Genomic DNA, 72089 nt, shown 5'->3' on the forward strand with positions numbered 1-72089 from the left:
TGTATCGTATCAAATTAGATGGTGTCATAAACTATAAATGACTTTACAAATGTTAATTAAACTAATAGAGAGGAACCTCTCCTTCTTCTAGGCTGAAGATTTTCTTCTGTCCCCTTTTCTTTCTGGTGCCAGCCAATTCAGGATAATTCCTGACTTTCTAACCTACACATCATCTGGGTATAAAAATTGGATTAGGATTAAGATGTGTGCTAATTTAAAATTAATTCAGTGGAAAGAAAACAGCTTTTAGAGTCAAAAGTGCATCTAAAACTTGTCTGTACCACTTAGCCATACTGGGCAGTTTACTTTGCTCTTTGATTAAATATGAGTTTATGTGATGTATCTGGCACACAGTAGGTACTCAGTAATAGTGGTTTCTTTTCCTGTAACTATTGCCACAATTGGTTTTGAGATTTACTTTGCGGAACTGAATCTCATTTATCCTTTGTTTTTCTTTGTTTTGCCTTGAGATTGGGTTATTATAATTAACATCATGTTTATGATAATTTAAAAGGGGCTTTTTTCAAGTTGTTGCTGGAGTATGTTTATTCTTTTTCTCAAGCCTTTGAAATTTTACCTAGAAACTGGAAGTCTGGGTTGCTGTACTTTGCCTAACACTCTTCTTGATGCTACCTGTCTTTTAGGGTAACTACCTTTTCTGCATTCCAAGTGGGAATAATATTTAAAATTAGGACTGTCCTCTCAAAAACCTGGGAAGTGTAAAGATTGGAATCCATTTTATCTTTGTCTTTTTTATCATACTAATCCCAGTTCATAATGTTCTCTCTGTACAAATTTGCTGAGTGAATGAAAGAAAGAAGAAATGACTCCCAGAACTAGAGATGATGGCTTCCAGTTTTCTCCTGTATAACCCAAATGATTATGTCATTGTAAAGAGGGTTGGAAACTGGGTAATAGAAGATGAGAGAGTATAAATTTGAGGGAGACATCACAGGTAAAATAGCTGGGAGTCAGAAGAACATAGGTTCAAATCTTGACCCTGTTTACTTAACCACTGTATCAACTTGGGCAACTTACTTATGTGAGTCATGGCCTCTTTATTTATAAGATAACCATAGTCATAATTCCTCCCTATAGACCTCTTGTATCTCATGGATTTTGGGATGTCTTAATGAGATAATGTCTGTAAAGCATTCAGCACAGTGCCTTGCACAGAGAAGCAGGCAGCAAATAACAACAGAAACAACAATAACAGTACTATTGGAGTTAAGAAAATCTGCCTTCATGTGAGCTATTTTTGGGTAGGGCTCTACTTTAGATTCTCTGTTTCTCATGGAAGTCACCAATGTGAATTTCCTTTGAGGGTTCTGGGTAGGCATGCATGAATAACTCCTGGGAGCTGATCTGAAAAGTGTCCAGGAGATGTGTCACTTTGGTCTTTAAAAGCTGTGAGATCATGCCATGCCAACCAAATTCCTTGGCTTTTGAACCAAGCAGCAATTGTAGGATGCTTTCCTGTGTCCATGACTGTTAAGCTCCACTGGTATACTAATTTTACATTTTTTATTAGCTAGAGTTTGTGAACATACTGCTGAAATCTGATATTTATCTGAAACCATTTCATTCAAATAGCATGGTACTGAGAAATGATCTAATACAGTGAGAAAATGTTTTAAGACCAGTGGGGTAACTCCATCTGACGGCATTCAATCACAGAATAAATTACATTTGTGCCTTCATGAAGCACCGTAACCACGTCGTTAGCCTGATCATGGTTAATAGTTAATCTTCTGAGGCGGGGCAAGATGGCAGACTGGTGAGCTGTAAGTTTTAGTTACTCCTCCAGGAAAGTAGGTAAAAAGCCAGGAACTGCGTGGACTGAACACCACAGAGCAATCTGTCTTTGGGCATACTTCATACAACACTCATGAAAATGTCGAACTGCTGAGATCAGCGAAATCTGTAAGTTTTTGCGGCCAGGGGACCCGCGCCCCTCCCTGCCAGGCTCAGTCCCGTGGGAGGAGGGGCTGCCAGCTCCGGGAAGGAGAAGGGAGAACTGCAGTGGTAGCCCTTCTCGGAAACTCATTCTATTGATCCATACTCCAACCATAGATAGACTGAGACCAGACACCAGAGAATCTGAGAGCTGCCAGCCCAGCAGAGAGGAGACAGGCATAGAAAAAAAAAATAACACGAAAAACTCCAAAATAAAAGCAGAGGATTTTTGGAGTTCTGGTGAACACAGAAAGGGGAAGGGCGGAGCTCAGGCCTTGAGGCGCATATGCAAATCCCGAAGAAAAGCTGATCTCTCTGCCCTGTGGACCTTTCCTTAATGGCCCTGGTTGCTTTGTCTATTAGCATTTCAATAACCCATTAGATCTCTGAGGAGGGACCTTTTTTTTTTTTTTTTAAAATCCTTTTTTCTTTTTCTAAAACAATTACTCTAAGAAGCCCAAAACAGAAAGCTTCAAAGAATTGCAATTTGGACACGTCAAGTCAAGAGCAGAACTAAGAGAGCTCTGAGACAAAAGGCAATAATCCAGTGGCTGAGAAAATTCACTAAACACCACAACTTCCCAAGAAAAGGGGGGTGTCCGCTCACAGCCACCATCCTGGTGGACAGGAAACACTCCTGCCCATCGCCAGCCCCATAGCCCAGAGCTGCCCCAGACAACCCAGTGTGACGGAAGTGCTTCAAATAACAGGCACACACCACAAAACTGGGTGTGGACATTAGCCTTCCCTGCAACCTCAGCTGATTGTCCCAGAGCTGGGAAGGTGGAGCAGTGTGAATTAACAAAGCCCCATTCAGCCATCATTTGAGCAGACTGGGAGCCTCCCTACACAGCCCAGCAGCCCAGAACAGCCCTGGGGGGACGGCACTCACCTGTGACATAGCACAGTCATCCCTCAACAGAGGACCCGGGGTGCACAGCCTGGAAGAGGGGCCCACTTGCAAGTCTCAGGAGCCATACGCCAATACCAAAGACTTGTGGGTCAGTGGCAGAGACAAACTGTGGCAGGACTGAACTGAAGGATTAGACTATTGCAGCAGCTTTAAAACTCTAGGATCATCAGGGAGATTTGATTGTTAGGGCCACCCCCCCTCCCCGACTGCCCAGAAACACGCCCCACATACAGGGCAGGCAACACCAACTACACATGCAAGCTTGGTACACCAATTGGGCCCCACAAGACTCACTCCCCCACTCACCAAAAAGGCTAAGCAGGGGAGAACTGGCTTGTGGAGAACAGGTGGCTCGTGGACGCCACCTGCTGGTTAGTTAGAGAAAGTGTACTCCACGAAGCTGTAGATCTGATAAATTAGAGATAAGAACTTCAATAGGTCTACAAACCCTAAAAGAACCCTATCAAGTTCAGCAAATGCCACGAGGCCAAAAACAACAGAAAATTATAAAGCATATGAAAAAACCAGACGATATGGATAACCCAAGCACAAGCACCCAAATCAAAAGACCAGAAGAGACACAGCACCTAGAGCAGCTACTCAAAGAACTAAAGATGAACAATGAGACCATAGTACGGGATATGAAGGAAATCAAGAAGACTCTAGAAGAGCATAAAGAAGACATTGCAAGACTAAATAAAAAAATGGATGATCTTATGGAAATTAAAGAAACTGTTGACCAAATTAAAAAGATTCTGGACACTCATAGTACAAGACTAGAGGAAGTTGAACAACGAATCAGTGATCTGGAAGATGACAGAATGGAAAATGAAAGCATAAAAGAAAGAATGGGAAAAAAAATTGAAAAAATCGAAATGGACCTCAGGGATATGATAAATAATATGAAACGTCCAAATATAAGACTCATTGGTGTCCCAGAAGGGGAAGAAAAGGGTAAAGGTCTAGGAAGAGTATTCAAAGAAATTGTTGGGGAAAACTTCCCAAATCTTCAAAACAACATAAATACACAAATCATAAATGCTCAGCGAACTCTGAATAGAATAAATCCAAATAAACCCACTCCGAGACATATACTGATCACACTGTCAAACACAGAAGAGAAGGAGCAAGTTCTGAAAGCAGCAAGAGAAAAGCAATTCACCACATACAAAGGAAACAGCATAAGACTAAGTAGTGACTACTCAGCAGCCACCATGGAGGAAAGAAGGCAGTGGCACGATATATTTAAAATTCTGAGTGAGAAAAATTTCCAGCCAAGAATACTTTATCCAGCAAAGCTCTCCTTCAAATTTGAGGGAGACCTTAAATTTTTCACAGACAAACAAATGCTGAGAGAATTTGCTAACAAGAGACCTGCCCTACTGGAGATACTAAAGGGAGCCCTACAGACAGAGAAACAAAGACAGGACAGAGAGACTTGGAGAAAGGTTCAGTACTAAAGAGATTCGGTATGGGTACAATAAAGGATATTAATAGAGAGAGGGAAAAATATGGCAAACATAAACCAAAGGATAAGATGGCCGATTCAAGAAATGCCTTCACGGTTTTAACGTTGAATGTAAATGGACTAAACTCCCCAATTAAAAGATATAGATTCGCAGAATGGATCAGAAAAAATGAACCATCAATATGTTGCATACAAGAGTCTCATCTTAGACACAGGGACACAAAGAAACTGAAAGTGAAAGGATGGAAAAAAATATTTCATGCAAGCTACAGCCAAAAGAAAGCAGGTGTAGCAATATTAATCTCAGATAAAATAGACTTCAAATGCAGGGATGTTTTGAGATACAAAGAAGGCCACTACATACTAATAAAAGGGGCAATTCAGCAAGAAGAAATAACAATCGTAAATGTCTATGCACCCAATCAAGGTGCCACAAAATACATGAGAGAAACACTGGCAAAACTAAAGGAAGCAATTGATGTTTCCACAATGATTGTGGGAGACTTCAACACATCACTCTCTCCTATAGATAGATCAACCAGACAGAAGACCAATAAGGAAGTTGAAAACCTAAACAATCTGATAAATGAATTAGATTTAACAGACATATACAGGACATTACATCCCAAATCACCAGGATACACATACTTTTCTAGTGCTCATGGAACTTTCTCCAGAATAGATCATATGCTGGGACATAAAACAAGCCTCAATAAATTTAAAAAGATTGAAATTATTCAAAGCACATTCTCTGACCACAATGGAATACAATTAGAAGTCAATAACCATCAGAGACTTAGAAAATTCACAAATACCTGGAGGTTAAACAACACACTCCTAAACAATCAGTGGGTTAAAGAAGAAATAGCAAGAGAAATTGCTAAATATATAGAGACGAATGAAAATGAGAACACAACATACCAAAACCTATGGGATGCAGCAAAAGCAGTGCTAAGGGGGAAATTTATAGCACTAAACGCATATATTAAAAAGGAAGAAAGAGCCAAAATCAAAGAACTAATGGATCAACTGAAGAAGCTAGAAAATGAACAGCAAACCAATCCTAAACCAAGTAGAAGAAAAGAAATAACAAGGATTAAAGCAGAAATAAATGACATAGAGAACAAAAAAACAATAGAGAGGATAAATATCACCAAAAGTTGGTTCTTTGAGAAGATCAACAAGATTGACAAGCCCCTAGCTAGACTGACAAAATCAAAAGGAGAGAAGACCCATATAAACAAAATAATGAATGAAAAAGGTGACATAACTGCAGATCCTGAAGCAATTAAAAAAATTATAAGAGGATATTATGAACAACTGTATGGCAACAAACTGGATAATGTAGAAGAAATGGACAATTTCCTGGAAACATATGAACAAACTAGACTGACCAGAGAAGAAATAGAAGACCTCAACCAACCCATCACAAGCAAAGAGATCCAATCAGTCATCAAAAATCTTCCCACAAATAAATGCCCAGGGCCAGATGGCTTCACAGGGGAATTCTACCAAACTTTCCAGAAAGAACTGACACCAATCTTACTCAAACTCTTTCAAAACATTGAAAAAAATGGAACACTACCTAACTCATTTTATGAAGCTAACATCAATCTAATACCAAAAGCAGGCAAAGATGCTACAAAAAAGGAAAACTACCGGCCAATCTCCCTAATGAATATAGATGCAAAAATCCTCAACAAAATACTTGCAAATCGAATCCAAAGACACATTAAAAAAATCATACACCATGACCAAGTGGGGTTCATTCCAGGCATGCAAGGATGGTTCAACATAAGAAAAACAATCAATGTATTACAACACATTAACAAGTCAAAAGGGAAAAATCAATTGATCATCTCAATAGATGCTGAAAAAGCATTTGACAAAATCCAACATCCCTTTTTGATAAAAACACTTCAAAAGGTAGGAATTGAAGGAAACTTCCTCAACATGATAAAGAGCATATATGAAAAACCCACAGCCAGCATAGTACTCAATGGTGAGAGACTGAAAGCCTTCCCTCTAAGATCAGGAACAAGACAAGGATGCCCGCTGTCACCACTGTTATTCAACATTGTGCTGGAAGTGCTAGCCAGGGCAATCCGGCAAGACAAAGAAATAAAAGGCATCCAAATTGGAAAAGAAGAAGTAAAACTGTCATTGTTTGCAGATGATATGATCTTATATCTAGAAAACCCTGAGAAATCAACGATACACCTACTAGAGCTAATAAACAAATTTAGCAAAGTAGCGGGATACAAGGTTAATGCACATAAGTCAGTAATGTTTCTATATGCTAGAAATGAACAAACTGAAGAGACACTCAAGAAAAAGATACCATTTTCAATAGCAACTAAAAAATCAAGTACCTAGGAATCAACTTAACCAAAGATGTAAAAGACCTATACAAAGAAAACTGCATAACTCTACTAAAAGAAATAGAAGGGGACCTTAAAAGATGGAAAAATATTCCATGTTCATGGATAGGAAGGCTAAATGTCATTAAGATGTCAATTCTACCCAAACTCATCTACAGATTCAATGCAATCCCAATCAAAATTCCAACAACCTACTTTGCAGACTTGGAAAAGCTAGTTATCAAATTTATTTGGAAAGGGAAGATGCCTCGAATTGCCAAAGACACTCTAAAAAAGAAAAACGAAGTGGGAGGACTTACACTCCCTGACTTTGAAGCTTATTATAAAGCCACAGTTGCCAAAACAGCATGGTACTGGCACAAAGATAGACATATAGATCAATGGAATCGAATTGAGAATTCAGAGATAGACCCTCAGATCTATGGCCGACTGATCTTTGATAAGGCCCCCAAAGTCACTGAACTGAGCCATAATGGTCTTTTCAACAAATGGGGCTGGGAGAGTTGGATATCCATATCCAAAAGAATGAAAGAGGACCCCTACCTCACCCCCTACACAAAAATTAACTCAAAATGGACCAAAGATCTCAGTATAAAAGAAAGTACCATAAAACTCCTAGAAGATAATGTAGGAAAACATCTTCAAGACCTTGTATTAGGCGGCCACTTCCTAGACTTTACACCCAAAGCACAAGCAACAAAAGAGAAAATAGATAAATGGGAACTCCTCAAGCTTAGAAGTTTCTGCACCTCAAAGGAATTTTTCAAAAAGGTAAAGAGGCAGCCAAGTCAATGGGAAAAAATTTTTGGAAACCATGTATCTGACAAAAGACTGATATCTTGCATATACAAAGAAATCCTACAACTCAATGACAATAGTACAGACAGCCCAATTATAAAATGGGCAAAAGATATGAAAAGACAGTTCTCTGAAGAGGAAATACAAATGGCCAAGAAACACATGAAAAAATGTTCAGCTTCACTACCTATTAGAGAGATGCAAATTAAGACCACAATGAGATACCATCTAACACCGATTAGAGTGGCTGCCATTAAACAAACAGGAAACTACAAATGCTGGAGGGGATGTGGAGAAATTGGAACTCTTATTCATTGTTGGTGGGACTGTATAATGGTTCAGCCACTCTGGAAGTCAGTCTGGCAGTTCCTTAGAAAACTAGATATAGAGCTACCATTCGATCCAGCGATTGCACTTCTCGGTATATACCCGGAAGATCGGAAAGCAGTGACACGAACAGATATCTGCACGCCAATGTTCATAGCAGCATTATTCACAATTGCCAAGAGATGGAAACAACCCAAATGTCCTTCAACAGATGAGTGGACAGATAAAATGTGGTATATACACACCATGGAATACTACGTGGCAGTAAGAAGGAACGATCTGGTGAAACATATGACAACATGGATGAACCTTGAAGACATAATGCTGAGCGAAATAAGCCAGGCACAAAAAGAGAAATATTATATGCTACCACTAATGTGAACTTTGAAAAATGTAAAACAAATGGTTTATAATGTAGAATGTAGGGGAACTAGCAGTAGAGAGCAATTAAGGAAGGGGAAACAATAATCCAAGAAGGACAGATAAGCTATTTAACGTTCTGGGGATGCCCAGAAATGACTATGGTCTGTTAATTTCTGATGGATATAGTAGGAACAAGTTCACAGAAATGTTGCTATATTATGTAACTTTCTTGGGGTAAAGTAGGAACATGTTGGAAGTTAAGCAGTTATCTTAGGTTAGTTGTCTTTTCCTTACTCCCTTGTTATGGTCTCTTTGAAATGTTCTTTTATTGTATGTTTGTTTTCTTTTTAACTTTTTTTTTCATACAGTTGATTTAAAAAAGAAGGGAAAGTTAAAAAAAAAAAAAAAAAAAAAAGAAAAACAAGGAAAAAAAAAAAAGATGTAGTGCCCCCTTGAGGAGCCTGTGGAGAATGCAGGGGTATTCGCCTATCCCACCTCCATGGTTGCTAACATGACCACAGACATAGGGGACTGGTGGTTTGATGGGTTGAGCCCTCTACCATAAGTTTTACCCTTGGGAAGACGGTTGCTGCAAAGGAGAGGCTAGGCCTCCCTATATTTGTGCCTAAGAGCCTCCTCCTGAATGCCTCTTTGTTGCTCAGATGTGGCCCTCTCTCTCTGGCTAAGCCAACTTGAAAGGTGAAATCACTGCCCTCCCCCTTACGTGGGATCAGACACCCAGGGGAGTGAGTCTCCCTGGCAACGTGGAATATGACTCCCAGGGAGGAATGTAGACCCGACATCGTGGGACGGAGAACATCTTCTTGACCAAAAGGGGGATGTAAAAGGAAATGAAATAAGCTTCAGTGGCAGAGAGATTCCAAAAGGAGCCGAGAGATCACTCTGGTGGGCACTCTTACGCACACTTTAGACAACCCTTTTTAGGTTCTAAAGAATTGGGGTAGCTGGTGGTGGATACCTGAAACTATCAAACTACAACCCAGAACCCATGAATCTCGAAGACAGTTGTATAAAAATGTAGCTTATGAGGGGTGACAATGGGATTGGGAAAGCCATAAGGACCAAACTCCACTTTGTCTAGTTTATGGATGGATGTGTAGAAAAGTAGGGGAAGGAAACAAACAGACAAAGGTACCCAGTGTTCTTTATTACTTCAATTGCTCTTTTTCACTCTAATTATTATTCTTGTTATTTTTGTGTGTGTGCTAATGAAGGTGTCAGGGATTGATTTAGGTGATGAATGTACAACTATGTAATGGTACTGGAAACAATCGAAAGTACAATTTGTTTTGTATGACTGCGTGGTATGTGAATATATCTCAATAAAATGATGATTAAAAAAAACAAAAAAAAAACAAATGGAAAAACAAAGATGAACCAAACAGACAAATAATGGGAAGACAGAAACTCCGTTTCCTCAGTATATCCCAGCGAAAACTGCTATTAACACATTGGTGTATTTTCTTTTCATCTCTGTGTGTATGTGACACATACGTACTTTTTTTCAAAATAAAAGTAAGAACATGCAAAAAAAAAAAAATAGTTAATCTTCTTCTTCCCTTTAATTTTTTCTGGACTCCCTAGAGATATGACATGCAACCCAGATACCATAAAAGAGAGTTTCCTCATTCAGTTTGTCTCTGCATTTGCCAGTTTTTTGGGACCTTCCATTCAGACATCTCTCCCCCATTGTGTGTTCATTGATGCTCCTCTTTTCTTCGAAAGAATGCCTATGTGAGCAATGTGTGACCTGATTTTTTTTTTTTTTATTCTCAATACATTTACTATTCATTCAATTTAAATGTCATTCATTCTTTCATTCACTCAGTTAATGTATGAACACTGTTCTAGGCATAGGAGGTTCACAGATAATTAAGCTAATGTCCTTGTCCATATAATGTGAAGGCAATAACAGAAATATGTGCATGATATAGTGACTGAAGAAAGGACAATGTGATTAAACAGAAAGGACAGCATTCAGGACCCAGAGTATTCTGGTAAATAGTGACCTAGAAAAAGGAACAGGAAGGGTCTAAGGCCTTTCCCTGGTTAACAAAAGGGTTTTAAGACTTTGTGCATCTCTGTCTGAGCCTTCATTCTGCTGTCTACATGGGTTTTTTTTTTTTTTAATGCATTTTTATTGAGATCTATTCGCATAACTAACTCAATTTTATTTTATTTTATTATATTATTTTTTTTTTTGTGATGGTTCCCAATCATTCATATGTTTGGGCAAGTAACTTCTGTTTTATTTTTTATTTATTTACTTATTTTTTTAATCTTCATTTTATTGAGATATATTCACATACTATGCAGTCATACAAAACAAATCGTACATTCGATTGTTCACAGTACCATTACATAGTTGTACATTCATCACCTAAATCAATCCCTGACACCTTCATTAGCATACACACAAAAATAACAAGAATACTAATTAAAGTAAAAAAGAGCAATTGAAGTAAAAAAGAATACTGGGTACCTTTGTCTGTTTGTTTGTTTGTTTCTTTCCCCCACCTTTCCACTCATCCATCCACACACTAGACAAACGGGAGTGTGATCCCTATGGCCCCCCCAATCCCACTGTCCCCCCTCATAAGCCACATTTTTATACAATTGTCTTCAAGATTCATGGATTCTGGGTTGTAGTTTGATTGTTTCAGGTATACACCACCAGCTACCCCAATTCATTAGAACCTAAAAAGGGTTGTCTATATTGTGCGTAAGAGTGCCCACCAGAGTGACCTCTCGGCTTCTTTTGGAATCTCTCTGCCACTGAAGCTTATTTCATTTCCTTTCACATCCCCCTTTTGGTCAAGAAGATGTTCTCCATCCCACGATGCCAGGTCTACATTCCTCCCCGGGAGTCATATTCCACGTTGCCAGGGAGATTCACTCCCCTGGGTGTCTGATCCCACATAGTGGGGAGGGCAGTGATTTCACCTTTCAAGTTGGCTTAGCTAGAGAGAGAGGGCCACATCTGAGCAACAAAGAGTGACCTGATTTTGAAACATAACATTGACAAGGGAAAAATGTTCTGTTACACTATCCCCAGATTATTCAATTGAACATATTTTTAAATTGAGCACCTTCTATGACAGGCATAATCTTAAGGATTCAGAGGTGAATACGGTTAATTCACATCCTAACATAGGATTGTAAGTAGGTGGCTCTCCTGCCACCATGTTCCATCCCCTCGTGCCTTCCAGGTATCGCTAGTCTGTTCAGAACTCTTGTCTTCTTACCAAAGTAGGTTCTCAAAGCAGCTGCTGGCAAATTGTTATACATGCCACTTCCAGTTAAACAGAAGGATTCCTTTACTTGGAAATGCATCTACCTTATGTTGAACAGAGTGAAGCTAAGTCACATCTTAAATCCTGTTCTGTTTCCTTCTATGCAGGGGAAGGGACAGTAAACTTCCAATTAGAAGACCTGGATTCAGTTCTCTTCTCTGAATAAACAGAGGCTTTAACTTCTCCAAGCCTCTGTTTTCAGTTGGGAAAGTGGACATTAAACCCATCCAAGAGAACTGGGGTACAGAAAATTGAAATACTCCACTTGATTAATTGAAAGTGTTTTTGATACTTGGCAGGTATCAAATAGTAACCCCCCCCCTCCCAACCTTCTGTACTCAGTAGTTACTTTTTTTACTGGCTTACATGGAGATGAAGGATCTCTCATCCCTCTGTTACAGGTAGGGAAATCAAGAAACAGAAATTAATAAATGACTTGCCTAGAAGAAAAATCCAAACTCCTCTTCTGCTGTAGTTTTTTGATTGAAGATCTTATGAGAAATAATTTTTTTCTTTTTCCAGTTAATAGAGAAAAATTACTAAGTATAGAAAAGGGGGTAATGATAGGAGAACTTCTTTTAGGGTTTAAAAATCAGCTGTTTCATAAGGTGCCTATGCAGTAGTGTCCCAAATCCATCTTTGGGTTCATTGTTGTTTTCACAGGTACTTTTCAATTTTAACTCTAAAAATCTTTTTACCTCTAACACACTTTATCTACCATTTTTTGTTCATTAACACTATTTACATTTTATTCATAACAGCTTACTAATTATGCATAAAATTTATGTGCTTTAAATGCTTCGTCTCAAATAACAAACATCTGGCATTAAAACAATATCACTCTTATTGCTTTCATCGCTAACATATGATCTTACTTGACAACTACTTTAGGCAACGTGAATTGGATTTATGAAAGGGATTGTAAATACAGGAACAATCACATCCATTTGAGCCATATTATTTTTGTGAATCCATGTTTTCCTGCTGCCAACCAGAGGCTAAGTATTTCTGTGCCTTCAGTTAAAAAACATCAACAAAAAAACAAAGAGTAGTGTTCATCTTTAAACCGTAAAGCCAGTAAAAAAGTTGTACTGTATTATCAGCAGGGATCAGATAACATCCTCCATTGTTACATTGATCTGCAAATGCCAACAAATATGTCCTTTGGCCCCTCTGCATCTCTTCTTCCAAATTATGACTTTTGGCCAAATGCAAATTCAGCTTTTATTGAGACTCCAGATGTATTCTGACTAAAATTGGGAAAAAATCTTCTACCCCAGATCTGTTATTTAGTTTTTTTAAAAAATGTCTTTAGAGTTATGTTTTTACAAAAATCGATTGCAACTTTGAGAAAGAATGCACAGCTGTGTGGCCAACTGTGTTGTTGGTCTCGAATCTGAATACCTCCTCAGGTTCCGTCTGGGACTGACATTTAACTTGACCTTCTCAGGACAAGAGGTTAATTTCTGAAGTATTAGAATTATGGAGATTAATTTGTGAAGCTGCTTATAATTAAGATGCCTCTGGCTCTTGCATCTGGGCTGGAGACAGCAGACTTTAATGATGATAATCCATTTTCTCCCAGGAAACACTGAGGGCTGCAGTTTCAAGCTTGACCAATTCCTTTGTGAATTGCTCTCATTTTTCCAGTCTCCTAGTGATGGGATTGTTGACCCCTACAAGCACAAAATCCCCTTTCACCTGAGATGGAAGAGTCAACCAAAGATCTTACTGAAGTGTATAATGAACATATTCCTTCCTCTTGTTTTAGCTTTAATAATTGTGAAAAGAACTTTTTGTTAAACCAGAATGTATGCTAAGCACATGAGATAAATTGTTTCATTTAATCTTCCTAAGAACCATATGAGATAGGCACTATTATTATCTTCATTCTATGGCTAAGCAGGGAGACTGAATGACTTTTGCAGTATTACACAGTAAATTGACAGAGCCAGGACTTGAAAACAAGTCTCTTTTCCTCTGAGTTTAGGGTTTTAAACCACTATGGTATACTGTCTCCTGGAAAGGCTTACAAATAATGATGGTGTTTACTATGTAACAGGCACTGTGCTAATAATTTAATTTCACATGAACTATATGGCATAAGTGAAAGTGTTATCTTCCTTTTACAGAAGAGGAAAGTGAAGCACAGAGAGGTATAGTAACTTGACAAAGTTCACTCAGCTAATAAAGGTGGCGCAGGGGATTTGAACCCAGGTAGTCAGAGACCACAGTCTATGTCCTTAGCTCCTCTACAATTCTTCCTCTCTGAGTGGAAATTATTACTGAATTCTCCTATAGAAAATATTTCTTGATGTTGCACTGGGAAATGTAATTGGATACAGTTAACACTTGTAGAGAAGATCCTAGATAAGTCCGGGCTGTCCATCAGAAATAACTGAGGAAGTCCTGGTTACACAGATTTTCATTTAATTGATCTGTGATGGTACCTGGGTATCTATTTTTTTTTTTTTTTTGAGTCCCCATGTAATTCTAAAGAGTAGCTGGGGTTGAGAATTTCTTGTTCTAGAACAATTCAGCCATAAAAAAGAAATCATCCAAGAGGAGAAGAAGGACAAAAATTGAGTACTGTTGGCTGGTGGTTGCTGTTCATTTAAGGATTAGTGATTCTGGTCCCAATCAACACCCAGTGCCCTTTCCCTTTTCATATATATCTGTATTCCATTTATACACACACACACACACACACTCTCATATATATATACCATTTATATATACCATTTATATTTAATCTTAAATATTAAAATGTTTTATAAAGTGGCTTTAATTATTTTAACATATGGTGCTGGTGAGTGAATAAATGTTAGTACTTTGGGGAAGTCAGGGGAATTAAAAATAAAATAAAAATGACAGACTGAAATTTTAAATTTTTTAAAATTTTAAAATTTTTAAAAATGCTAGTACCAAACAAACAAACTTGACTGAGATGGTGGTATAAGAGGCTCTAGGGTGCTGTTTCCCCACAGAATCTTTGAACAATTAACAAAAACTGGCAGAGCCATCTTCCTCAAAACTGTGGAAAACAGTTAAAGAGTTGTAGTAACTGGGTAAGTGCCAAATCAAAAAAAAAAACGCAGGTTAAAAATGAAGAGTTTGATAGCAGATTGGAACTGACAGAAGAATCAATGCACTTGAAGAAAAGTCAATTGAAATGATTCATGCTGAGGAACAAAAAGAAAAAGAAGGAAAAAAGTGAGCAGAGCCTAAGAGACCTGTGGGACATTATCAAGCATGTGAATATACATTTGCAGTATGGGACTTGCAGAAGAAGAAGAAATAGAAAAAGAGACAGAAGGAATCTTTAAAGAAAGTATAATAGAGAATGCCTAAATTTACCAAAATACATGAATAAACACACATTCAAGAAGTCCAGCAAATCCCAAACAGGATAAACTCAAATAGAAACTTGCCCAAACACATAGTAGTCAAACTGTTGAATGCCCATGACAAGGGGAGAGTTATGGAAACTACAATGTGTTATAAAACAGAGACACCCCCCCCCCATAAGATTAAGTGCCAATTTCTCATCAGAAACCATGAATGCAAGGAGGCAGGCAGTTGGGTGAAATATTTGAAGTGCCGAAAGAAAACAATTGCCAACCAAGAATTTTATGTTTGGCAAGACTTTCTTTCAAAAATGAAGGACAGATTAAAAATTCCTAGATAAACAAAAGCTTAGGGAGTTGATCCCCACTACAACTGCTATACAAGCAATTTTAAAAGGAATCCTTCTGACTAAAAGGAAAGGGTACCAGACAGTAGACTGTAGCTGCATAAGGAATAAGGGCTTCTAGGGAAGTTAACCATCTGGGTAATTATAAATGCCAGTATATTATGCTGTATTTTTTTTTTTTTGTATGTATGCTAGTTTGGATATATTATGTCCTGCCAAAAGCCATATTCTTTAATGTAATCTTGTGGGGGCAGATGTATTAGTGTTGATTAAGTTGGAATCCTTTGAGTGAGTGTTTCTTTGGAGATGTGACTCAATCAACTGTGGGTGATTGATCAGATTATTTCCATGGAGATATGGACCATGCCCATTCAGGGTGGGTCATGATGTAATCACTGGAGCCCTATAAAAGAGCTCATAAACCAAAGGTCTTTAGCGCAGCTGAGGGTGACATTTTGGAGAACAGCTCATGGAGACATTTTGGAGACATCTACTGAAAGCAGACTTTTTCTGACACTTTGGGGATGCCAGCCCAGTGTTTGTTCCAGAGAAGCTAAAAGAGGAGAAAACATCCCAAGAGCAACATTTTGAAGAATGCACAGGAACTGAGAGAGGAGTTCGAACACAACCCAGCATCAACAGACACCAGCCACATGCCTTCCCAGCTGACGGAGGTTTTCAAGTTGCCATTGGCCTTCCTTCGGTGAAGGTGTACTTGTGTTGATGTTGATGCCTTAATTTGGACACTTTCATGGCCTTCAGACTGTAAATTTGTAACCAAATAAACCCCCTTTATAGAAGCCAATCCGTTTCTTGTATTTTGCCTAACAACAGCATTAGCAAACTGGAACAGTATGTAATTCTACTTCTTATTTCTTACAGATGGTAAAATGCATAGGAAGTTATGATAAATCTATTGTATTTTACATGCAATATATAAATATATAGTTTTTAAAAGTACAATAAAATGGAGGAATGGAGGAGTGAAATAGGAACAATGTGTGTGTATGCTATTAGGTAAAGTTGGTATAGAATAAAATGTGATTGTTATAGATTTAAGATGTTAAATTTAAGCCCCATGGTAACCACAAAGAAAAATATATACAGAAAATATATACAGAAGGAAATGGTAGAATACAAAAAAAATCAAACATATATGACAATTATCATTAATGGAAGAATTGAGGGGTAAAAAAGGTATAAAATTTACAAAGACCAAATAGCAAAATGGCAGAAAAATATCCTGCATTATGTAGTTGTTTTAAATGTAAATGGATTAAACTCTCCTATCAAAAGGCAGAGATAGTCAGAAAATGAAAACACCACACAGCCAAACTTATGGGATACAGTTATAGGCAGTGCTGAGAGAAAAATTTATAGCTCTAAATTCTTACATTGAAAAAAGGAAAAAATATTTCAAATTAAAAATCTAACCTATTTTACTGGATGATCTAGTAAGTTAACCCAAAGTGGACAGAAGGAAGGTAATAACAAAGATTACAGCGGAGAGAAATGAAATTTATATGGAAGGACAAGGAGTCCCAAATAACCAAAATCATCTTTAAAGGGAAGAATGAAGTTGAAGGAATCAATTTAAAACTTATTACAAAGCTACAGTAATTAAAATCATATGGTGCTGGCAAAAGGACAGCCATATAGGCAAATGGAATTGAACTGAGGGTTTGGAAATGAATCCTTACATCTATGGCCAGTTTACTTTTGACATGGATGTCTACTCCAGTAAATGGGGAAATAATAATCTCTTTAACAAATGGTGTTGAGAAAATTGCATATGCACATGTTTAAGAATTAAGGTGGGCCCCTACCTCATACCACATACAAAAATTAACTCAGAATGGATCAAAGTTCAAAATATAAGCACCAAAATTGTAAAGCTCCTAGAAGATAACATATAGAAACATCTTCAGGACTTTGTGTTAGGCAATGGTTTCTTAGACTTTACAGGAAAAGCACAACCAACAGAAGAAAAAATAGATAAATGGGAATTCATCAAAAGTAACAACTTTTGTGCATCAAAGGACTTCATTATGAAAGTAAAAAGACCACCTGCAAAATGGGAGAAAATATTTGGAAAGCACGAACACAGTAAGTGTTTAATAGCCAGAATATTTAGAGAAATCCTACAACTCAACGGCAAAAGGACAAACAACACAATCAAGAAATGGGCAAAAGATCTGAATAGACATTTCTCCAAAGAAGATATTCAAATTGCCAATAAGAACAAGAAAAGATGCTCAACATCATTAGCCATTAAGTAAAGGCAAATCAAAACTATAATGATATACCATTTCACACCCACTAGAATGGCTTCTATTAAAAAATGGAAAATTCAAATGTTGGTGAGGATTTCGAGAGAGAGAACACTCATTCATTGTTTGTGAGATTGTAAAATGGTGCAGCCACTGTGGAAGACAGTTTGGCATCTCTTCAGAAAGTATAGAATTACCTTCTGATCCTGCTTTCCCACTTCTAGGTATACACCCCAAAGAACTGAAAGTAGGGACTCAAACAGATATTTTCACACCAGTGTTCATAATGGCATTATTCACAATTGCCAGAAGATGCAAGCAACCAAAGTGTCCATCAACAAATTAATGGAAAAGCAAAATGTGGTGTAGATACACCATGGAATATTATTCAGCCATAAAAGGGAATAAAATTGTAGTACATGCAACAACATGGATGAACCTTGTAGATATCATATTTATTGAGTGAAATAGACCAGTCACAAAAGGACAATATTGTATGATTTCACTGATATAAAGTAATTAGAATAAGCAAATTCATGAATTCAGAAACTAGGATACAGGTTACCAGGGGCTGGGTAGGGGTAGAGAATAGGGAGTTACTGATTAAGTGGTACAGAGTTTCCATTTAGGGTGATGGAACAGTTTTGGTAATGGATGTTGGTGATGGTAGCACAATATTGTGGATGTAATTAATACTTGAATTATATATTTGAATGCAGTTAAAAGGGGAAATTTTAGGTTTTTATATATGTTAGAATAAAATAAAAAAGTGTAAGACTGTACAACAAAAACAGTCAAAACTAATGTAGTCTCTGGGCTGTAGTTAATAGTGTAATTATAATATCATTTCATCAATTTGATCAAAGGTATCACACTAATGCAAAGTTTTAACAATAGGGAATACTGCGGTGTGTGGGAGGTATATGGTTACTGTATATTTTGTATGATTTTTCTGTAAACCTGCAGCTTCTACAGTTAAAAAATCAAAATGAAACAAAAAATGCAAATATCTTGTAGAGTATACCTAGTTGTACTCAACAGATCAAATAGCAATTTTTGTGTCATTTTCTGTCAGGTTTTCATTTTCTATGTTATAAGCCTTCTCTCTTGGCTTGTACAGTCTACTGTACAAGTCATAAAAGGGAAAATATCCTCTAGGTCATGTCTTTAAATGTTATAGAAAAACTGGGACAATAGAGGAGAACATGCAGAAACCGTGAGAAGGCAAAGGGCTGCTGTCCAAGAGACCTGACGTGGAGCAAGCCCATCATACCAGGTTGGCCAGTTGAGCTTAATTCTCTATTCTTCTGTTTCCTATTCTATGCAGTGTTAGAGGAAAAAATGTAACAGGTTGGGCTAAATCATTGGTTCTCAAAGCATGATCACAAGGAGCTGCAGCATCTGCATCATCTGGGAATCTGTTAGCAATTCTTATTCTCAACTTCTACCAAGAAGTTCTCAGTCAGAAAAGTCCAGAGACGGAGCACGGTAGTCTGTGTTTTAACAACATTCTGACGTACACTGTGTTGAGAACCACTGGGAAAAACTGGCTTTGTGTTCTATCTACCTCCAACATTTTAGCAGTGTTTTATTGATTTTCAAATAATTATAAGCTGATAAATATTTCAATGACATAGAAAATACTGCATCTTTTGTTATTATTATTTAGAAGACTTGATAACTGTTTTAGTTTTCCAGGACTGCTATGACATATATCACAGAACTGTTGACTTAAACAACAGGGATTTATTGTGTCACAGTTTTGGAGGCTAAAAGTCTAATATCAAGGTGTAGCATTCTCCGAAGTCTGTCGTGTTCTGGAGGTGGCTTACTCACAGTCAATCTCTGCCCATATCCCATGGCCATCTCTGTTCTCCTCCTCCTCCTCTTTCAATTTCCTGATCTTATAAGGACTCCAGTCATTGAATTAAGGCCCACCCTGATATAGTTTGGCCTCATCTTAATAGGATCTTCTAAGAGTTCACACCTAAAGGACCAGGCTTATGACTTGCACATGGCTTTGTGGGGGACATGATTCAGTCTGTCACAATACCACTTCCCATCTCAGTTATTATGGTACTGGATAAGCATGAAAATGCCAATGAGTAGGCATTCCCAGTTGATACAATGCCAGCTGAACCTACTTAAAAATGGAATTTTAAAGTGTTGGAAATGAAAGGAACCTTGAATCAACTTAGGTCAGACCTCTCTGGCTGCCATGGTACAGTTGGGGAAACTGAGGCCCAGATGGCTATATGACATTACCATAATCTTTTAGGTGACAGAGAAAAAGCTTTGAAAAGCTGGAGCTACACAGTAGGAACAATAATTGCTTTTTACTATTTTGTGACTTACAGGCAGTGCCAGAGAACTACCCAAGCAACTAAATTGATTTTACACCTGTGTGCACACACAAAACAGCAATTAGGAAACAGTGTGGTGCGGATTTGACATGTATGAAATTATAGAACTGATTACGTTTTACAAGTCAACTCATGACAGTCGTTTCAAACAAAGCAGACCCTGGAATCTGTTCCTTAAGTGCTCGTTTGACAGAATGTCAGTGTATTTAAATATCATTTCATTTGTGGAGCTCCAATTTGAGAGAGTAAGCTAGAATACTAGATTGAAGTTGTTAATTTAAATTAAGGATTTACTCTTTTAAGAGAGTGGTTTCTTCAAAAAATGTATGATAACTTAAATAGCCCATGCTCTTCATTGTGTTGTAACCTAAGAAGTGTTATTCCAGGTTTCAAAGGTCTGAGTGCTAATCTTGTTTTCCTACTTCTCCCTGTTGTTTACTACTTACCGTGCTGGATTTCAGTCAACATATCTATTAAATGGGTATATTAATATCTCGAGTTTCTGAAGACCAAGTGATAGACTGAAAACAACAAAAATGGGAAATGAATGGGAGAAATGAAGTGTCAGCCTACTCATTCAGAAGACTCCACGAAGTAGAAAGAATACTGAAATGAAAATTAAAAAGACCTGGGTTCAAATGATTCAATTACTATCTTTATGGCTTTTAGTGATTCAGTGTTGGGAAAGAAAAACAGCCTCTCAAATCAGTTAAAATTAACTGGTTTATCATAAAAAAATACCTGGCCCTGTGTCCACCACAATGACTAAGTCCTCAATAAAATGAGTAGAGGACAGACAGCCCCATTTAAAGGTTGCATGGAGGCTCCCACTCCTGTCCATAAAGAAGTAGCTGTTTTAGGACTTGTCCTCCTGCCATAAACAAGTAGAAAACAGGATAAACTACACAAAAAATGATGGGTTTGTGCATTGGATGGTAGGCCATGCCAGACTGTGTCTCATGAGAGAAGGTAAACAAACAAAGAGAGCCCTATAGTATCCCCAACTTCCTTCCTGGAAGCAATTTCCCCTCTGTGGAGTTGGGAAGATCTCAGATCTTCTGTTCTCATTGAGTTGATGAGGCAGAGATCAGAGTTCAGGGATGCTGAAGCAGCTAGAATTTGAGGTATAAAGTACTGGGCAAAAAAGTTGGAGAGAGACAGAGGAGAGAAAGAGGGAAGGGGGAGGAAAAGAGGGAGGGAGGGGAAGAGTGAGAAAAGGAGAAAGAGAGGCAGAGGGAGAGGGAAAGGGAGAGGGAGAGAAAAAGAGAACATATGTATGCAGTCTGGAGATCTGCACAAGAGCCCCCTTAAATCTTTGGTAACCAAATACCCTATGTTACCAATATGTAAACATGTAGCTTAAAACTCAGAGAGAATGGGCAAAGAACAATTGGCAGGGAAAGAACGATTATTGATCGGTCATAAGTCAAAGTTCATACCAGGTCGGAGACTTTTGTATTCCCACCAGCCAGAGTGGATAGACAACACTGAATAACCATGACATTCAGTAGAGACAGTAGAGTGTTTTGGTTTGCTAAAGCCGCCAGAATGCAATATACCAGAGGTGGGTTGGCTTTTACCATGGGGATTTATTATCTTACAAATTTACAGTTCTAAGAGCATGAAAATGTCCAAATTAAGGTATCAACAGGATGATACCTGGACTCTGAAGAAAGGCTGCTGGCATGTGGGACACCTCTGTCACATGGGAAGGCACCTGGCCAGTGTCCGCTGATCCTTTGCTCCCAGTTTCCACTGCTTTCAGTGTCTAGTTCCAGTGGCTTCTTCTCTGAACTTCTGTGGGTCCACTCTTAGCGTCTCTGGGGCTTTTCTCTCCAAGCTTTCTGGCTGTTTCTTTCTGAGACCTCTGCAATTTTCTGTATCCTTTATCCTCTCATAAAGGACTCCAGTAAAGAATTAAGACCCACCTTGAATGGGGTGGGTCACATCTCAATTGAAACAACCTAATTAAAAGGTCCCATCCACAATAGGTCTGCACCCACAGGAATGGATCAAAAGCACATGGCCTTTTCTGGGGTACATCACAGCTTCAAACCAGCGCACTGCACCCTCTGGACCCCCAAAAGACATGTTCTTTCCATATGCAAAATACATTCATACCATCACAATATCTCAAAACCCTTCAATCTTTTCAGTAACAGTATTAAGTACAAAGTCTCATCAAAATCAGTTAGAAGCATAGTCTGTCCTGAGGCAAAATTCTCCTCTGACTGTGAACCTGTGAAACTTAGAACAAGTTGTCTGCTTCTAATATACAAAGGATGGGCAGTCATAGAATAAATGTCCCCATTGCTGGAGGGAGAAATTGGAAGGAAAATGGGTCACTGGACCCAAATAGTTCCAAAAACCTGCAGGGCTTACTGCATTAGATTTTGAGGTCTGAAAGTTATCTATAGAATATTTTATCCTTGGGGCTTGAGGGAGAGCAGCAATCCCACCCTTTCTAAGGGATTGCACCGCGGCCCTGCTCTCTCCAGATGCTGGGGTGAAGGTGCCAACATCCCAAGCACTGGGGAGATGGCCATGTTCTCAGCCCTACCTTCTTCAAGCATCTGGGCAGCACCTGGACTCTGCCATTTCCGGGACACTCTCTCAAACCCCTTTGAACAGTGGGGTGGTGGCCAGGCTCTCCCCAATACCCACAGAATGTGCTCTGCCCTTTCTGAGGCCTGGGGAAGCAGCACTCTTCCTGAATAATGGGGTGGAAGGCCCGTCCTCTGCAAATTCCAGGGCAGTCTTACTCTTTCCAAGTTCATGGGTGGGTCTGCTCTCTTGGTCCAAGGTTTCTTGGCTCCAGACCTCAGTTTCCATGGTTCTGCCTTTGAAGTCACTTTTCCTTCAATCTGTCCATTTTCTGTCCTTTTAGTCTGGACTGGCAGTGGTTCTGTTCATACAGATTTTGAAAAACTTGTCAGTTTCACGTGCAGCACAGATGGGTCCCAACTGTCAGACAAAGGAACTTTCCACAAATCTCCTTTTTGGATAGCTGCATTTCCAAAACTGACTTGCACTCAAATGGCTGACTGGTTCCAGGTTTGATTAAATCCTCACATGGGGCTGTAGCCTCTGAAGTCTCACTTTCTGAAAGCCCAGAACTTTCCAAACCATCAATTTCTGGTTTCTTTTTTACCTAAGAGTTCAATTCTCAGCTTATCTTTTTCCTCTCACATTTTACTATATACTACAAGTAGAAGCCAGGGTGCCTTTTCCATATGTAATTCAGAAATCTCTTTAGCTAAGTACCCAAGCTCATTGCTTTCAAATTCTGCCTTTCATCTGACATCAGGACTCAATTTTGCCAAATTCTCTGCCACTTCAAAATAAAGATTGCCTTTCTTACAGTTGGCAACAACACATTCATCATTTCTGTTTAAGGCCTCATCGGAAGTACCTTTAAAGTCCTTATTTCTACCAACAGTCTCTTCAAAGCAATCTAGGCCTTTTCTATCTAGTACCTCACAATTCTTCAGAATCTTCCCCTTATCCATTTGTAAAGCCATTTCAGCATTTTTGTTATTTTCATCTTAGCATACTACTCTCCTAGTACCAAAATCTGTTTTGGTTTGCTAAAGCTGCTGGAATGCAGTTTACCAAACAGGGGTTGGCTTTTACAATGGGAATTTATTAGCTTACAAAATTTACAGTTCCAAGGCCATGAAAATGTCCAAATTAAGGCATCAACAGGATGATACCTGGACTCTGAAGACAGGCTGCTGGCACCCGGGGTTCCTCTGTCACATGGGAAGGCACCTGGCTGGCATTTGCTTGTCCTTTGCTCCTGGGTCTCATTGCTTTCAGCTTCTGGTTCCAGTGGCCTCTGAGCTTTTGTGGGTCTTTTTTTTTTTTAGCATATCTGGGGCTTTTCTCCCCAAGCTCTCTGGGTATTTCTGTCTGAGCTCTCTGGGCTTTATCTGTGTTCTTTATCCTCTCATAAAGGACTCCAGTAAAGGATTAAGACCCACTTTGAATGGGCTGGGTCACATCTCAATGGAAACAACCTAATCAAAAGGCCCCATCCACAATAGGTCTGCACTTACAAGAATGGTTTAAAAGAACATGACCTTTTCTGGGGTACAGAATGGCTTCAAACCAGCATATAGTGATATTAAACTAGCTCTAGATTAAAGGCTACTATACATACTCCCTTAAAAGGCTTCAAAACAAACCTTGAAAGGATAAAACAGATGTGTAATAACTTTTCAAATGCCTGACACAAAAAAGTTCATCTCCCTTGAAAGAAATTCAACAACATCTGGCACTCAACAACATAAAATTCATGATATCTGGCATTCATAAAAAAAATAACAAAATATGATCATTAAACAGAGAAATACTAAGTGATAGAAAGAGACCCAGGAATGAGAGATGTGATAGAATTAGTAGCTAAGGACTTTGATACAGTTATTATGAATGTGATCAATGTAACCAAGGGAAGGATTTAAAGGGAAACATGACCTATTATGGAGTGAAATAGAAGATATAAAAACAAAAATCAGTAAGGATATTGAAGTTTAGATTGATTTATAGATTTAATTTGTAGAAAATCAACTTGATTAAATTTGTATTTGAACATTCTGCCCAACAGCAGGAGAATACACGTTCTTTTAAAGTGTATGTGGAATATCTACAAAGATAATTATATCCTGGGCCATCATAGGAATCTCAATATATGTAAGGATTGAAATCATGCAGATTATTTTCTCTAACCAAAATAGAATTAAATTAGAAATGAGTATCTGGAAATCCTCAAACATGTGGAAATAAAACTCATACTTCAAAATAATGTAAGAGTTAAAGAAGAATCAAAAAGAAAGAAAAAATATTTTGAACTGAAGGATAATGAAAACACAAAATGTCATCTTTTATGGGATGCAACCAAAGCAGTACTTAGAGGGATATATATAGCTTTGTTATATATAGCTATATTTATTTATTATTTATTATGTATATAGCTATACATTATTACATGTTATTGTTAGAAAAGGGGAAAGTTCTCATATCAGTGATTTAAGTTTCCATCTAAGAGGCTAGAAAAAGAAGAGCAACTTAAATACAAAGCAGGAGGACGAAAATTATAAAGAGGACAAATAGATAGTAAAAAAAAAAAAATTAATAGAATCAATGAAACCAAATACTTATCTGAAAAGATAAGTAAAATTGAAAACAAACAAAAACCTCTAGCCAGAGTGATCAAGAAAGAGAAAATACAGATACCCCTTCCATTCTTACCAGTATCAGGAATGAATGTGGAAAAATCACAGATTCTACAGACAATAAAAGGAATATAATGACCACACAACTTTATGTTGATAAACGCAATAACAATTTAGATGAGGTAGACAAAGTCTTCCAAAGAAAACATTGTATCAAAAATGACACCAGAAGAAATAGCTTGTATCACTTGAAAATTAGATTTGTAATTAAAATGCTTCCCACATTAGATGCAGTGTGGTATCCTGGATTGGATCCTCAGATAGAAAAACAGATGTTTTTGGAAGAATTGAAATCTGAAGTGTTTGTAGTTTAGTAATGTACAAATGTTAATTTCTTAGTTTTTACCAATTTACCATGGTTATGTAAGATACTGCTGTAAGGACTTTGGTTCTCCACCAGGGATGATTTTGTTCCTCAAGGGATATTTGGCAGTGTTTGGAGGCATTTTTGTATACCACAACTGGTAGAAGCTAGGAATGCTATTAAACACCCTACAAAGCACAGGACAGACCCCCATCACAAAAAATTATCTGGTCTGTAATATCAGTAGTGCCAAAGTTGAGAAACCCTGCATTCGGGAAAACTAGGTGAAGAATGTATGAGGAATCTCTGCTATTTTTTTTCAACTTCTCTGAAAATCATAAATTATTCTAAATTAAAAGTTTATTTTAAAAATGTTTCTCCAAAGGAAAGCTTCAGATACCCCTAGCTTCACTGGCTAATTCTATGAAACATTTGAGGATAAATAATACCAATTCTCCACAAACTTTTTCAGAAAATACAGGCAGAGAGAATATTTCAGCTCATTTGATGAGGCCTGCAGAATCCTCCCTCACTCTTGACTTCCTACTTCTCTCTTTCTTTTTCTTTTTGCTTCACATTGAGGAATGTCTTGCTATAGTATATAAAGAAAAGTGAAGATCATCAGTGGGCTTCCTATCAATTGCATATTTCCCACTTGTTTCCTTCCTCTGAGTTTGTCTTTTCTAGCTATCTCTACCTCTTTAATGGGATCCTGGATTTGGCATGTGGGGCAAGGGTTGGGACTAGTGAGAAGAATGTGTGACTTTCCATGTAGAAATCTTTGGCCTTGCATGTTCAGGCAAGTTCACAGAAGCAAGCACAATCTCTTGCAATAGACTCTCTCTCTAATGTAATAGAATCATTAATCCTGAGCAGGATATCATGTGAAAAGAATTCTCTTTTCAGTGCTTGGCTTCCTCTGCAACCATATATATAGAATTTTTATTAGTAGAGAAATAGAATTACCCGGTGCAGATTTTTGCAAACAATGTAATTATATAGCTGTCAGTGTCTCTGTTGCCCCTGGAAAATTTTCTGAACATCTTAGAGAGTCATAAATTATTGGTAGCCTCCTCCACCTACCCACCCACCCTCAGAAAAGCCCTTGGTTTAGAACAAGCAATTGCATGTAAACATTTTCTTTCCGCTGCATCAACTCACCAGTCAAAAACAGAAAACAGTAGAAGGTTTGGCATTGTCACTAACCTGGAAATGAGCAGTTTTCTCTGGGGACTTAAAGGGAGCATGGGTTAATGGGAACATTTCATTATCTGGTGAAATCTTGGCATACTTGGGGACCAATTAGAGAACTCTTCAAGTTATCTTTCTTACAACCTAGCAATAACTTCAATTATAGTAATTTAGAAAATTGCATATTTTAGATTTTGGTTCCCTAACTTTTTATGAAATGTTTTGCTCCATTTCATTAACAGTCTGCATTGCACTGAAATATACATATAATAGGAATGTGTCATAAACATATTCACAAAGTGTGGCTCAGTGTCATGGTTTAACCTAATCTGTGTGGTTTCTAGCCATTCTAATTACAGTCAGTGCTAAAATTATTGGTTTACATCTCTAGAGGAAGTATTCTAGGTCCTGCTTAACTCACCCCATTCTGTTTGGTTATAGGACCTTGAGAAGATAAAGTTTTGTTTTAAAGGAATGAAGATATTTGCAAACCTTTATGAAGCAGCACTCCCCACCCCAATCGGAGAGTAAAGGAGCTTATTCTGTTTTGGAAAAGAATGGAAAAATTAGACATATTTCACAAGGTTGGTTAGACATAAGGGAGACAGTTTAAAAGTATGCTAATGAAGATGTATTAAATGAAGGATTGTCATATAGAAAAGTATAAAGGCATTATTTAACTTAAGAATTCACAAATGTCCTAAAACTGTTGGTTGAATGGATGGATGTACTCAGTCAATTTTGGTCAATACTGTTGATGTTCAAAGGATGTGATAAAAAAATCTCCACTTGCAAAGAGGGTCTGCATTCTTCAGGGACATGACAAATAATATATGAAAACAGTATATACCAGTGCTCAGTTGTAAAGTGTAGACAATACAAGCTGGGAGCACTATTTCACTTGTGAAGTGAAAAAGTTTTTCAGAGTGGCTGGTTGAGTTGCTTCTCACTAAGTACATGTTGAATTGCGCCTCAACTGGTCATTCTTAAAGGAGTGTTGCAGCTGGAGAGGAGACAGGTAAAGATTTGGGATTTGTAAGGGCCTTGGTGGAGGGCTGAGAAAGAGTCCTCACATATTTATGAGTTTTCAGGACAGTCCCATCTTCCATTTTTGAAATTCCTGCTGATGAGGTACTCTCTCATGCATGAAACTACTTGTCTACAGATTCAGATACTGCCTAAGGCCACCGATTCATTATCAGTAGGAAATGCATTTTGAGTTGTGTGCTCTAGAGGGGCAGTTGGTCCTATTCTCTTGGAGGATCTTCCCTTTCATTTGTGGGGAATTCAGATCAACTTACATGGCACCCTGTGACAGTGGAGCAGTTTTTGATCAGTAAAAAGGAGGTTAATCCCTTCGTTTCAGTCAACTAAGCTCATTATTTTAGGCATGCAGGCTGATTATAAGAGATATTTAATAATAACTAAAAAAACCTAGGTGAACTTGGCAGTAGAACATTAGGGGAAATAACTTCACATAATGAAGAAAAAACTTTTTCTTGTCATTGTGGCAAACCATATTTTTGTGATCAAAGCACTTTTCTATTCTTTTTAAATCTAAAAATTATATAAATGAAGTACAAGCTCTTTCATGCATTTGCCCTACACTGATTTGAATACAAACTATACCTACTGTATTAGTTAGGGTTCTCTAGGGAGACAGAATCAATGAGAGATGTAACAAACTGTCAACTCCAAGGAAGATGTCCGATGAACTCCTCGGGAAACGAACCGACAACTTCGACGAACTCCTCAGGAAACGAACCAGCAACTTCGAGGAGCTCCTCAGGAAATGAACTGGGATTTTCGATGAACGTGCTTGATGAACTCCTCAGGAAACGAACCGGCAACTTCGACGAGCTCCCCAGGAGATGCTTCACTGGGCAGCCGAAGAAGAAGTGAAGGTTCGCTAACCGTCCCGCTTATAAGCCTTCAACTGATCACCCGGACCAAATCCAGCCAATTGCATTCTCTCATTGTGGAAGGCACGCCCCTTGATGAGTCATTAGTCAGCTGCAGTCAATTGACTGATGATCCAACAAACCAGCCTGTTGGTTTATTAACCAGCCTCAAATATCCTCACAGCAATGGTCAGGCCAGTGCCCGCTTGACCAGACAGCTGGGTCACCTAGCCAAGTTGACACATGAACCCAACGATCACAGTACCTACTCTTGAGGACCCTATTGGTGTCCGATATGCCTCCCCCAGTTTCTGCAGAATTTGCTACTACACAGGTATATAGGTTGGCACCTGTGACCATTTTCAGACAATGGCTCTTAGGTACTGGAGGCCTCTTGCCCCTTAGGGAGAGCCAGAAATGCCAGATCATTATCTCCCCCCACCCCTGGGCCACCCATCGGTGAGTGACAAAAGCCCAGTTCCTTTGTCTCCAGAGTAACAAACTCTGAGGTGTAAGTTAACAGTCCAGCGCTCCTTGCGGAATCAGGCTGAGTCTAGGACTTCTGAAATCAAACCCTTCTTGGCTTCTTCCCCCTTTTCTATCCTCCCTTTGCCACTCCCTTACTGACTTCTTCTGGGGGTGTTTTCTTAATAGCTCAGCACATTCAAATCATGGGCTCAGGGCCTGCTTCTGGGGGAACTTGAACCAAAAGCACCCCCACAAGTCTAAATGGGTCTCATGGTGGACTCACACAGGGATTCCTCTCCCTTTACAATAGCAAACACCAGGATTTGTGAAGAGGTTAGAAATATCTCCTGCTCCAATATTCTGCAACCACCTGCGCTATTTTTGGCTCATGAAACCCAGCAGTGAGTTTGTGTAATGGACTTTAACAGATTCCCTATCATCATGCTTACATATCAAAAAGATATCATAGTATCTATTTTTAAAGTGTTCAAATGGATTTTTTTTCTATGAAAGTGCTGCATCCAAGTCAACCACATGCATTTTTAAGAATTCCGTAATAATGTCCATCATACCCAACTCAGATGAATTCAGGAAGTGTCACATACAATATTATGTCTACTTACTCTAGGGAGTTCTTTTTTTTTTTTTTTTTTTTTAATCATCATTTTATTGAGATATATTCACATACCACGCAGTCATACAAAACAAATTGTACTTTCGATTGTTTACAGTGCCATTACATAGTTGTACATTCATCACCTAAATCAATCCCTGACACCTTCATTAGCACACACACAAAAATAACAAGAATAATAATTAGAGTGAAAAAGAGCAATTGAAGTAAAAAAGAACACTAGGTACCTTTGTCTGTTTGTTTGCTTCCCCTACTTTTCTACACATCGATCCATAAACTAGACAAAGTGGAGTTTGGTCCTTATGGCATTCCCAATCCCACTGTCACCCCTCATAAGCTACATTTTTATACAACTGTCTTCGAGATTCATGGGTTCTGGGTTGTAGTTTAATAGTTTCAGGTATCCACCACCAGCTACCCCAATTCTTTAGAACCTAAAAAAGGTTGTCTAAAGTGTGCGTAAGAGTGCCCACCAGAGTGATCTCTCGGCTCGTTTTGGAATCTCTCTGCAACTGAAGCTTATTTCATTTCCTTTCACATCCCCCTTTTGGTCAAGAAGATGTTCTCCATCCCACGATGCCGGGTCTACATTCCTCCCCGGGAGTCATATTCCACGTTGCCAGGGAGATTCACTTCCCTGGGTGTCTGATCCCACGTAGAGGGGAGGGCAGTGATTTCACCTTTCAAGTTGGCTTAGCCAGAGAGAGAGGGCCACATCTGAGCAACAAAGAGGCATTCAGGAGGAGACTCTTAGGCACAAATACAGGGAGGCCTAGCCTCTCCTTTGCAGCAACCGTCTTCCCAAGGGTAAAACTTATGGTAGAGGGCTCAACCCATCAAACCACCAGTCCCCTATGTCTGTGGTCATGTTAGCAACCATGGAGGTGGGATAGGCGAATACCCCTGCATTCTCCACAGGCTCCTCAAGGGGGCACTACATCTTTTTTTTTTTTTTTCCTTGTTTGTCTTTTTTCTTTTTTTTTTTTTTTTTTTTTAACTTTCCCGTCTTTTTTCAAATCAACTGTATGAAAAAAAAAGTTAAAAAGAAAACAAACATACAATAAAAGAACATTTCAAAGAGACCATAGCAAGGGAGTAAGAAAAAGACAACTAACCTAAGATAACTGCTTAACTTCCAACATGTTCCTACTTTGCCCCAAGAAAGTTACATAATATAGCAAGATTTCAGTGAACTTGTTCCTACTACATCCATCAGAAATTAACAGACCATAGTCATTTCTGGGCATCCCCAGAACGTTAAATAGCTTATCTGTTCTTCTTGGATTATTGTTCCCCCTTCCTTCATTGCTCTCTACTGCTAGTTCCCCTACATTCTACATTATAAACCATTTGTTTTACGTTTTTCAAAGTTCACATTAGTGGTAGCATATAATATTTCTCTTTTTGTGCCTGGCTTATTTCGCTCAGCATTATGTCTTCAAGGTTCATCCATGTTGTCATATGTTTCACCAGATCGTTCCTTCTTACTGCCGCGTAGTATTCCATCGTGTGTATATACCACATTTTATTTATCCACTCATCTGTTGAAGGACATTTGGGTTGTTTCCATCTCTTGGCAATTGTGAATAATGCTGCTATGAACATTGGCGTGCAGATATCTGTTCGTGTCACTGCTTTCCGATCTTCCGGGTATATACCGAGAAGTGCAATCGCTGGATCGAATGGTAGCTCTATATCTAGTTTTCTAAGGAACTGCCAGACTGACTTCCAGAGTGGCTGAACCATTATACAGTCCCACCAACAATGAATAAGAGTTCCAATTTCTCCACATTCCCTCCAGCATTTGTAGTTTCCTGTTTGTTTAATGGCAGCCATTCTAACCGGTGTTAGATGGTATCTCATTGTGGTCTTAATTTGCATCTCTCTAATAGCTAGTGAAGCTGAACATTTTTTCATGTGTTTCTTGGCCATTTGTATTTCCTCTTCAGAGAACTGTCTTTTCATATCTTTTGCCCATTTTATAATTGGGCTGTCTGTACTATTGTCATTGAGTTGTAGGATTTCTTTGTATATGCAAGATATCAGTCTTTTGTCCGATACATGGTTTCCAAAAATTTTTTCCCATTGAGTTGGCTGCCTCTTTACCTTTTTGAGAAATTCCTTTGAGGTGCGGAAACTTCTAAGCTTGAGGAGTTCCCATTTATCTATTTTATCTTTTGTTGCTTGTGCTTTGGGTGTAAAGTCTAGGAAGTGGCCGCCTAATACAAGGTCTTGAAGATGTTTTCCTACATTATCTTCTAGGAGTTTTATGGTACTTTCTTTTATATTGAGATCTTTGGTCCATTTTGAGTTAATTTTTGTGTAGGGGGTGAGGTAGGGGTCCTCTTTCATTCTTTTGGATATGGATATCCAACTCTCCCAGCCCCATTTGTTGAAAAGACCATTATGGCTCAGTTCGGTGACTTTGGGGGCCTTATCAAAGATCAGTCGGCCATAGATCTGAGGGTCTATCTCTGAATTCTCAATTCGATTCCATTGATCTATATGTCTATCTTTGTGCCAGTACCATGCTGTTTTGGCAACTGTGGCTTTATAATAAGCTTCAAAGTCAGGGAGTGTAAGTCCTCCCACTTTGTTTTTCTTTTTTAGAGTGTCTTTAGCAATTCGAGGCATCTTCCCTTTCCAAATAAATTTGATAACTAGCTTTTCCAAGTCTGCAAAGTAGGTTGTTGGAATTTTGATTGGGATTGCATTGAATCTGTAGATGAGTTTGGGTAGAATTGACATCTTAAAGACATTTAGCCTTCCTATCCATGAACATGGAATATTTTTCCATCTTTTAAGGTCCCCTTCTATTTCTTTTAGTAGAGTTATGTAGTTTTCTTTGTATAGGTCTTTTACATCTTTGGTTAAGTTTATTCCTAGGTACTTGATTTTTTTAGTTGCTATTGAAAATGGTATCTTTTTCTTGAGTGTCTCTTCAGTTTGTTCATTTCTAGCATATAGAAACATTACTGACTTATGTGCATTAATCTTGTATCCCGCTACTTTGCTAAATTTGTTTATTAGCTCTAGTAGGTGTATCGTTGATTTCTCAGGGTTTTCTAGATATAAGATCATATCATCTGCAAACAATGACAGTTTTACGTCTTCTTTTCCAATTTGGATGCCTTTTATTTCTTTGTCTTGCCGGATTGCCCTGGCTAGCACTTCCAGCACAATGTTGAATAACAGTGGTGACAGCGGGCATCCTTGTCTTGTTCCTGATCTTAGAGGGAAGGCTTTCAGTCTCTCACCATTGAGTACTATGCTGGCTGTGGGTTTTTCATATATGCTCTTTATCATGTTGAGGAAGTTTCCTTCAATTCCTACCTTTTGAAGTGTTTTTATCAAAAGGGATGTTGGATTTTGTCAAATGCTTTTTCAGCATCTATTGAGATGATCAATTGATTTTTCCCTTTCGAGTTTTTAATGTGTTGTAATACATTGATTGTTTTTCTTATGTTGAACCATCCTTGCATGCCTGGAATGAACCCCACTTGGTCATGGTGTATGATTTTTTTAATGTGTCTTTGGATTCGATTTGCAAGTATTTTGTTGAGGATTTTTGCATCTATATTCATTAGGGAGATTGGCCGGTAGTTTTCCTTTTTTGTAGCATCTTTGCCTGGTTTTGGTATTAGATTGATGTTAGCTTCATAAAATGAGTTAGGTAGTGTTCCATTTTCTTCAATGTTTTGAAAGAGTTTGAGTAAGATTGGTGTCAGTTCTTTCTGGAAAGTTTGGTAGAATTCCCCTGTGAAGCCATCTGGCCCTGGGCATTTATTTGTGGGAAGATTTTTGATGACTGATTGGATCTCTTTGCTTGTGATGGGTTGGTTCAGGTCTTCTATTTCTTCTCTGGTCAGTCTAGGTTGTTCATATGTTTCCAGGAAATTGTCCATTTCTTCTACATTATCCAGTTTGTTGCCATACAGTTGTTCATAATATCCTCTTATAATTTTTTTAATTTCTTCAGGATCTGCAGTTATGTCACCTTTTTCATTCATTATTTTGTTTATATGGGTCTTCTCTCTTTTTGATTTTGTCAGTCTAGCTAGGGGCTTGTCAATCTTGTTGATCTTCTCAAAGAACCAACTTTTGGTGATATTTATCCTTTCTATTGTTTTTTTTGTTCTCTATGTCATTTATTTCTGCTTTAATCCTTGTTATTTCTTTTCTTGTACTTGGTTTAGGATTGGTTTGCTGTTCATTTTCTAGCTTCTTCAGTTGATCCATTAGTTCTTTGATTTTGGCTCTTTCTTCCTTTTTAATATATGCGTTAGTGCTATAAATTTCCCCCTTAGCACTGCTTTTGCTGCATCCCATAGGTTTTGGTATGTTGTGTTCTCATTTTCATTCGTCTCTATATATTTAGCAATTTCTCTTGCTATTTCTTCTTTAACCCACTGATTGTTTAGGAGTGTGTTGTTTAACCTCCAGGTATTTGTGAATTTTCTAAGTCTCTGATGGTTATTGACTTCTAATTGTATTCCATTGTGGTCAGAGAATGTGCTTTGAATAATTTCAATCTTTTTAAATTTATTGAGGCTTGTTTTATGTCCCAGCATATGATCTATTCTGGAGAAAGTTCCGTGAGCACTAGAAAAGTATGTGTATCCTGGTGATTTGGGATGTAATGTCCTGTAGATGTCTGTTAAATCTAATTCATTTATCAGATTGTTTAGGTTTTCAATTTCCTTATTGGTCTTCTGTCTGGTTGATCTATCTATAGGAGAGAGTGATGTGTTGAAGTCTCCCACAATTATTGTGGAAACATCAATTGCTTCCTTTAGTTTTGCCAATGTTTCTCTCATGTATTTTGTGGCACCTTGATTGGGTGCATAGACATTTACGATTGTTATTTCTTCTTGCTGAATTGCCCCTTTTATTAGTATGTAGTGGCCTTCTTTGTCTCTCAAAACATCCCTGCATTTGAAGTCTATTTTATCTGAGATTAATATTGCTACACCTGCTTTCTTTTGGCTGTAGCTTGCATGAAATATTTTTTTCCATCCTTTCACTTTCAGTTTCTTTGTGTCCCTGTGTCTAAGATGAGTCTCTTGTATGCAACATATTGATGGTTCATTTTTTTGATCCATTCTGCGAATCTATATCTTTTAATTGGGGAGTTTAATCCATTTACATTCAACGTTAAAACCGTGAAGGCATTTCTTGAATCGGCCATCTTATCCTTTGGATTATGTTTGCCATATTTTTCCCTCTCTCTATTAATATCCTTTATTGTACCCATACCGAATCTCTTTAGTACTGAACCTTTCTCCAAGTCTCTCTGTCCTGTCTTTGTTTCTCTGTCTGTAGGGCTCCCTTTAGTATCTCCAGTAGGGCAGGTCTCTTGTTAGCAAATTCTCTCAGCATTTGTTTGTCTGTGAAAAATTTAAGGTCTCCCTCAAATTTGAAGGAGAGCTTTGCTGGATAAAGTATTCTTGGCTGGAAATTCCTCTCACTCAGAATTTTAAATATATCGTGCCACTGCCTTCTTGCCTCCATGGTGGCTGCTGAGTAGTCACTACTTAGTCTTATGCTGTTTCCTTTGTATGTGGTGAATTGCTTTTCTCTTGCTGCTTTCAGAACTTGCTCCTTCTCTTCTGTGTTTGACAGTGTGATCAGTATATGTCTCGGAGTGGGTTTTTTTGGATTTATTCTATTTGGAGTTCGCTGAGCATTTATGATTTGTGTATTTATGTTGTTTAGAAGATTTGGGAAGTTTTCCCCAACAATTTCTTTGAATACTCTTCCTAGACCTTTACCCTTTTCTTCCCCTTCTGGGACACCAATGAGTCTTATATTCGGACGTTTCATATTATCTATCATATCCCTGAGGTCCATTTCGATTTTTTCAATTTTTTTCCCCATTCTTTCTTTTATGCTTTCATTTTCCATTCTGTCATCTTCCAGGTCACTGATTCGTTGTTCAACTTCCTCTAGTCTTGTACTATGAGTGTCCAGAATCTTTTTAATTTGGTCAACAGTTTCTTTAATTTCCATAAGATCATCCATTTTTTTATTTAGTCTTGCAATGTCTTCTTTATGCTCTTCTAGGGTCTTCTTGATTTCCTTCATATCCCGTACTAGGGTCTCATTGTTCATCTTTAGTTCTTTGAGTAGCTGCTCTAGGTGTGTCTCTTCTGGTCTTTTGATTTGGGTGCTTGTGCTTGGGTTATCCATATCGTCTGGTTTTTTCATATGCTTTATAATTTTCTGTTGTTTTTGGCCTCGTGGCATTTGCTGACCTTGATAGGGTTCTTTTAGGGTTTGTAGACCAGTTGAAGTCCTTATCTCTAATTTATCAGATCTACAGCTTCGTGGAGTACACTTTCTCTAACTAACCAGCAGGTGGCGTCCACGAGCCACCTGTTCTCCACAAGCCAGATCTCCCCTGCTTAGCCTTTTTGGTGAGTGGGGGAGTGAGTCTTGTGGGGCCCAATTGGTGTCCCAAGCTTGCGTGTGTAGTTGGTGTTGCCTGCCCTGTATGTGGGGCGTGTTTCTGGGCAGTCGGGGAGGGGGGGTGGCCCTAGCAATCAAATCTCCCTGATGATCCTAGAGTTTTAAAGCTACTGCAATAGTCTAATCCTTCAGTTCAGTCCTGCCACAGTTTGTCTCTGCCACTGACCCACAAGTCTTTGGTATTGGCGTATGGCTCCTGAGACTTGCAATTGGGCCCCTCTTCCAGGCTGTGCACCCCGGGTCCTCTGTTGAGGGATGACTGTGCTATGTCACAGGTGAGTGCTGTCCCCCCAGGGCAGTTCTGGGCTGCTGGGCTGTGTTGGGAGGCTCCCAGTCTGCTCAAATGATGGCTGAATGGGGCTCTGTTAATTCACACTGCTCCCCCTTCCCAGCTCTGGGACATTCATCTGAGGTTGCAGGGAAGGCTAATGTCCACGCCCAGTTTTGTGGTGTGTGCCTGTTATTTGAAGCACTTCCGTCACACTGGGTTGTCTGGGGCAGCTCTGGGCTATGGGGCTGGCGATGGGCAGGAGTGGTTCCTGTCCACCAGGATGGTGGCTGTGAGCGGACACCCCCCTTTTCTTGGGAAGTTGTGGTGTTTAGTGAATTTTCTCAGCCACTGGATTATTGCCTTTTGTCTCAGAGCTCTCTTAGTTCTGCTCTTGACTTGACGTGCCCAAATTTCAATTCTTTGAAGCTTTCTGTATTGAGCTTCTTAGAGTAATTGTTTTAGAAAAAGCAAAAAGGATTTAAAAAAAAAAAAAACAAAAAAAACAAAAAAAAACGGCCCTCCTCAGAGATCTAATGGGTTATTGAAATGCTAATAGACAAAGCAACCAGGGCCATTAAGGAAAGATGCACAGGGCAGAGAGATCAGCCTTGCTTCGGGATTTGCATATGCGCCTCAAGGCCTGATCTCCGCCCTTCCCCTTTCTGTGTTCACCAGAACTCCAAAAATCCTCTGCTTTTATTTTGGAGTTTTTCGTGTTGTTTTTTTTCTATGCCTGTCTCCTCTCTGCTGGGCTGGCTGCTCTCAGAGTCTCTGGTGTCTGGCCTCAGTCTATCTATGGTTGGAGTTTGAATCAGTAGAATGAGTTTCCGATAAGAGCAGCCACTGCAATTCTCCCTTCTCCTTCCTGGAGCTGACAGCCCCTCCTCCCCCGGGACTGAGCCTGGCAGGGAGGGGCGCGGGTCCCCTGGCCGCAAAAACTTACAGATTTCGCTGATCTCAGCAGTTCCACGTTTTCATGAGTGTTGTATGAAGTATGCCCAAAAACAGATTGCTCTGTGGTGTCCAGTCCACGCAGTTCCTGGCTTTTTACCTACTTTCCTGGAGGAGTAACTAAAACATACAGCTCACCAGTCTGCCATCTTGCCCCGCCTCTAGGGAGTTCTTAATACATGCTTTATGGGGATTTTAATCATTGCTGTTCTTTAATAAAAGTGAAAGTAACAGTAATAGTGCATATAAAATATGTAGAGTGAAATGATGCCTGTTTTTTATACAAACGTGAGGTTGAAGAGATGTGAAGCTTAGCAGCTCCTATAAAAATTCGCTTCAATCAGGGCTGTCCTGGAGCATGAATTTGCTTATGAAGCTCTAAAGGTATTTGTCTGGTTCTGTGTTCAGTAGAATTAAAGAGTTACAGAAGAATCATAATTAGAATGTTAACAATTTGGAATAAGGTAGTTCAGGTTAAGCTAGTTTAAGCCAGTGAAATATACCTTTGCTACCATTAAGAGAACATATTGAGATAGATATAATAAGAATTTTTCACCATTTGAACTTTGGAAGAGCTTCTGATTCAACCATAATTTGTAGAGTGTCAGTTATTTTCCAGAAGCCATGGCACTCCAATATGTTTTCTTATTTCTTCTTCATTACAATGCTATGTGATAGGTATTGTTTTTCTCATTTTTCTAGTGAAGAAAACTGAGGTTTGCAGAGGTAATTGTTCCAAATTGCACAGGAATAACAGGCAGAGATGGGATTCTAATCTGATTCTATGAGATTCCAGCTTCTGCTTTGCTTCCAGGCTTCTTGACTTCTTAAAAATTGGTGATCACGGTCTCTTACAGATTTGATTTAAGATGACAATGTTTTTAAACAGTTGAATTGGGTACCTGTTCCATGATCATTTTAAGCCTGATGCATTCTTGGGCAATTTATATTGAAATTTAGATCATTTTATCTTTTGACATTTTTATACCAGGATGCTGGGGAAAAACTTCTGCTCCAGTTTCCCTACATCTGAGTAATACTATCAGGTAAAGAAAATAAATCACAGGGTAGAAGGCATTCATGTACAACATTCTACTGCTTATTTGTAAGAGAAGTGGAAAATACTTATCAACCACTGACAAGCATCAGATTTCTCTCTCCATGATTATGGTGGTTTCATACGGGAGGAAAAGTGCTTGCTTTTTGATTTATGTTCACTGACAAAGAAATGTCCATGATGATTAATTACACTGCCATAAGATTTTCTGTGGTGTTTACCTCTGTAGCCCCAACTCCAAAGCAAATAAATGTCTTATGTATTGCCATAGAACAACAGTTAAACTTACTTTCTTTGACCAGGTGATTCACCACCTTGTATTGATGAAGTGTTTTAAAAATTAATTTGAAATGGGCTAGATTTCTACTTCTAAGGGAGATAGTGGATCCTTATAGTAAGAAGAACATATGCAATTTTTAAAATTTACATGGGCATGATGGATGGGAAATTAAAGCAATTTAGAGAAGTATATTGCAAGCCTCAAAAATACCCATACTCTGTAATTTTGCTTTTACAAGTCCATCCTAAAAAAATAACCAGAGATGTATAAAAAGGTTTAGGTACAAAGGTGATCATTTAAGTATTGCATTGTAGGAACATAGTGGCATATCCAAATATCCAGCCACAAGGGATGAATAAGTAAATCTTAAAATAATCATATTATAAACTTCTACACAGCTATTAACAATCATGTTCACAAAAATTTTAATTGCATATGAAGTTCTTTATGATATAATGTTAAGTTTGAAAATCAAGATGTAAAATTGTTAACGCTTTATTGTCTGAAAAACAATTCACATTAAAAGAAGGATATATGTTATTATTAAATAACTTCTATGTTTACAGAGTGGAACTATATTTTTTTAATTCTCATTTCAAAATATTCTCTGCTTTTCCCAAGTTTTCAACAATGTGAACATAACATTGATAATAAATGCTTTTCACAAAATGTAGTCAACATGTTAGAGTGTTTATAGAAAACTAGTCTTAAAATTTTTCTGGCATGATATGAACAAAATTGGCAAACTACGACCCATGGAGCATAGCTAGCCTGCTGCCTGTTTTTGTAAATAAAGTTTTATTGGAACACAGACACCACACTTATTGTTTTGGGTATTGTCTATGGGTAGTTTTGTATTCCATCAGCAGAGTTGAGTTGTTGTGACTGTAAAACCTAAAATGTTTATTACCTGGTCTTTTTCAGATTTGTTGATCCCTGTTCTAGAATAATAAAGCAAAGCAACTCTAATAACTGAATGTATACTAATGTGTTATCAGGTTAGATGCCTTAAAAATATGTCCAATTTTATGTGCATATTCTCAAAATGAATGCTTTAACTCAAAAGCAATGGTAAAGACTTTAGATAACATTAGTTTTAGACAGTTGATCAGCTATTTACTCTCCTCTGTTGTGCCATGTACATATTCATATCAGAGCTAAGCCTTGGCACTTGGTGAACTGATGGTTCTTTTATTCCTAAAAGATCCTTCTAAGACTAAGAAAAGAGCTTATGAAAAACTGAAGTGGTTGGAATTAATGACAAAATTCTCCTTAAGATGTTATGCCATAGAACATCTATGAGAGCCGCCTTTAATCTCCCCACCCAGCCTCCCACAGTTTGTTATATATTATTTTTCCATTTTCCAGTTGCAAAATATTAGCATACTGTTATGAAACCACAGTTCCCACTGTCTCCATGTTGCTTATGGAGAATTATGAAGCCAGCCTGACTTTGTCCCAGTCCTGGCTAACTTAAGAATTCTTTTTTTGTGCTTGGAGTATAATACATTATTTCTAGAGAGAGTTCAGTGTTGAACTTTGCTTCAAGTTGCCATGAAATTGACTGTGCTCTTTTGTTTTAAAGAGTTAGGGTTTTGTGTTTTTTTTTCATTTCATGGAAATTTTCCTTTATTCTGCTGTTACACTTTTTAACTTGTATCAGCAACACCACTAGTTTTTAAGTTGGACCCTTTGTTGGTCCTCTTCATCTGTTAGCTTTTCTCCATCTGCTTTCATCTTCTGGTCTTGTATGCATTTATTATGTTTCTCTTAAGCCTTTCCTAGTAATAAAAAATAATTTTCATTAATCTTCATTATTTTTCCTGATCCTTTTTTGTTTCTTCAGTTTTTTTCCTTGGGTCTGCACTTTCTTCTCATCCTTTTGTTCTCTTTTCTCCTCTGAAGTTTTGTTTTAATTGAATTTATGTTCTTTTGTTGTTCAATAGTATAGAGCACTTGTGGGAATGATCTCTATATTGGTTTATGTTCTCTTCTTGGTTGGGTTCCATTTTATTTATTTACATACATATACAAATATGTGTATATATATATATATATATGAGTGTATATCTCTTTATATATTTATATACCCACACAGTTTTTTTTTTTAACTTCCTCCTTACTATGTTCATTTTTAGGGTGGCAGTTTGCCCTGTTGATGTGTTGGGGTTCTTTCATCTTGCTTACCTTCTCTTTTCTCTAATGTAATATTGGTGATCTGTTTGCCTCTTATTCCTATAGTTAATTGGTTATAATTCTAACTACTACATTAGTCATGTTTTAAGTCCTGTTGTGTATTTCAAAGCATGGGAATAGGAGATACGGTAAGTGGAGCAAGTGATTTTTTTTTTTAATACTTCCTCTATTTTTATGTTTAACCCCATGGAGTTGAGCCTTGTGAGGAAAACCTATTAAAAACATATTCTAGTACTTGGTTTACTTTGAGAAAAAATAATAGATCTCCCACAGCATGCCTGAGAAGGTATATGTTACAAAATGAATTAGCTTAGCCATGTATGCAATTTTTTGATGGTGACAAGGACAATGAAATGTATTCTTCTGAGGCAGCTGAGAAATTGTGTGATGGGAGGGGCCGCTACATGCTTTTATTTGTTATATCCATTCATATCCATTGGCTGTGCAAAAGAGCTTGAAAAGGTCTCGTGTCCAGAAAAAGTCTACAGTTGTCCTTAGGTGATTAGAATCATGGTGATTGTAGGTGCTTCCCACTGGTGATGAGATGGAAGGCTGACTCTTGTGCTGGTGAAGGTTTTTGTTGTAGTGAAGGTTCTCAGGTCAGACATGATATGAATTAACCTGAGATGCCTTCCATCTCATTGCATACTGATTTGGACAAACCCCCCATCATCTGGTCTTTAGAACCACCTTACCAACTCCCTCATTAGAATTATTACTTCCATGTTTTGGTGTTTCGTATCCACCTTTAGCATTACACATACATATGATAATTCACCGTGGCTAGATGGTCATGCAGGTTCACTTTGACAACCTTTAGAACCACTCTTGTGGGTGTAAGGAACTCTATTTTCTGCATGATTTTTCTGTAAACCTACAACTTTTCTAATAGAATAAAAATTTATATGTGTATTAAAAACCACTTATTCACAGTTGGAACACCAATGCACCTGAAATCTGCATATGTACTTGTCTTTACCCTTTCCTAAGTTATCTTTCAGTTAAATCCAAGCCAGTTTTCCATATGTATCTGAAAGTCCGTTTCCTTTTGTTTCTGTTGCTTCTTCATTTTTACTTCTCTTGGGCCCATAGCATCATCTTGCCTCTTCCCACATGTTTAAGTCTAGAAGACTCTTTTCATGTCATTTCTCTTCGTATATGTTCAAGGGGCCTGATTTGACCCATCAGTAGTCCTTATGCCTCTTCATAGCATAGCTTTCATGTGTTATTATACCCAAAGACCCCTTTTCCACAAGGGGGTAGGATGAAAAGGGACAAAGGGGTAAAAAGGATTATAGAGCCACATCCTTCTTCTCATATATAAAATTTTAATTGTTTATTTTTTAAATTTGTGGACATGAACCCAGAAGGCAGGAATTGGGTCTTAACTTTTGTGTTGCCAGCATGCAGCATAGTTCGTGATACATAGTAAAGGAACGTAATTGGTTGAACTAAACTAACTATCTGTATTTTAGTGCTGGAGGAAGTCTTTCTATGCTCTTCATTATCTCAAGTCACTCCAAGTTTTCTTGGACAACATATTTTGCAAGAGAGGGTTCAATAGTTGAAAAGTACTTGGCTATGTTGCTGAGACAAGATCCTAGGTGATTTAGGCGTGTAATATTTCCTACTTTGGTCCTTCATTGTCTTATTAGAATCAGGAAACTTTGGTTTTAAGAGACCCAGGGATGAACGCTCAGTAATGACTATGGTTTGTTAATTTCTGGTGGGTATGGCAGGAACAAGTTCACAGAAATGTTGCTATGTTAGGTTATTTTCTTGGGGTCGAGTAGGAACATGTTGAAGTAAAGTAGTTACTTTGGGTTAGTTGTCTTTTTCTTATTCCCTTGTTTTGGTTTGTTTGAAATGGTTTTTTATTGTATTAAAAAAAATTTTTTTTGTTATAGTTAATACTTAATTAAAAAAAAAACAATGAAAAAAATATGCAGAGCCCCCCTTAAGGAGCTGGGGGAGAATGCAGGGGTGTTGGGCTTCCCCACCTCGATGGTTGTTGATGTTCTCAAAACATTGGGGACTGGCAGTATGATGGGCTGAGCCCTCTATCACGAGACTTGCCCTTGGGAAGACTGTTTCTGCAAAGGAGAGGCTAGGCCTGCTTATAATTGTGCCTAAGTGTCTCCTCCTGAATGCCTCCTTGTTGCTCAGATGTGGCCCTCTCTCTAGCTAAGCCAACTTGGCAGGTGAAATCACTGCCTTCCCCTCTATGTGGGATCAGACACCCAGGGGAGTGAATCTCCCTGGCAACGTGGAATATGACTCCTGGGGAAGAATCTAGACCCAGCATCATGGGATAGAGAACATCTTCTTGATGTGAAATGAAATGAAATAAGTTTCAGTGTCTGAGAGAATCCAAAAGGAGCCAAGAGGTCACTCTGGTGGGCATTCTTATGCACAATATAGATAACCCTTTTTAGGTTCTACTGAATTGGAATAGCTAGCAGTAAATACCTGAAACTTATCAAACTACAACCCAGAACCCATGAATCTTGAAGATGATTGTATAACAATGTAGCCTATGAGGGATGACAAAGTGATTGGGAAAGCCGTGTGGATCATACTCCCCTTTGTCCAGTGTATGGATGGAAGAGTAGAAAAACGGGGGCAAAAAAAAAAAAAAAAAATTTAAAAAAAAAACAAACAAAAAACTAAAGGAAGAATGGGGGAGCAATTTGGGTGTTCTCTTTTTTACTCTTGTTTTTTTTTTTATTCTTGCTTTCACTTTTTCTGGTGCAAGGAAAATGTTAAAAAATTGATCAAGGTGATGAATGAACAACTATATCATGGTAATGTGATCAATGGATTATATACTTTGGATGATTGTATGGTATGTGAATAAATCTTAATTAAAAAAAGTTAAAAAAAAAAAAAAAGACCCAGGGAAAACACAAGTAGTATAATGTATTATTCATAACTCAAGAGGTTTAAATCTGTTTGGTAAGGCAAGAAGAAGAGAGACCAATCAAGGTGCATTCCAGCTGGGGAGATAAGAAGAGAAGTTGTTGGTTTATTCTAAGGGCTATCTGAAGATATGATTAGAACTCTGTAGAGGGATTTGGGATGAAGCACAACATTAATTAAAGGCACTGGGCTAGGAAATCAGATTTATGAGGTGACCTGTTTTCATTATTTTGCCATAAAGCAACAATAGGAAAACACATCAGCTGGTGAAGAGTAATAGTCCTTATTAAATGTTGGTAATCCTATCAGAGAGAGAAAAATAAGTAGAAATATGTGAAAGTGCTTGAATTTTCAAAGTATTGCACTGTTATATTGATAGGTTGGTTCTTGATCTTGATGTTGACCTACAAATTGATTTAACATGGTATCAACTTCCTAACTGGTAGGAGGGAATGGTTGCAGAGAACCTGATCTTTGGGAAGATGATCAGTTTTCGTGTATTTTGTTAAAGGCAGAAATTATTCTAAGATTACTGAGACCATTGTGCTACATGATAGAATATGTTAAATTTCTATAGAATTCCATGCCTCAGTTTCCTTATCTGTAAAATGGGGGTAATAATAATTCCTACTTCAAAAGGTTGTAAAAATAGATATACATGGTTAGATAAATGGATCAATCAATCTATTGATACAGCAAATATGGCAAAATATTAAAATTGGTGGTTCTGGGTGTCTGATGATATGGGGGAATGTTGGAGTTTTCTATTTGAAATTATTTCAAAATTTTAAAAAGTTTTTTTTTTTTAAAGGTTGTGGCAAACATCAAATGCCTTTATATAGAGAGAGCACTTAGCGTAATGTCTGGTACAGAATAAGCCCCATGAAATGTTAAGTATCACTGATATTGGTGTCTAAGACCATTCTATCACATCTTCTTTGTTGCCTATCAAGATCTAATAATTGTAGAATAAGTAATAGTATATTCAAAGCAGGTGTTCATAGGCACTGCTAAAGAAATATGAAACCTATATATTGCAAAATATTCCTTACAAGAAGGGGCAGTTTCTCTCGAAAAGATGAGGATGAGAAGACAGGAAATGATTGAAGTTAAGAGAGCATGCAGCTCAGGTGAAACACCTACCTGTGAAAAGTGATGAAATCCAGCAGGTAAAATCCCTCTCATTATAATTTTGACAATTTAGAGGGACAATCCAATTTCTTTTTCAGTTCTTGCCATACAGCACATACCTAATGTGCCAGGAGTTACATCAAGTGTCTATATATACCAACTCATCATAAAAACACAACTAGATAGAAGCAATTAGCCCCATTTTACAGATAAGGAAGCTGTGGAGCTTAAGAAACTGTGCTGGTGTCACATATATAGGAAAATACATGGTTGGAACACTGTATCTCAGTTTCCTCATCTATAAAATCTTCCTTCTGTCACCCCTGTGGCAGAATTTTAGTGACTGCTTCATGATTACTGTAAAATCACCTCTTCTGCCACCTTGTAGACACTGTAATAATGACCTTATTAACATTTTTGTGGTGGTCACCTTTGAGCATTTGAGATGGTCTAGTTCAATCCCCTTTAGGAAAAGAAGAGCAAATTAAAGGCGAGAAAAGAGAAGTGATTTTCAAGGACAGATAAGTTAGTATCTAATACATTTTATATTTTGCTTGTAATAATGTCTCTGTCACAGTTTAATTGTCAAGAGATGTCAGAAAGTATTTATAGAGTATTCACAATGTGCTCTATTTTCAATGAGAGTTTTTGATTTGCACTAGGATTGCAAATAAAAAAGATTTATTTAAAAATAATTTTTACAAACTGTATGATAACATAAACTTAGGATACAAAAACATTTTTGAGAAGTTATTTTTATTGAGTACTGTAAATAGTTTTTAAGTCTTGGTGCTTGCTTATAAATGCATTTTCCATTTATAAGGGAAAAGTGGCAATTTCTTGAATTTCTATTGCACAAGGAGCTTATACATAAAGATCATGATCTTCAGATTGCTGCTTTAGCTAGAAATGTTGAGAATTAATGTCAATGAAAACTCCTCTTATCCTTTTTTCTTAGCATGGGAAATCTAAATATCCCATTAAAAAAGGGCAAGAGGAAAGAAATGAGAGTGGAAGGCTTAGAGCAGTTGTAGGATATTTCAATGCTCTCTGGACCTTAAGTCCCAGCACTTCTGTCGAGAGAGATTTTGTGAGTTATAGTAGATGGAAAGACGTGTTCTATGGCCAGAAGAAGCCTAGCGTAGACTCTGGCCTGGACTTGCTGTGTGGCTTCAGGCAAATCATTTAACCTCTTTAAATCTGTTTCCTCAAGTGTGCTCAAAAATAGTACCTGCTCTGCCTTATTTTACAGTTTTGTTGTGAGGCTCGTATAAGATGATTCATGTGAATGTGCTGTAAAATAGTGGAGCAAGAGTGTCAGAAATTACCTAGTAGACTGAAAAACCAAGAGTCAGAGCTCTTTGTATTTTACAAAAGAAAAATGCTAGGGAAGAAAACATATTATCCTATCACTGGTTTTCTTAAGAAACTTATGTCATTAACATTCCAAATAAAATCATGAATAAGACAGATTGTTGGGTTATTTAGGTGGCATTCGGAAAAGTATTAGAGGTAGGTTGACTTTGAAAACTAAAGCCTTTTTATGTAACATATCTCCTATCTTTGGCCCAAACTGAAATTTAGATAAGGTTGGTGAACTGTTGGACAGGGCTTGAGAAGTTGTTTTGCATTATTAGGTCTTTGGCATTGGTTGAAAGAACTAGGGAGAGGGAGGGTTTGGGAATGAAAAGCTTAGCATCTTACTATCCTGGGCTTGTCCCAGAAGAGAGATTTTTGGGGAGAATAAAAAGAAGCTGTTTTCTGGAGGGGAGAAATACCTGCCTGGATGACATAGAGTGAGTCAGAGTCAGGGAGAGGGGTTCTGGGGTGGAGAAAACCTCCTCGTGCCTTGAGGATTAGTGACTTTGGTTGTCTTGGCTGCGGTACTTTGCTCTTGGCTTAGGCATCAGTGTCTCATGGTGGGTCCCATGAGCAGTGACAGTGATGAGATTCTCTGCAGTGTCTTCATGGACAGAGGATGTGGCTGGATCATGGGATGGGATGCTGAGATGCCTTATGGTAACAGTAGCTAACAGCCTGGACCCTGAGTATTGGTGAGATAGCCTCTGAGGGCTCCAGACCCTGCAGGGTGACTCATTACAAGTGACCATGGGTGAGGGCAAGAGCCAGTAAAATATGGGTTAATATCCCTAAACTGACTCCATCTAGCCTCATGCTGGCAAAGGCTGGGGAAACTCGTGTTTCTTATGAATAAGCAGAGGCTTATATTCCTGTACAGACTTAGAAGGAAAAGGGTCTTTACTCCTATGTCAAATCTGTTAATGAATAACACATGGGTCAAATACTATAAATGGGATTTGATTTATAATCATGACATCAAGGATCTATTCTTATAAGCTAAAATGGGCGAAGGTGGCACTTGAATGGAAATCTTTGCTAAGTGATTTATTGGAATGTTACATTTTATGAATGGCAAAAGAGAAGAACTGCCCCCTTTACAATCTCTATATAAATCATCTGTAATTATGATGGATTAAGTAGTCTTTCTCTTAGTGACAGTAATAAGTGTTATGAGCAGCTTTTAATAGAAAGATGGAAAAGATAAATATCAATTATTATTAGAGGAAGCATTTTTAAAATTGGTTTCCCACTTTTTCCTGTGATGAGTTTGATTATTTATGGCAAAAGCAGATTAATAATTTCACTTATCTCTTTATCTAAGCAGTAATGAATTCTAACACAGGAGAATCTGGACAATGAATACAAGAAGAATGTATTTAAAGTTTTAAAAGTTTTATTTAAAATTTTCATTTGTCTTACATTTTGTTTTTTTCTTTTTAAACATTTTCCTTTCCTAATAGAGAAGCTGTTTGGGGAAATGGTGGCATTGTTGGGAATTGCTGCAGGAACTAGTGTGCTTGCTGAATGTAGTATAATACATTAAGAAATAATTAGGAATGCATTTCTAGCTATTACTATTTAAACATTTCTTTATTTACAAATAGGAAAATTCACTTTTCTTTGGTATACAGTTTTCTTGAATTTTGATAAATGCATCAAGTCCCGGATCCATCATGACAATCAATGTAAAAGACAAATCCATCATCCCCTAAAAGTTTCCTTGTACACTTTTGGAGTCAACACCTTCCCCCACTCCTTACCCATTGATACATTTGTCACCCAGTGGTTTTGCCTTTCCCTTCAGAGAGGGTTTTTCTTCATGTTCTTGCCAGTCTCCCCAGTGTATGCCTCTGCCACTGGTTCCATTGTTAGCCTGGTGGTACTGGAAGGTGGGTGAGTCCTGGGGTTCTGATGAAGGCTCAGTCTTAGGTGGTGCCACGTCCCTGGGTGCTGGGGCTTGAATCCTGTCCCCCATAAAGGCATGTTCAAGTCCTAACCCCCAGTCCTGTGGCTATGAACCCATTTGTCAATAGGTACCATGAACATACTATCATTGTTTAAGGTGTGGCCAAACAATCAAGGTGGGTCTTAATTCAATAAGGCTGAAGTCCTTATAAGCAAAGGACATTGGACACAGACTTCAGTAGAAACCAGAGAATGAGGCAGATCACCATCTCATGAGGGCAGAGATTTAAGCCAAGGGACCCCAAAGATTACAGCAACCAGCACCAGAATGCCAAGGACTGGGAGAAAGCATGGCCTGCCAAGACCTTCATTTTGAACTTCTAGCCTCTAAAATTGTGAGCCAATAAATTCCCATTGTTTAAGCACACCAGTGTGTGGTATTTGTCATAGCAGCCCTGGCAAACTAAGACACTGGGTCTCCAGTGTGGCCATCTCTGAGATCCTGCCTCACCCCAAATGGAAGACATTTTTCTGTTCCCTTTCCCCAGCTGCAGTCATTTTCTTCAGTGTCCTAACATCAACAGCCAGGGCTGACGTCTCCATTAGACTCAGTACTCTTAGGGTCTAGAGTCCACAATACTTTTAGGGTGTTTTGGTTTGCTAAAGCTGCCGGAATGCAATATACAAGAAATGGGTTGGCGTTTACAATGGGGATTTATTAACTTACAAATTTACAGTTTTAAGGCCATGAAAATGTCCAAATTAAGGCATGAAGAGGAAGATACCTTCTTTGAGGAATTCCTCTGTCAGATGGCAAGGCACATGATGGCATCTGCTGGTCCTTCACTCCCAGGTTTCATTGCTTCAACTTCTGGTTCCAGTGGCCTGTTCTCTGGGCTTCTGTGGGTTCTCTCTTAGCTTCTCTGGGGCTTTTCTCTCTGTGCTCTCTTGGCTTTTTCTGTCCTTTATCTACTCATAAAGGGCTCCAGTAAAAAGGATTAAGAGACACCTTGAATTGGGTGGGTCATATCTCAATTGAAACAACCTAATCAAAAGTTCCCACCCACAGTATGTCTGCACCCACAGGAATGGAGTAAAAGAATATGGCCTTTTCTGGGATACATAACAGCTTCAAACTGGCACATAAGGGTTCCACAAAATGTTTTAACTTTTATTTTAAATTAAGAAGAAAAATAAATATATTAATAATGAGTATGTAACATTAGAGTCAGCCTGGATTATATTTGCCTTTATACCAACACAGTTGTAAAATATAATTTATGATTTATTTTTATTTTAATTTTTTTTATGGAGGAAGAGGGCCCCAAAGGCAAAAGCGTCTGAAGCCTGCAGAGTCATGATATATCCTAGGCACAGTGTTTCATTGTCTGTCCTTCCCCTTGTACTTTAAGGCTTTGGGTCCTTGGGGGACAGTTCTGGTTGGGGCTTGGGAGCTTCCTGCCTGTGTCTTAGTCACTGCCATTCCCTTCCCCAGGCCTGCCTGCACCTAAGAGATACTTTCTGAGGACTCTTGCCAATCTTTTCTTTCTTTTATGTGAAGTTCATGGAGAAGAGCCTGAAAGTAGGTGCAGATTCCCCTATTATTTGCTGCCTCCAGGACTTTTATATTCTTCTGCTAGCCCACACTTGGCCTCTAAAAATTAGTTAAAATTTTTAGATTAATTCTTCTTACTGGTGTGTCGAGGTTTCTGTCCTAGGTAAGCAAGTACTGGTGTCTTGTTTCTCCATGCAGACACCTGTCTTTCCTTAAATTTTGGGTTAATGGTTCTCTTTGTGACCTCAGTCCTCTGAATTGTTAAAGAAAGTTGTGATTTGGCAATTGTCCTGTATTTTATCTGTTCTTGTACGGGAGAGAGCAATTCTGTTTCAACTGACTGCATCCCAAGTGTAAGTCAAAGTCAGTGGATATTTTTAAATACCTGTTTTCTCCACTGACATCCTGGGCTAGTATCCTGCTGTTTGTGTGTGTGTGTGTGTGTGTGTGTATTATGTGTGAGATTTATTCCTCTTTGCTTTCCTATCTGTCCTTCAGTTGCTCCTACCCATTGTGACCAATCTTCACTTAGCCTTGTAATCATAACCCAGGTTGAATCCTGGCAGATGGTGCTTCCTCTGGCCCTTTGTTCTTGGTCTCAGGGAAGGTGGTGATGGATTGAGCTACTTCTCCACCTCTACTTGAAGATTTGTTTGGAATAAGGATGCTGGACATGACCCATCTGACTTCTCTAGTATGCTCAACACCACTGGCCACTGTGTCCCAAAAGATGGGAACAAAAAAAGAAACTTCTTTGGGATTTGCCACTTTAGGAGAGGTTCTCTGCATAGTATCTTCATTCATAGCCATAAAGAAAGGAAGCAAAAAAGAAAAATTGCAGAACTATAAGAATTTTTGCAAAGTTCTCTTTAGTAGCTTGTGATCATTCCACTCTCCACTCTACCATTCTGACTCTAGTACTGGAAGTTTCTCCTCAACAATAGCCTTCATAGTCATTTAGAGAAAACAGAGAGGCAAATGACTTCAGTACGTGACTGAAATTCTACGACCTAATTTTCTTGTGTTTATTTGATGGGAACTAGGGTGGGTGAGGAACAGAAGACTTGGGTTGAGATTAAAGGCTGCTAACTAGAGTCACAAATCATTTTCAGTGGGGAGAGGAACAGTGTGTTTAACTTTAAAGAGCACCATGAAGCTCCATTTGGAAATGTAGTCAGGCCACTGACAAGAATCCCCTCTTTCAAGTTGTTGGGGTGCAACCAATTCCCAAAAGGAAGAAAAGGAACAGGGCCATGTTTTCATGGCATTATACTCCTGTGCAGATCCTATAGTTGCACCTATATTAAGAGGAAAAAATAATGTGTGTTCCTTATATCATTTAATCTCCAAGTGTCTGCAAGAATTTTCAGTGTATAAAAGACAAAGAAGCCCAGCATTGGATGTCTTTTGCTTGTTTCCTTAAATTAAGACTACTTTATAGCCCCATGCATCTATCTATCCATTTTACAACTATCCATTCATTTTCTCAGTAAATATTTATTGAATGTCTTCTTTGTGCTTAGATGATGGAAATAAAACATTGAATAAGCACCTAACAGAACTTGGCACAGAGAAGTTACTCAATAGGTACTTGTGAGGGAATGAATGAATGAATTCATGAAGACTTAATTCCTGATGTAGGCAGTGGGGGGATACATTGAAGAATATGCTACAATCATGGTAAAAACAGGGAATGTTTGGGAATAATGTGACTTGTAAAATTAGGGAAATTTTCTAAAATAGGTGATATTTGAGTTGCATTATAAAAGAAGCAGTTTTATAAAGAAAGTGATATATTATAATGATTAGAAACGTGGACTTACTTCAGCATTTCTGGGTCTAAGCTGCAGTTCTTCCACATCCTTGCAAAGATACCACAGAGGACCACTAGTCCAACCAGAAAAGCCAGGAATCAGACCTACTGTGGTAAGGAGGAGAACACCATCTTGGAAGATTCTTAGTAGTCTCTTAGAAGGAGGACATCAGAGGAAGATACTTAATGTATTTTAAGGTATGGGCTGGGTGACTTTAAGGCTGGTTTTGCAAGGGGTGTAACTGGTCGAGATTGGGCAGAGCTTAGGACATAATAACAAGGTGAAGGTTTTGAAGCTAGTCTAGATGAACAAGTAAACAGTTGTAAAAAGTGAACTATTTTAGTTAATTTAGCACCTTATCTTCTGGAAGGAAAATTTCCTAAAGCAAGTAACTCAATTATTTTTGCTTGCTCTCAGGACTGTTTAACATAGGGACAGAAAAATATGTTGATTTCTTTATTCACTAGCCTGTGTCTTTTGGCAAGTTTTTTAACTTGCTTTAAATTGAAGCTAATAGAATTAATGAAGCTAATAGAAAATTTAATGAGATAAAATATTTGAAACATGTATTTATTTGTTTCACATGTTCCAGACACATGGGAAGCATTTGGTATAGGATAACACAGCTATCCCCATCAGCATCATCTTGACTCTCATGATGAGGATGATATTTTAGTCTGAGAGGCTAGAGCTTGTATTTGCTAGTCTCAGCTCTCTCACTAACTTGTTGTATGATCCTGGGCAGGTGACTTACCCTTTTTGGAACTCAATTTCCTCCTCTGTAAATTAAAGACATTCACTTTCCTCCTTTCACAAAGGCTCTCTAAGTTTTCCTCCAGGTCTATGAATAAGTTTGGCCTGGAGAAGCATGTCCTGTAACTTTTTGTGTCTGAGCTCACCGTACCGATACTAGTCTCTCATGGGATTTGGAAAGTTTAATTCACATTTATGAAGCATTTATGTTCTCAGCTGCTGTAGGCCATTTATCTACTGTAAGAGGAATGAGAATGACTGGCTCTTAAGCCTATAATGATCGACATTCTGCATCGTTTCTGCTCCTAGACCATACCTGACCTATTGAAATGGGTTCTGTTTTTAAAAAAAGATAGAAATTGTAGTGGAACTTGTTCATACCAAGATGGAAGGCAGCAGAGAATAGTAGCTGGTAGTACAACTGAGGACACAATATGCAGATTTGGAATCAGGTGATGGAATATAATTCTCTTCTCTGTGTTTCTGGGGTAAGTCACTTCACTTCACTGAGTCTTGGTTTCTCTATCCAAAAAATGGAGATAATAATAATGAGAATATTATGCTGTTTTAATGAGGCAGTTCAAATGAGACAGCTCTTTTGAAAAAGACACTCTGCCAATGTCAGCTGATATTACTGTTTAACTTTCCACAAATATTTACTTACTGATTATTACATGCTAGGGACTGCTTTGGTAGGTGGGAACCCAACAGTGAGCCAAATAAACAAAATTTCCTACCCTCAGGGAGCTTATACTTTGGTGAGGGAACTGTTATTAGAATACAGCAAAAGTCTTACTCATGTGAGGCTTTTGCTTTAAAAAAGTTTGATAGAGTAAAATGGAAGCTAGTATTTATTGAGCACCTGCTATATGCCAGATCCTAGAAGATACTTTCTTATTTGATTCTTGAGAGGACCTTGTGTAGAAGGTATTGTGGTTACCATTTCATGAATAAGGAACATGGAATGCAGAAAGATTAACTCAGTAGTAGGGATTCAAGCAAACCCAGGTTTCTCTGAAAACAAAACCTTGGTTGTTTCTAAAATACCAATTACCATATGCTTTCATGTCTCTGAATCTGTAAGTTTGATTTGTTTTTTTTCCCCATTGCATGAAATTTGTATAAATCTTGTAATAGTGAGCCATTCAACTGATGTTTCCGTGTCACTTTATGATTTCTTGCCATGCTGCATTATTTTCTTTGTGGAGACATTGCACCTGCTTTGAAATTTCTATTGCATGCATTTGAATTGAATGGGCACTCAATAGAAAAGAAAGCCCCTCCCGTTTATTATTATCTGTTATGTATTAAGTGTCTCAAAAATGGTCACTATTGCTATTATTGTTAATATTATTATCAACTATCCCAAGTCAAGAAACTCCTGAAATCAGCAGGGAGGAGGGACTGGAAGGTGCGGAAACAGGCTTCAGGCTCTAGATTTGAGAGGAGACAGCTGTTACCTGGATTCAGGGCCCTTGGATCAGCTGTAAGATCCCTGGGAGAAGCACCAGGGGAATTCCTAGGGGAATTTATGCAGCTACGAATGTCCCATTTTCCCTAGGAAACAGGTTTCTCCCAGTCATGGACACTGCACTGTATGCCCTACAGCCAGCAACCTACCCCAGGCAGCACAACTTCACTGTTCTCCCACAGCGTTCTGTAGGAGAGCTCTGAGAGCTGCCTTCTGCACACAGGGCAAGTTCTGGGAAGATGAGTCCCTAGGAGGACCACCAGATAGATTGGGCCAAACATACATGCTCCCAGTATGTGCATGAGGGTTACTCTGCTCCCTCTGAAACCAAGACCAGGGAAGCACTCGGGCAGCGTGGGCCTTTTCTGTGCCAAACTGGGGAGGAGCCAGCACCATGAGATCCTCCCAATTTTCAGTAGCCTTTGTCTTGATTCGCCCTGTTACTGCAACCCTTTAACTGTTTTCTGGAGTTTTGAGAAAGATGTTTCTGCCAGTTCTTTGCTGGTTACTCAAAGCTTCTGTGGGGGATCAGAGCCCTAAAATATCTCACGTGCCATCTTGATTAGGTCTGGTCCTAATATTCTATTTTAATCAGTTTTCAAATATTGGATGTGGATTTCTGAGTTTACAACCTGGTGTATCCATTTTGGAATGCAATCAGGTATAGTCTGGCCATTTTTCAAATGTTAAACATGGAGTTACCATATGACCCAGCAATTTTCAATCCTAGATATATATCCAAGAGAAATGAAAACATGCATCCATACAATGACTTTTACAGAAATGTCCTTAGCAACGTTATTCATAAGAGTCAGTGTGAATAGAAATAATCAGATGTACATCACCTCATGAATGGATAAAAAAAATGTGGTATATCCATACAATGGAATGTTATTTAGCAATAAAAGGAATGAAGTTTCGATACATACCACAACATGGATGAACCTTGAAAACATTGTGTTAAGTGAAAGAAGCCAGTCACACAAGACCATATATTGTATGACTCCGTTAAATGAAATGTCCACAACAGGCAAATCTTTAGAGATAGAAAACAGACTAGTGATTGTCAGGGGCCAGGGGAAGAGGGGAGTGGGTGTGTGTGTGCTAAAGGATATGGGTTTTCCTTTCAGGGTAATGAAAATGTTCCAAAATTGATTGTGGTGATAGTTATACAACTGTGAATATTCTAAAAGCCCTTGAATTATACACTTTAAATGGATAAATTGTATTGTATATGAATTATATCTCAATGAAGCTATTAAAAAACTCACCTCTTACATGCTTCTTATGGTCTGTTTTTCTAGTAAGCTCTAAGTCTTTTATTAAATTTGATTTCATTAAAAAACAGATGGTCAAAGAATTGCTTTAAAATTTCATCCCAATGGGTAAACTTTGTAAATGAAATGGTTAGCATTTTAGGTGCAAGTTTCTTGGACAGCCACCCATCAAAATGAAAGATAATCAATAGTGACATTATGATAGGCCTTTGGTTGACATATTATCAGATCAAAGACACCTAAGTCATCTGTCACTGGAACTCTATTAGACATTTTCATTGGAGCACTTTTGGTTACACAGGGAAAAATCAAAATATAAAAGGATTTTGCAGGCTTACAAAGGTTTCTGCTAAGTTAAATTTCAAAGTAAAGTGTTGTAGTGGGTCAGATGCCGAGTCTCACCAATCTTTACAGAAAATAATGGCAGTGGATTGATTGCCCTGTCTTTAACATCCCATTGGTTTGATAAGTCTTTGAATTCATGGTGAAGTCTCTCTGGTCCAAGTGTGTTTTTCTTTCCTTTCATTTTTATTTCCTTATAATCCTACTGACCTTCCCTTTCTCTTTCTGTTTTATTTTTATTATCAGAGCATGCTTTTAAAAATTGATTCCTAAAGAATTTGTATTTGATGGGAAAATAAGCTTGTTCATTGTTAGAGAACAACATAGATGACCAAAAGAATTACATTGAATGTCATGTTTTCCTCTGAGCTGAAATTTTCTGTTACCTTACACTAAACCAGAAACCCTTTGATTTGCTTTTAAAATCTCGTTGGCAGGCTTTCAGAAAAGTGCTAGTTCCCTTAGGTGTCCATGAAAATAAAATATGCACTTAGATTATCAGTGATGGTTGAAGGGCTTTGCAACTCCCAGATTTCTTATTGTCAACAAATATTTACTAGTTACTTGCTACATAAAATTTGCATTGTGTAGGGAGAGTTGTGCTGAAGATGATGTAGGATATTGGGCTGAATTTGTGTCCTGAGCCCAGAATGTCTTACCTGAAGAATCCAGATAGTTAGAGTTTATTCTATATATGTGCTAATATTAAAATGTGTCCAAATGACCTCCTTTCAGACCTATATATTCTCATCCTAAAAAAAATATATTTTCTGATGAGAAAACATTAACCGTTTTTTTCCCTTAAAATAGAAGGATTTGACTTAGCTCTGAGGATACTACAACTCTTGTGTACATACTTGGGGGGAGGTGAATGGAAAGAAGAGTTCATGTCATTAAAGTAGAGAGTCCCAGAGAGAGAGAAAACCCTGGATGTGGGTGCAGTCCTGGCTTGCTCTCACAGCATGAAAGAAGTTTCAGCAGAGAAGAGGGTTTTGCTTGGTGGCCACCTTTAGGAAGCTACATGCATTGTGTAGTAGGTCTTGTTCCAAAAAGAGAAAACAATTCACCCCCCTGTCCCTCCTATTTGAGGCTTTTGACACATAAAACAATCATCAATTAATGATGTATTCTTTTAAGTAGTCAATGAAGAGGCCAAGAGAAAGTGTTAAGACTTGAGTTTTTGCCCTCATGGAGCATCCAGTGAAGGTAGAAATATCCTCCGAAAAAATAACATACACTGTTTTGAGATGTGAGCTTCCAAAGGGAGGGACATCACCACATGCATTAGCCACTTGACTCTCTAATGTCTTCTCCCCACTGGAGCCAGAGTCATCTTTGAAATTGGCAATGCAGATTACTGCCCTGCTTACAATCCTTCAGTTGTTTCTCACCTATTTAGGATAAAGACCAAAATACTTCACGTGGCCCTCAAGGTTCTCCATGACCTATCCTCTTCCAGCCTCTCCAGACAAGGTCATATTTTGTAACTTACTTTATGTAAGTATGTTTCATATGGATTTGTACCAAGCTGGCTGTAACTGAGCTCATTAACTTTCTGTTCGCTTACTGGAATCCCAAAGGGTCCCCGAGTTTTAATATGTTGTTATGTTTTCATAAAGGCAGGGACTGTGATTAGGGCTGTCCTTAATGATTTACCCTTTCTGTCTATTATGCAGTGGAGGTTACTCAAACCTGCCCAGGGTTATAGACCATGCCACTGCTAGATCATCAGGTGAGTCCATAAAACTGGGGCGGTGGGACCTGCCAGTTTATTGAGATGCTCAATGATTTTCCTTCTTCATTTGCCCTTGGTGGATCTTATCAATAAACAGACCTCTGATTGCAGTGAATAAAGATACCCAGATTGAGATCTGACCCATTGTGTCACTTGGGAGTCTGTTCCAAAGGAGATCTGACTGTGAATGAAAAGGGCCCTTATTCCTTAGTAGATGCTCCACCTTGATGACGTGGTTATAGCCATCTGCACTTTTCTAGCACCCCTTGCTAACCACTCACTGAGATACATTTGTTCTATGTGTTTGTGTCTCAGGGGCATCCTTCTGTACCTGTCTAAGAAATAGCTCTATGGGTATGCATGGCTTCTGGTGTGAAGTTGGTCTTATCCCATCATTTGCAGTCCTTATTTAAACCTTGCAAACTATTTATTTAAGAGATAAACATCTAATATGGTTACATCCTTGCTGCCAAATAGGATGCTGTCTGTAGAGAGAGCTTGCTTCTTTAAGAAACACTTTTCAAATCAGACCATTGTGTATCTGTCAGGGAAGAGGGCAGGCATTTAAAATTTTGGGGGCAGGCACAACACTCAACCGATAATCTTGGCAAATCCCTCCAGTCACCAGTGGAATGGTGGTTGGTGATGATAACACTGAACCACAAATCTTGACTTAACTGGATAATTTCTAAGGGAATTCAATCCTCAGCTGTCATTACAAGGCCTTCCTCTCTCTTCCCTGCTGTTGATACTCTTTATACTCTCTTCCTCTGTGAAGATTGCAAATTCAGGTAGTTTTTGCAGAAAGTTGTGGTTATTTTTCTTATGTGTATGAGTTTTTGCCCCTGGAGAGAAAGAGAAGAAAACAGTTGTTGGTGCATAATCCAGATGGCCATCGTTCATCTGGGTCAATGAGCTGCATGGTTATGAGACCTTAGAGCTATGTTTACAAGCATCATTTACCTCACTGATGACATTATACCCTGTTATGTCTTAGCATTTTTAAGATGACCATATTTGGGGCACATGGCAGAAAAATGACTTTTTATTTTCCAATTCATGAGTTTGCTTAGCTGAAATGTCTAATGAGGGTTCACAAAAAAAATGACATTTAGTTTATTTCAATTTAATGAATTGGCTTTATGGAAAAGAAAAGAATTACACAATCTCAAAGCCAACCTGGGAAATCAGGGTGAATTAGTGCCTTAAGAGTAATGTAATCCTCTGGAAATTAGGAGAGTTGAGAAGCCGCATGTTGCTTATTACTGGTGAAAGACACTTATTTGGAAGTAGCCTAGATATTACTACAGCATGTATCAGCGAACCTTTTTGATGGAACCTTAATAATCTTCATGCATTACAATATATTACACATGGATAAACACATTTCTTTGGTGGCATGCCCAAGTATTACATTGTCCTTCTTACCTACATGCTTCATCTAGCAGGTTGTTTTAGTCTAGGCTTAGAGACCTAGCAAAATGTTAACGTAAAATAATGAATAATAAGCACTGATTAATCAGTTAACTTGTGGCTGACAGTTGCCCAATCTTGCCAGATTCCCTGAAATGTGCTGAGTGCTTGCAATGTCTCCATTTTGGCCACAGAAGGCTTTATTTCTGATTTTTAAAATTTTCTATTCCCTTTTCATTTCAGCTGTGGCTTCTCTGGTCCCTCTGAAACATGTAAATTCGTATAAAATATTCACAGATCTCATTGAGCGATTGATATCTCTCTGTTCTCCTCTGGGATGTCTGGCAGTCAGTACTGATTTGGGGGGGTGGGTAGCATGCAGTGGGGCACAAACAGTGTTATTTTCGCTTCTCTTGTGGACATGTCTTCTCTGACTAGTCTGATGAGCATGTCTCCTTCTGGCCCCAAAGACCAGTCCTTACACATATCTGCCACATCCCACAAGGCCTAGCTTGTGAGCTCTATTTAGGGTGGGTTATACTACACTGTTTTTCCTTATTCCAACAAGCTACTGTCAGTAGTCCTCCTCACCTCCACAGCCACATGCATGGAGAGGAATCTTGCACACTCTTGTTGACTGAAAATATTTTTCTACCTAATGAGAGAATTAAGTGACTCACAAAGAAATATTTATGTTACTATGGATAGCTAAATACTAAAATGAGATACCAAATGCTGTATTGGACCAGAAAGTTTATGACAGGGGTGGGGAACCAGGTAAGGATTATTTAGTTCTCCATGCTAAATTGTTCTTAAAATCAGTGTAAACATTTTCTAAGAATGTGCTGCTTCGTAGGATACCCTTATATAAACAATGGTGATGGTACAAGACAGGACTTTTGAAAATGTCAATTACTATTTAAAACTTAAATCTAGAGTAATAGATGTTAGATTACAGAGCACTGATGTTATGTTTGGAAAATACCAAAGACCATTTGATGGTTTAGTTGGTGCGGAGAGGCTATCTTGGTCCCATTGCTCTAAACCAAAAACATTACTTTTCCATAGCTTGTTAAGCACTTGCCAATAACTTCCAGAAAAATACTTAGGAAGTCGATCTAAGATGGTGGCATAGAGAGGCGTGGAAGCTAAGTAGTCCCCCTGGAACAACTAAAAAAAACCAGAAACAACTAGTAAATAATCCGGAATAACTGCAGGGGAACAGACGTGACCGTCTACTCATCATACACCAACCTGAATTGGGAGGAATGCCCGAGATCACAGCATAAAATCTGTAAGTAAGAACTGTGGATCCAAATCAGGAGACCCCTTCCCCACAGCCCAAGCTACAAACTCTCATGGTGCCAGAGAGAAGCTTTCTCCCAGCAAGCGAATATAGCTCAGCTGAGCTCCAACTGGGGTTTTAATTAGCGAGTGTGAACTGCTCACTACAAGGTACGAATCCCCAACAAGTAGACAGAGGCTTTGGGTGATGACTGACCTTGGAGAGCCAGAGGGTCACCTCGGACTAGCTCTGTTCCTTTTTCAACTCAGTGGAGAAAGACTCGGCCATTTTCAGTTCCCAGTTCTGTGACCCAGAGAGGGGTGTGGCACAGGCAGAGAGAGACCATTGAAATACTCATGACCTCCCCCTAAGGTGTCTATCTTCTCTAAGAGGAAAGAGGTGGGGCCCAGCTCTACTACCCACCTTTCATTCAGAACTTATACCAGTCAAGAATTACAGGCTAATCTTTGCATCAGGCAGAGAGTGCCCCTGCACAGCCCAGAAGCCCGGGGCTTCCCTTGAGGGACGACGTGCACTAGTGATGTAGCACAGCCTTCCCTCAGCAGAGGTCCTGGAAGATCACAGCTGAGAATGGGGGCCTGCTCGGAAAACCCAGGTACGCTACAACAATGCCGGTGGTTTGTGGGTCAGCGACAGAGAAGATCTGGGGCAAAACTGAAATGAAGGCTTAGACTCTTGGAACAGCCTTGAATCCCTGGGAACACCTGGGAGGTTTGAATATTAAAGCGGCCCTGCCTCCCTGACCACCCAGACACTCGCACCACGTTCAGGGCGGACAGCTCCAACAACAAACGCAAACTGAGTTCACCAACTGAACCCCACAAGAGTCATTTCCCCACACACCACAGAGACAGCATTGGGGAGAACTGACTTGAGGGGTATAGGTGACTCGCAGACGCCATCTGCTGGTTAGTTGGAGAAAGTGTACGCCACTAACTTGTATTTCTGAAAAATTAGACTGGTATATATATATATATATATATTTTTACAACTTGAAAGAACCATATCAAGCAAAGCAAATGCCAAGAGGCCAAAAACAACAGAAAATCTTAATGCATATGATAAAACTAGACGATATGGAGAACCCGATCCCAAACACCCAAATCAAAATATCAGAAGAGACACAGTACTTGTCACAATTAATCAAACAATCACAATCGAGGAATGAAAACATGGCACAGGATATAAAAGACATGAAGAAGACCATGGAACAGGATAAAAGGGACATAAAGAAGACCCTAGAAGAGCATAAAGAAGAAATTGCAAGATTAAATAAAAAAACAGAAGATCTTATGGAAAATAAAAGAAATTGTTGGCCAAATTAAAAAGATGCTGGATACTCATAATACAAGATTAGAGGAAGTTGAACAATGACTCAGTGTCCTAGAGGTCCACAGAACAGAAAATGAAAGAACAAAAGAAAGAATGGAGAAAAAAATCAAAAAAATCAAAAAGGATCTCAGGGATATGACAGATAAAATAAAACGTCCAAATTTAAGACTCACTGGTGTCCCAGAAGGGGAAGAGAAGGGTAAAGGTCTAGAAAGAGTATTCAAAGAAATTGTTGGGGAAAACTTCCCCAACCTTCTACACAATATAAATACACAAAGCATAAATGCCCAGCGAACTCCAAATAGAATAAATCCAAACAAACCAACTCCAAGACATATTCTGATCAGACTCTCAAATACTGAAGAGAAAGAGCAAGTTCTGAAAGCAGCAAGAGAAGAGCAATTCATCACATACAAAAGAAACAATGTAAGACTAAGTTGTGACTACTCAGTGGCCACCATGGAGGCGAGAAGGCAGTGGCATGACATATTTAAAACTCTGAGAGAGAAAAATTTCCAACCAAGAATACTTTATCCAGCAAAACTCTCCTTCAAATTTGAGGGAGAGCTTAAATTTTTCACAGATAAACAAATGCTGAGAGAGTTTGCCAATAAAAGACCTGCCCTACTTCAGATACTAAAAGGAGCCCTACTGACAGAGAAACAAAGAAAGGAGAAAGAGATACAGAGAATTTTAACAGACATATATAGAACCTTACATTCCAAATTACCAGGACACTCATTTTTCTCTAGTGATCACAGATCTTTCTCCAGAATGGACCATATGCTGGGACACAAAACAAGCCTCAATAAATTAAAAAAAAAGAAAGTGAACATATTCGAAGCACAATGTCTGACCACAATGGAATACAAATAGAAGTCAATAATTTTTGAATTGTAACTCCAGTATTTACTTCCTACATGATATAAAATGCACAAACTCTAATGACAAATCAGTGATTTTGAACTCAATGTAAAATATGTAATTTTTGACAAGAACTATATAAAGGTGGGGGAATGGAGGAGTATAGGTACATAGTTTATGTGTCCTATTGAAATTAAGTTGGTATCAAAGAAAAACAAGATTGTTATGGATTTAAGAGGTTAATTTTAAGCCCCACAGTAAACACAAAGAAATTATCAGAGAATATGACCATAGAGATGAGAAGTAGAGTATGGGTTAAGAGAAATGGGGGAAGGGGCAATGGGGAGTTAAGAAATGAGTGTAGGGTTGCTGTTTGAGGTGAAGGGAAATTTCTGGTAATGGATGGTGGGAAGGTGATAGCATTACAACATTCTAAATGTGATTAATCCCACTAATGGAATGCTAGGGAGGGGGTGGAATGGGAAGATTTAGGCTGTATATATGTCTCCACAATTAAGAAAGAAAAAAAAAGACAGTCTAAGTAGATGACAATTGAATGCCAAGGATGACCCTGGATGGGATCTGAGGATGGAGGACAGGAGGCTCAAAGGGACACAGTTGAGACATAAGGAAAAGGAAATATAGAATGTAAGCTTTGTATCATTGTTGAATCTCTTGTACTTCTTAGCTGCACGTAATGGGATTGCATAAAATAATGTTCTTGTTCGTGGGAATTGTATTTGTGAATTATGTTGTTTGTTCGAGGATGTGTGCAGCTAGCTCTCATAGGTTCAGAACACAGAGCAATAGAAGATGGATGATAGATAGGGAGAGAGGGAAAGAAATAGCGGTGTGACAACATGCTAAAGTTAGTGGATCGGGGTATCGGGGGGGGTCAGGGAATGCTGGAGTTCTGTGTATGGGGTTTGTATTGTTTCTGCAACTGTTCCTATAACTTTGAATTTATTTCAAAATAAAATGTAAAAAATAAAGAAAAAGAAAAAAAATACTTAGGTTGGCAATAGTGATATTGTCACGAAACAAACAAGTGCCAAAATCATTTCCCTTTGGAATATGTCATATCTTAGATTCAATGTGATATCATATTCCATTCACTTTTATTGAGTCCTAAGCTTTAAACACATGCTATTTTTAATTTGTACTAGCACACTAAGGTAGATATTTTCTTTTCTCCCAAGATGTGGGTGAAAAAATGTAAACCCAGTTCCTCAGACTGTAGGTGTGGTATTTTTCATACAGTGGTCACAGTAGCCTCTTACATAGCAAGCAAAAGCAGTTGTTCTATCCCAGAGCTAATCCTCTGCACAACTGTTGAGGATAAATGTTTGTTGGTACTGAAATTGGTTTGAACTCATCTCAGTCCTGGTTTGTACGCTTTTCCATCACTCCTTGAGCATCTTAATTTCTTTAAATCACAGCCCCAAACCACTCCTATTAATATATGTACAATTAAAACCTGCACAAAGTGCAGTCCTTCTTGGGATAATCACCCTTGAAGAAGAAGCCCGTACTCCCATTAATGAACTAATGCACTAATGAGCAAATCCATTTAGTGAGGAGATGGGAAGAAGCATCTGAATGATTGTGAGCACAGTAAAAAGTCAAAAATACCTGGATTTGACTTAGTTCCTCTGTGTTCTCCAGACTCAGTTTTCCCATCTATAAAGTCGGGATAATGAGAGTGTCTACCTCTTAAGGCTATGGTGAGGAATAACTGAGATAATGCATATAATGCACCATTCCTAACACCTTAGAAGTTATTTCTTAACAGAGAGCAGTCACTATTATCACTATGATCACTATTATTTCTCTGTTAATGCTCCACTAATCGGGGTCTGCAGTCAGTCCTTGAAAAGAAACCTCCAAATCTTTCAGGTCATAAGGCATTGACGAGCAGACACACTGGCTCACACTGATTTAAGAGGATCTTTGTGTCCGGGAACATGAGAGAGTTTTCCTTCTTGTAATTTGACAGAATAGGTTATATGAATCTTGCTCTTTATCCCCCTGGATCACAGAGTGACAACCAAATGGGGTGGAAAAGACTCTATTTCCCTAAGGTCTTGACTTTGGTGAAAGAGGATGAAAATTAAAAAGGGCTGCTCTCTCACTCTTTGCTTCCAGAAATAACAGGGCTTCATGCAGGTCCACATCATCAGTTGACATGACTCGATGCTCACAGTAAGTCTAGCCAGGGCTCAAGACGCCATTTGGGGCTATCGTTAAAAACAGCTTGAACAATGAAACACTAAACTAGCATTTTTTGGTTGTTCAACAGTTGAGAGCTTTAAGACCCATTTATTCTATAACATTATATGTTGACTTTTCTAACTAAATGCAGAAGTATTTTCACTCTTACTTAACTACATAATCAGTATTTATGATGTCCTATTATGGCTTTTCAGTATGTACTGAAGATACAGTAGTGGACAAAATCAAAGTGGTTCTTGACCTCCTGGAAGTTACATCTTGAGGATGTGCAGGGGGAGCAGACAGTGACTGTTAGACAAGCAGTAGTTCATAGACTATGATGTGTGCAGTGAGTGGGTAGGTACAGGGCACTATGAAAGTATGTGAAAAGAACTTCTAGCTGTTTTAGGACTTGAGTTCAGGGAAGTTGTCTTGGAGGAATTCATATTTATACCAAGACCTGAAGAACAAGCAGGAGTGCAACAGGTAAAGACGAGGAGGAAGAGAGTTCCATGGAAAGGAGACAGGATGTATAAAGGCCAGGCAGTAGGGCACCACGTATTTTGAGGAGAAAGAATTTCACTGTGGTTGAAAGATAGAGGGTGTGTGGGTGGGTCTGTGTGTGTGTGTTTCTGTGTGTGTATTGTAACAAGCCCTTCATGTGATGCTGAGAAATGATAAAATTTGAGAGAAGGTCTAGAGACTTGAAAAGTAAAGATGATCATAATATAGTCCTGTGCCAGAAGGATGCCCCAGGTGCTGAGTGAGCCCAGAGGAGGTAATACTAACTTCATGAAAACCCTGCCAGTAAATACCTTCAAAAGAAGGGACATCTTGAGATGATACTTAAAAACAATAGGAATTAAATAGGCAGAGGAGATAGAAAAGGAACCTCCAGGCACAGGGGCTAGCGCGGCTGTGGAACCTAAAGCAGCACTGTCAAGTGTCTAGGTGTTGGGGTGGTCAGTGAGGAAAGGAGCCAAACTGAAGGTAACAATCAAGCCTCTGTTCACCTACTGCAACAGTGCAGGCAAGAGGCAAAAGAAAAGGGGCCTGCTCTGCACTGTCTGTGTTTTCCCCATGGAATGGCTCTGGGCAAGAGTCACACTATATGCACCACAGATGGGGGAGTGGTCTCACTGCTGAGGAGCCCCAGACAAAAGGCTCTTGCCATTTTATGAACCTGGGCAATCTGCAGGGGCGGGAGTGGTGAGGGGTGGTTTGCAGGGTGGCGGGCAAGGCGGGAGTAGAAAATTACCGAATCAGAATTTGGAAGGCCCCCCAAATATGAAGGTCTTGTAGAGGTGCCTGGGAAGTACTTTAGTCAAGGTTCCAGATGTGTACATGTAAGAATGGAGATTCCTGGGCTTGCAATGCAGATATGCATATAAATATGAATGGCACAAGGGGGCCTGAGTACTTGATGGCAACTCCCTCCAGCAGTGTATTTGGCTGTGTACCAAATCTGATGTGGAGAAGGCAGCTTTCCCCCCAGGAGTTCTGCCAGGCAAAGCCTTGTAATTGCCTCCAGTTGGGCTTTGCGGGATACTGATTACGTGCTTCAACCTGGCGGGCCTGGGCCGGGGGACCGGATCCACCCCTGGGGAGGGTAGTGGGTACGGGTGACAGCGCCGTCCACAGCCCCCCGGGCCTGAGAAGGTGAGGCCGGAGGCAGGCCCCAATTCCTCACCCAAAACCAACCGTTGGAGGAAGCTTGCCGGGTAAGACCGCCTCCCTTGTCTAACCACTCAACCCCTCCGTTACAATGCAACGTCCCCTACTGCCAGTGCGCATGCACCAATCATTGTGCAACACGCAACAACCAAAGACAACCTCCGCGCCCTCTCAGAACCAATCCAAGCCTTTAACCTCTACAGCTACCCCGCCCTCTAAACCGCCCGATATAAGCTTGTACTCTCCCTTAATAAACGCTCTCTCTTAGCTTCTTCACCCTAAAAGAAACGTGTCCCGCCTGTTCCTTTCTCGCCGCCCTCCATACTTTGCACGCCTCCGCCGGGGACCTGGCCAAGTCCCCCGCCTCGCCCTCGCCTCCGGGAAAGAGCCCCCGCCGCCGGTACCCTCCGAGCAATCCTGAGAGCCTAGGATTTAGCAACCGGCCGCCACCCCCCCCCAGACGAATCAACTGCGACCGCAACTGGCGCCCAACGTGGGGCCCTGGGATTAAAAGTCCTCTCCACGCAGCGGTCCAGTAAAACCACCCGCTCGCCCGGACGCCTCTCCACCTCCCCTTCTCCTCGCCTGCAAAGTAAGGGCCGCCTCTCCCTCGCCGCCCCGCGGAGCCGCCTCTCCCTCGCCGCTCCACGTCCGGAGCCGCCTCTCCCACGCCGCTCCGCGCCCGGGCCGCTCTTCCTTTCCCGCATTAACCTGGCTCTTGCCCCCGACTACCTTTCGTCTTCTCTTCCTATGTCCCCCCCATTCCTCCTAACACTCTTCCTCCAGTAGCTTTCCCTCTTCCCCTCCGTTACTTTGCTGTGGTCCTTTGTGTCTTTGTTTCTTTGTTTGGCGCGGTGTGCCTCTTTGCGACCGCCCCCCCAAACTGCTCTCGCTACTAGAGGGTCCTGCCTTCTATTCTCACCGTCTCCTTCGGCCTCGCGGCCACGGTTTACCTCATTTTCTTTACTTAATAATCAACCCCCCTTTTTTCTTTTCTCACTCCGCTATGGGTAATCGTCTATCTGCACGCCAAGCACCCCAAGTTCACGCTCTGGCGGGTCTCCTAGACACACATCGTTGTAAGGTGTCTGTCCGGCAGCTGCAAGTATACTGGGACCTCCTGCTGCCCTTTAACCCATGGCTCACCACTTGCCATCTTTGGGACCCTGTTACTTATGATCGCCTTATTGATCGGGTCACCAACGCCATGGAACATGAGAGCAAGCGCTTCCCTCCCGGCTTGCTCCCCACCTTAATAACCGTCCGCTCCTGCCTTCAAGGCTCCCTCCCCCCGATCGAGGCCCCATTAAATCCAAGGAGGCCCTATCAACCCAGTCAACAGATTCAGACAGCGATACTAATGTAGACCACGATTCGGACACAGAATCCTTAGTCGAGCAGATTAACAACGCGCTCGAAGTCGCCCCCCAAAAACAAAGCAATACTAAGCCTCTCCAAAATGGCGAACTTCCTCCTTCTTCTTCCACTGAGGGGAGGAAGTGCTCTAGTGATGACGTCAGCCCTAAGCCGGGCCGGAAACCACATGCGCTTTACCCCGCCCTTTCACAGGGCGGAGTTAGTCCGCCATCTTATGCCTTGGGCCCCGCCCTTTCACAGGACGGGGCTAGTCCACCATCTTATGCCTTAGCCACTCCCACCGCGCCGCCGTCTCGCAACGCTTGGGGCCTCCCACTTCCGCCTCCCCCTTCGGCGAGCTCCCCCTCGGAGCCGCTACCGGCAGCTGCCGCCGCTCCTCCCACCCTGCCGACTAACAACCCCTGGCTGCCTTCTACACCTCAAGGCAACCCTTGGGGCAATGCTCCCCCTACCCCCACTCCCGCGCCAAGCCCTCTGCAAGCGCGTCCTCCTTTCTCTCGTGCTTTTCACTGCTTTCCTCTTAACCTTACCCCCACACCACAGAAACCGTACGACTGGTATCCCATTGACTCAGATACTATCAAGCAGCTTCGCAGGGCCGTCAAGGAAGACGGGTTAGGTAGCCCATACGCTTCCCAATTACTGCAGGATATCGCCATGGACTTTTGCCTCCCCCAAGACTGGGCCTCGCTTGCCCGTACCATCCTTCACCCCGGCCAGTTCGTTGATTGGCGTGCTCACTTCCAGGCAGAAGCAGCTAGGCAGAGCGAGCAAGATGCAGCCACTGGGGCCAATCGTAACCCCGAAGCCTATTTGGGCACGGGAGCGTTTATAAATGCATCTGCCTATATTAATGCACCTGCCACCTTTTGGCCTATCCTTTGGGGAATCGCCTTACAAGCGTTTGCCAACTGCTCTGCCTGTTGGCCTAATAAATTCACCAAGCTCTTCCAGGAGCCGAGTAAGCCTTTCGCCACCTTTGTCTCCAGAGTCGAAGAAACCTGCGCTCGAAAAGTAAGTGATCCCCAGGCCCAATATTACATGTGCCCATCCTCAAATCCTGGAAAATCGTACTGCAATTCCCCCAACAAGTACTACTGTGCATACAGGGGGTGTAAAACATTAGCCACTAATTGGAAGCCTCCTGTTCCTAATCAATACCTTACCTTAAAGTGGGCCCCTCCAGGGTGCAAACTCCCTATTGTTAACTGGCTCGGCCAAGAAAGTAAGGGATCCTGCACACATCTTAATCTTACAGTGCAGCTCCCCACTGATCCCTCCTGGTTACTCGGTCAAACCTGGGGCTTCAGAATCTATTTGGAAGGAGCCAACCCAAGTTCCCTTATTTTGATAAAAAAGGAGGCTGTACTAAAAAACCCCTCTGCCATTGGTCCCAATAAAGTCATTAACCCCCTTTTTCCACAGCCCTCCAGCCGCACCTCAGCTCCAACCAGCTGCACCTCAGCTGCCAACAGCGCATCGCCAACCCCACCACCCCAACCTTTTCTGCCCCCCTCTCGTTACTCCTCTCCCCTCCTCGGCCTTATCCAAGCGGCCTTCACCTCAGTGAATTCCTCCAACCCCAATCTTACCTCCTCCTGCTGGCTTTGCCTCTGCACCTTCTCCTCCCTGTATGAGCCAGTTGCCTCCAACCTTTCCTTTTCAGAAAATACAGAGGACAGCCCCTCAGAATGCAATTGGAATACCTCTGCCGTCCCCCTAACCTTTCATTCAGTCTCCTTTACAGGAAAGTGCATCCGCCCTCGCTCAAGTAACTCTCCCAACCTCACAGCTTGTACCAACTACTCATCTCCCAGCAGCTCTGCCAAATTTCTCATTCCTCATAACTCCTCCCAATGGCTCTGCTCCTCTACAGGACTTACCCCCTGCCTTAACGTGCAGACCCTCAATACAACTCATGAAACTTGCCTCTTGATTGTCCTCATCCCTAGGGTCCTATACCACAGCGAGGAAGACTTCTTCCTCCGCCTGGAAAGAACTGCAGTTCCTGCCACCCTGCAAAAGCGAGAACCCATCACCGCCCTCACAATTGCCTCCCTCTTAGGTCTTGCAGGCGCTGGCACCGGAATCGCTGCATTAGCCAGTCAAGGCTCCGCCCTAACTCACCTCCGGGCGGCTGTTGACGAGGACATTTGTCACCTACAAGACGCTATTTCCCATCTTAAAAATTCTGTTCGGGCGCCACTTCTTCCTCCGCCTGGAAAGAACTGCAGTTCCTGCCACCCTGCAAAAGCGAGAACCCATCACCGCCCTCACAATTGCCTCCCTCTTAGGTCTTGCAGGCGCTGGCACCGGAATCGCTGCATTAGCCAGTCAAGGCTCCGCCCTAACTCACCTCCGGGCGGCTGTTGACGAGGACATTCGTCACCTACAAGACGCTATTTCCCATCTTAAAAATTCTGTCAATTCCCTCTCTGAGGTCGTGCTCCAAAACCGCCGAGGTCTCGACCTTCTCCTCCTCAAAGAAGGAGGTCTTTGCGCCGCCCTAGGAGAAGAGTGCTGTGTATATGCCAATTCCACGGGTCTCGCCGAGGACAGCCTAAAGAAGGTCCGAGAGGGACTGGAACAACGCAAGAGAGACCGTGAAGCCACCAGCTATTGGTCCCACATCTTTACCCCCCTCCTCCCTTACCTCCTCCCTCTCCTCGGCCCCCTACTAATGATTATTCTAGCTCTCACCTTAGGACCCTGCATTATCCGCAGAATTGTCCAGCTTGTAAGGAAACAAACGGATGCTATTTTCTCCTCATTCGTGCAAGTCCAGTACCAGCGACTCGCCACCTCTGACGCTCCCTACTCCGAGATGACAACCAACCCTCCGTGACCTCACCGCCACCGGTCAACCCGCCGACCACGAGGCCCTTCTCGATCGCCTGAACATCGCACCAACCTCGAGCTCCAGCTTCTCTGAACCTCCAACTTTAAACCCCCCACCCTCGTCCATCCCGCAAGCAGCAAGGCCCCTGTCGAGCGCCCGGGCGCCACACCAACGCCGAGCTCCAGCCTCGCTGAGCCACCGTCAACCCCTTTTCCCCTCCCCGGCCTCCCCCTTCCCTCATCCCTTAGCGGACCTCTCCGGTAAGCTTCTTCCTTTAATTAGAAAAGAAGGGGGAATTGCGGGATACTGATTACGTGCTTCAACCTGGCAGGCCTGGGCCGGGGGACCGGATCCACCCCTGGGGAGGGTAGTGGGTACGGGTGACAGCGCCCTCCACAGCCCCCCAGGCCTGAGAAGGTGAGGCCGGAGGCAGGCCCCAATTCCTCACCCAAAACCAACCGTTGGAGGAAGCTTGCCGGGTAAGACCGCCTCCCTCGTCTAACCACTCAACCCCTCCGTTACAATGCAACGTCCCCTACTGCCAGTGCGCATGCACCAATCATTGTGCAACACCCAAGAACCAAAGACAACCTCCGCGCCCTCTCAGAACCAATCCAAGCCTTTAACCTCTACAGCTACCCCGCCCTCTAAACCGCCCGATATAAGCTTGTACTCTCCCCTAATAAACGCTCTCTCTTAGCTTCTTCACCCTAAAAGAAATGTGTCCCGCCTGTTCCTTTCTCGCCGCCCTCCATACTTTGCATGCCTCTGCCGGGGACCTGGCCAAGTCCCCCGCCTCGCCCTCGCCTCCGGGAAAGAGCCCCCGCCGCCGGTACCCTCCGAGCAATCCTGAGAGCCTAGGATTTAGCAACCGGCCGCCACCCCCCCCCAGACGAGTCAACTGCGACCGCAGGGCTTGAAAGACACACATAGGATTTTAGTCTGGTGCTGGTCTCCACAAACACTAGGAGCAGTCTTCTGTGCTTGGAGGGACAGGTGCCTGGTAGACTCTCAGGATGAAGTTGCTGAGTTAGGCAGATACTAAGAGGTTTAAATACCACCTCTAAATAACTGCTGGCTTTACACCCTCAAAAAAAGTAATCGTTAAACTCTTGATGATAACAACTAGAGGAAGGGTCTTAAAGAGGAAGAGAATCTGAGTCACCTTCTAGGGCTCTGTTCTCAAATCTCAAACAACTGCCATCAAGGTGGTGGCTAATATTAAAGAAAAGGAATTTCTGTTTTTTTATACTGCCTGGAGGGCTCTTCCTGAGACAGAAAAACGGGAGCTCTTATGCTTTAGGATTCTTGAGGTGATGCTCACATTGTCCCTCTCTAGAGCTATTTCCTAGGGGATGGTGGTTTTTCTGAGATTCCTGTGGAAATGCCTAAGAATCAGAGATTTATGCTCTGCTAATTCTTTCTCAGCCCCTTGCTCCCCATGGCTGCTTTCTTAGCAGTAGCTCTTGAAGCATTTGCCTGTGTATCCAATCTGCTGTACCTTTATTACTCTAATTCTTTGTCTGTACTACTACTTTTTGTTCATCTGCTGTTAGTTATGTATTCTGTAGCTAAATTACAGTAGTTGCAGAGTGAAGCTTTTCCAATATTTTGCCCCAGTGCTGTGATAACTTCTCTAACTTGAGGTAAAGAAAAAAATTGATTTTGAAATTTCAATGTTAAATAAATTACTAGCTTCCAAATGGCCTAACCTTGCATTTCTGCCTGATCCTTAAGTTACTTGCTTATCAATCTTTTTTTTCTTCTAAGATTTTTACCCTTTTCTCTATAGATCTTTTATTTTTGCCTTAGGGGGCTTCCATTGAAGATGTATTTTTACATGTGATTTTTCAGTTGTGATGTTTCATAATGGATTTGTTAGGCTTTTAGGCTACAAGGTTATAGAACTCTGATTCTGAGATGTTTAAGTGGAATTGTTTGTTTACTTGATTTTCTGTAGCGTATAGCTGGTGCTTGTAATCAGAGTAATCACACAGTTTGTATTAT

The sequence above is a fragment of the Choloepus didactylus genome, chromosome 1 (assembly GCF_015220235.1).
Source record: "Choloepus didactylus isolate mChoDid1 chromosome 1, mChoDid1.pri, whole genome shotgun sequence".
NCBI classification, from domain to species: Eukaryota; Metazoa; Chordata; class Mammalia; order Pilosa; family Megalonychidae; genus Choloepus; species Choloepus didactylus.